The sequence below is a fragment of the Tenrec ecaudatus genome, chromosome 1 (genome assembly GCF_050624435.1).
Source record: "Tenrec ecaudatus isolate mTenEca1 chromosome 1, mTenEca1.hap1, whole genome shotgun sequence".
Classification (NCBI taxonomy): Eukaryota; Metazoa; Chordata; class Mammalia; order Afrosoricida; family Tenrecidae; genus Tenrec; species Tenrec ecaudatus.
The window spans coordinates 306,772,828-306,844,916 of record NC_134530.1 but is presented as its reverse complement, the minus strand read 5'-3'; the positions used below and the strand labels follow the sequence as shown (position 1 = coordinate 306,844,916).

Genomic DNA, 72,089 nt, shown 5'->3' with positions numbered 1-72,089 from the left:
CTGGTCCCTCCTACACCTCATGATCAGCCAAGCTGGTGTGCTTCTTCAATGTGGGTTTTGATGCTTCTCAGCTAGATGGCCTCTTGTTTATCTTCAAGCCTTTAAGACTCCACACGCTATATCTTTTGATAGCTGGGCACTGTAAGCTTTCTTCACCACAATTGCTTATGCACATATATTTCTTCAGCAATCATGTCAGGAAGGTGTGCATCCTGGAATGACAATCTCATAGAACAAAGTGTTCTTGTTTTGAGTAAGTGCTTGAGTGGAGGTCCAATGTCCATCTGCTGCCTTAATACTAAACCTATAAATATATGCAGATCTGTTTCCCTACACTCATATAAATATATTTACATATGTATATTCAGTCTTTGGGCCTATATAAATACCCTTTGTCACCTAGTTGTTTCCTCTAATTTCTTTTAATTTCCTATTATCCCACTGTCATGCTCAGCCTTCATTTGGGTTTCAGTAATTTCTCTCAGTTACCTTGCCCTTGCTGAATCCCTACCAGACCACTCACACCCTCCTTGCTACTGATTTTGGATCACTTATTGATCCCCTGTCCCTGGGGTGGTCAGCAACCCCTCCTTGCCCCCTCCTTCTCCTCTCCCATGTCCTGCCGGAACCATTGGTCCCATTGTTTTATCCTCCAGACTATCTATTCAGTCTATCTTATCTAGATAGATCTGTAGAGATAATAATATGTACCAAAAATCAAGTCATTGCAAGATAGGCAATGAGTGAGAACACAGCTATGACAATAAAAAGAGAAACCAATTACCCATAGAAGAACAAATTAATTAAAAGAAAAAATTGTAAAAAGAAAAAAACCTATAAATAGATCAATGTCTGATTTTTGATCTCTAGGCGTGTCCGTCAGTGAGGTCCAATGTGGTACCATGCTTTGGCCCCAGAGTCTGTCCTTTGTACTTCCTTGGGGGCTCCCTGCTCTGCTCCCACGGTTGCTGTGTTGCATGCTTTTAGTTGTTTGCCTCGGTGTCACAGGGTTAGTCTGGGCCACTCCCGGCCCTGAGTCTCCAGTGTTATCCCGCTTAGGGCCCTTGGCCATCAAGGGACGGTGTGTCTGATAGTGGGATCAGCCATGTTGTTCACTCTGTCCATTGGCTCTACAGAGTGGGGATATCATCCTCCAGGCCTGATGGGCCAGGATGTGCTCCACTCTCTTCCTCACCCTTCTTTGTTCCCATTTGCTCTGAATGAACATGCCCCTCTTCCCTAGCTTAAGCTCCAGTGCCGTCCTCTCAAGAAAATTCTTCTGGGGTGAGGGGTAGTTGTCCACATAGCTGGTATAGGGACCGAGCCCTCAAGCCCCTCCACTGCATTTGTGTGGCACTGGCTTTATATCTGGTCCCTCTTTCCCTGTGGAGACACAAACAATACCCTCACCTTGGGTGGGTCAGTGCCCTATTCCCCCATTACATATCTTTATTTTCCCTTTCCCCTTTCCTCCCTCCACCCCCATTTTAGTTGCCTACCATATGTAGCCCTGGATTTGGTCTGGCCCCTGCCATACTACCTGGACCTCACCCCTGGAGTGTTTGTATACAGTAGCTTTTACCCTGTGCCCCTTTTGCACTTGCCTTTCTATATATATATATATGATATATATGATATATATATCATGTTATTCTTGTCCTTTTGTGCTTGGCTCACTTCACTTATCATAATTTTCTCCACTTCTTCTCATGTGTCGATATGCTTCATGCGTTCATCACTGCTTTTTAGTGATGCATAGTACTCCATTGTATGTATGTACCACAGTTTTTTAATCCATTCGTCTGTTGATGGAAATTTGGGTTGTTTCCAACTCCTTGCGATTGTGAACTGTAACGCAATGAACATTGGAACACAGATGTCTGGCCATGGTTCTTTCTTGCCTCTTCTGGATATAGTCCCAGTAGAGGGATTGCTGGGTCGTATGGTAACTCTATTTCCATCTGTTTGAGAAATCGCCAAATCAATTTCTATAGTGGCTGTATATACCTACAGGTCCACCAGCAGTCGATGAGAGTTCGTATCTTACCAGAGTCCCTCCAACACTTGTTGCTTTCTGGTTTTTTGAATTGGGCTATCTTTGGGGGTGTTGGTTGATATCTCATAGTTGTTTTGATTTGCATTTCTCTATGACTATGGTCGGGAACATTTTCTCATATGTTTATTGGCCATTCAGATTTCAGACTCTCTGAAACTTCTGTTCAGGTCCTTTGCCCACCTCCTCAGTGGGCAATTAGTTTTTCTCTTATTGAAAGCTTGCAAAGTATTGTAGATTTTAGTAATAAGGCCTTTGTCTGATGGGTCATTAATAAAGATGTTTTCCCATTTGGTGGACTCTCTTATTACTCGCTTGGTGAATTCTTCCAATGTACACAGGTCTTATCTTCAGTATATCCCACTTGTCTATTTCTGATTCCTCTGTATTTGTATCCTTCCCTATGTCTTGTAGCCTATGTAATCCCTGTGCCAAGGTTCCCAGATTTGTCCCAATTCCTTCATTGATGGCCCTAATTGTTTGGGGTATTATCTCAAGGTCTGTGATCCACCTTGAGTTTATTCTTGTGCATGGAGTGAGGTAAGGGTCTTGCTTCATTTTTCTGCAGGTAGATACCCGTTTTTTTCAAGCACCATTTATTGAAGATGGCATCTGTTTCCCATTTAATATTTTGGGGCCCTTATCAAATATATCAAAAACTGTATGCTGATGTTTTTATTTCTGGGTCTTCAGATTTTTCCCATTGGTCTGAATATCTGTCATTATGTCAGTACCACACTGTTTTGACTACTGCGGCCATATAGTACGTGCTAAAATCAGGTAGAGAAAGCCCTCCCACTTTGTCCTTCTTCTTGAGGAGTTTTCTGCTAATTCTGGGCTTCTTTCCTCTCCATATGAAGTTGGTAATCTGTTTTTCCAATTCTTTGAAGAAGGATGGTGGTATTTGTATCGGTATACATTGAACTTATATAGTGCTTTGGGCAGAACTGACATCTTTACTATATTCAGTCTGCCAATCCACGAGCATGGGATATTCTTCCATTTGTTGAGGTCACTCTTGATTTCTTGAAGTAGTGTTTTATAATTTTCCTCATAGAAATCTTTCTCTCTTTTTTTGGTCAGATATATCCCTAGGTATTTCTATTTGTGCTTGGCAATTATAAGGGGTACTACCTTTTTAATAATCTCTTCTGTGTTATTGTCTGATGTGTAGAGCAGTTCAATAGACTTCTGTTTGTTGATTTTGTATCTTGTCACTATGCCATATTCCTTTATTGCTTCCGCACTCCACTTGTGGAGTTTAAGGGATCTTCAATATGTAGAAACATATCATCTACAAATAATGATAATTTTGCCTCTTCCTTCCCCAGCTGAATACCTTTAAGATCTTTCCTTTGTCTTATGTTGTTAGTTAGGACCTCCAGTACGATGTTAAATAGGAGTGGGGACAAGATGCATCCTTGTCTGGTCCCCTTTTTCAGTGTAATTGTTTTCATCTCTTCTCCGTTAACTACCACATTAGCTGTTGGCTTTTCATATATATGGCTTGTTTAATATTGAGGAATTTTCCTTCTATTCCTATCTTCTTAAGTGTCTTAAACAGGAATGCGTGGCGTTGGCTGTTGTCGAATGCTTTTTCTACGTCTATTGACATTATCATCTGGTTCTTACCATTTTTACTGCCAATATAGTGAATAATGCTGATTGTCTTTCGTATGCTGAACCATCCCTGGTATGAATCCTACTTGGTCGTGGTGAATTATTTTTTAATATGCTTTTGTATTCTATTGGCCTGTATTTTGTTATGGAATTTTGCATTCATGTTCATTAGGGATATTGGTCTATACTTCTCGATTCTTGTGGCATCTTTTCCCGCTTTAGGTATCAAAGTTATACTAGCTTCATAGAAAGAGTTTGTCAGTTTTCCGTCTTTTTCTATGTTCTGGAAGAGTTTGTATAGGGTTGGTGTCAGTTCTTCCCTGAATGCTTGGTGGAATTCTCCTGTGAAGCCATCTGGCCCAGGGGACTTTTTTGTTGTTGTTAATCCCTTGATTACCTTGTCTATTTCTTCCTTTGCTATGGGTCTGTTGAGGTTGTTGACATCCATCTGGCATAATCTAGTGTTAGGGTCTCGTCCAGCGAGACCCTCACACGGTGACCCGGAGGGGCAACGAACCTGGATGGGAAAAAGAAAGAGAGACATGGGGCAAGACAAGTGCTGATCAAGCCCGTTTATTTTGCTAAAACTCTGGGTATATATTCACAACAGAGAAGGAAGTGGGAGGCACATATTCCAATGAAGCACATTGTGTAACAACCGCACACTGTCCAACAACCAATCAGTCACATGTTCCCAAAAACGTACTGAAAGACATCGTGGTGATGTACGGGTGAACTTATCACTATGTTCCTAATATGGTGTATCTGCAGTTCAATGGGTGCTCAGTACTTTGACTAATGGCAACAAGGTCAGTTATCGGAACTGCTCACGCTACAGTAGCTTGGAATGTGGGGGCGAAGTTGGGCAGGAAACAAAGCCTTGCTGTTAGAAAGTGGCCAAGTTTCTGCTACGTGTCTGAGGCCAGGGTCTTAATGGCTATCGGCTCCCAACAATCTAGGGAGGGATTGATTGTGTTTTCAAATATTTGTCTATGTCTTCCTAATTGTTGAGTTCGTTAGAATATAGACCTTCATAGTACTGTGTAATTATCCTTTTTATTTCATTAAGGTCTGTTGTAATGTCCCCTGTTTCATCCCTCATCCTTGCAAATGCCGTTTGTTCCTTCCTTTCTTTGGTTAGGTTTGCCAGAGGTCTATCAATTCTGTTCATTCTTTCATAAACCAACTTTTAGCGGCATTAATTTTTTCCATCGTTTTCTTGTTTTCCCTCCCCTGTATCTCTGCTCTGATTTGTATTATACCTATCCTCTTGCTCTAATTGGTGTAAGTTTTGCATCAGCATATCATCCACAACTTTCTTCTTTTTTAATGTGTGCGTTTATTGCTATCAGCCTTCCTCTGATAAATGCCTTTGCTGTATCCCACAGGTTTTGGTATGTCGTATTTTCGTTCTCATTGATTTCTAGAAATGCCCTGATTTCATCTCTGATCTGGGTCAATACCCATTTCTTTTGCAATAGGAAATTGTTCAACCTCCAATTGTTTACCCTTGTTTTCTTCACTATCCTTCTGTTAATTTCCAGCTTTATGGCGCAATGATCAGAGAGATGTCTGAATAATCACTATATGCTTGAATTTACTAAAGTTTGACTTGTGTCCCAGCATGTTGTCTATTTTTGAATGTGTGTCATGTTGGCTTGAAAAAAATGTGAATTTTTTACATGTGGGTGGAAAGCTCTGAAAATATCTATCAAGCCAAGTCGTCCAATTGTGCTATTTAGATCTGTAGCCTCCTTGTTTAGTTTCTTTCCCAGTGATCTGTCTTTATCAGAGAGTGGTGTATTAAAGTCACCAACTATAATTGTTGAGACTGTGATCTCTTTTTTCATCTTTTGGAGTGTTTGATTTACGAGTGTTTGATTTTTGGAGTGTTTGATTTATTTCTCAGGTCTCTTGTTAGGTGCATATATGTTTCTTATGCTCAATGCTTCTTGGTCTATTTTTCCCTTGAGCATTATATAGTGCCCCTCCTTGTCTCCTGTTATGGCCTGTATCTTGAGGTCAATTTGGTCAGATATTAAGATCGCTACCCCTGCTTTTTGTGCATTACCTTTGCTTGGTATATTTTTCTCCAGCCTTTAATTCTCAACCTGTTTCTGTCTGTTAGCTTGAGATGATTCTCCAAGAGGCAGCAGATCGATGGATTATGTTTCCTGAGCCAGTCTGTTAGCCTCTGCCTTTTAATGTCTGAGTTCAGGCCATTGATATTCAGGGTTATTATATCTATCAGTGGACTCTGTGATGTCATATTGTACTTTTGTGTTGGATATTTCCCTATCTACCTATCATCCGCTTGTTAGTGTGAGTGGTTTATGTTTGCCTTCTTTCCACTGTTGAGCTGATGCTATCCTGGGGGCTGTTTCCTCCTTCTGGCCCTTTGTGGAGTTGTTCTGTGTGGTGGCCTCTTTTTTTCCCTTGGTGAGTGTTGATTTTCTGCCCATATTGGATCAGCAAGGATCTTTCGGAGGGCTGAGTTTCTTTTTATGTATTCTTTGAGGGTGTCCCTGACTTGGAAAACTCTTACTTCTCCATCTATCTTAATAGGTGGAGAATAGGTTAATATCTGCTTTTTCTATGCACATCGTTAGATTCATGACTTCTTCCGTCATTGTTTTCTAGTTTTCCTTTTTTTTTGTTGAAGCTGTTAGAATTGGTTGCTGTTTACATGTTGCTTTAGAGTAGCCTGGAGCCATCTTCCTGAGTCAACGTTCCCTGGACTCTCCCTTGGGGGATTTGTATGATTACTTCTATCAACTACCTGCCGGTAGCTGTTCTGAGGGGTCAGGCGATTACTATATGTTCCTGTGGTTTCACTCTTATCCTAACCGTCCAGAATTCTGTTACTTGGAATGTGTGTTGGTCGGGTTGTTGTGGGCCCACGATGACGTCGCCTCCCTGGCCTATCTCTAAGTAGGCTTCACAGTTCTTAGAGCACCTCGGCTGTCCTGTGGTGTTTTCATCTGCAGCTGTAGTGCTGAGGAAGGAGTGCAGGTATACCCTCCTTGGTGTAGAGCTCTGTAGCTGGCAGGGGACTTACCATAGACAGATATATCGCCTTGGAGGTTGGGTGGATGTTCCTGCAGGAGCATGGAGCCCCACAAGTGGTGATCAGGCATTACCCCAGTCACTTGTAAGGCCTCAGGATTTAGGCTGAGTCTGCCCCCACTTTTTTAGGGGAGAACCCCCTGCTGCTTGGTGTGTGGAAGAGGACCAGTGTGAATTCCCCAGCTGCTTGCTAAGACCATAAACGTGGGTTGTATCTCCCCCAGTTGGGCCTTCAGAGTTTCCTATGCAGAGGGGAGTGGCCTGGAGCCCGCTAGTGTCTTGTGACAGAAAGGAGAGTGAAAGGAGTGGAAAAAGAAAGAGGACGACACAGACTAGGGAAATAATGCCAAGCAAACTGACACCCACTCACCGACGCACAACTAAAATGTACAGAGTAAACAAAGATGAAAACAGCAACAACAACGAAATAAAGAAGGAAAATAAAAAACTAAAAAGAACTAGATTTGTTGAGACTGTGGTAGAAAATAGAGAAGAGCTTTAAAAAAAGAAAAAAGAAGAAAACATGTAAGAAGAGAGCAATGAAAGAAAAAAGAAGGTAAAAGAAAGAGATAGAATTTTTAAAATAGTTAAATAAATAGCTGACCCTGGCTGTGCTGTGTGTAGCACTGAATCGTCCTATGTGCAGCACTGTCTTAGGTGTCAGGCTGCCCACTGGGAGGACATGGTTCTCCTAGTCTTAGTGTGGGGGTCTGGGAACCAGCAGTGGTATGTGCAAGGGATGAGAGGGAGCAGAGAGAATTATACAAGCAGAGAGAGAGGCGAAGAGAGCAAAGACAGAAAGAGGAAAGAATTAAAAAGAGAATAAAGAGAAAGAAGGAAATAAACCCAACTAAGTTGACTAAGATTGGCTGTGATGATAAAGAGGGAGGAGAGAGAGAAGGAGGAAATAAAGAATATGATATAGCTGATACCTGATTGCTTGGATGTGGGGCCAGAGAGGCTTAGACCCTGCTCCCAAATGGTAGTTTGGTGTTCCTTTTAAGGCCGGGATGCTGGGCAGAATTGCCCTAGTTGACAAGATTGCCTTCGAGGTCTGATGGAGGTTTCCTCAGCAGCGCAGCATGGTGTAGGTGTTTGTCCCAGGTACCTTGTGTGGTGTACAGCACTCCCACTGAGGGCAGACTGGAGTTCCTCCTGCTATTTGGGTTGATTTGCCCTAAGCGGAGGGTAGTAACCTGAAAGCCCGTAGTGGCATATGATAGGACAGAATGGGAGAGAAGAGGAGAAAGAGGGAAAAAAGAAGGGGAAAGGGAGTGATAGAGAAGAAAGAGAGAAAATAAAACCCCAACACAAACCTGAGCTCGTTGAGACTGAGTGAGGTGGAAAAGTTAGAAGGGCTAGTGAATAAAGAGAGAAGAAATAGAGTGGTAAGTAAGGAGATAGCTGAAACTTGATCACCCATCCGTGAGACTGGAGGATTTCCAACTCTTCCTCAAGGTAGCGGGGTGGTGTACCCGTTTGATGTAGGGTTCCACAGATGCTGTGTGGGATTTCTTCAAAAGCAAGATCGTTCCCGGGGCCAGGGGTCACTTGGGTGCTGGAGTTCGCTGGTCTACCTATCTTGTGCTGTATAATAGCACTGCAGAAGGGGCTGGTAGGGGGGCACTAGGGTGTTCCTTCAGCCCTGTCTAGGGACCCAGAACAGGCAGAATGTCCCCAGCTACGTGTAGAATCACTGAGAGGGAAGCTGGGCTTATTGTCCTATCTAGTCTGCTGGTGCTTGCTAGATGAAAGGATTTTTTTTAATCCCCCTGGCCAGCTAGAATAAAATCAAATGATACTGTCTCTCAGAGTCACTGGGCTGCAACTCCTTGCTGTTTAAAGCTGACACTTGCTACAGCAGGTCTTTGTTGTACTAAAAGCTGCCAGGCCCTGTGCTGAGTTCTGGCATTCCTGAGCTAGGTTGCTTCTTATGCTGATTTATGTTAAGGGCATCCACCTATGTGCTCCTTGGGGCTGAGCAACCAGACTTGGGTTTGTGTTTTATGACAATAATATATATTTCACCCTTTTTTCTGCTTGTGATGTGCTCCGATATGGGAGCTGTCAGGGTGACCCCAAGAGGGGGAGGTTCAGCTTAGTAGGGGGGTTGTTTCCTTCTCGGCCAATTGGAACTAAATTTGCTCCCTGGACTCCCGACTTTCCACCTATTTTCTCCCACACAGCAATCTTCCTAAGGTAATAATGTATTTTTTCTTTTAATCTAAATTATGACTACCTAACACCACTCCCCTGGCCGGGAGCTCAAGGCACCCAACCGCACAGAGAACTCAGGAGTGGGGGTCCCCCTTGTGTCTGAGATTCTGTCCCCTCTGAGCCATCTGCCTGCAGAAATCACTGCTCCCGGCAAGGACACAACTGGTGCCTACAGTCTCGCCAAAGCTAGAGCACTTTAAAGCATTCTTGGTTTGCTTTGAGTGGAAATCCCAACAAGAAAGGGGTTCAGGAGAAACCCTGGTACCCTAGTTCTAATTTCAGGACTCCACCTCCCCGTTTCCTTGCCTTACCTCCCAATTTTCTGGTCTGGCAGTAGGAACTCTGGAGGGATGAATCCTATCTGGTCGCCATTTTCTCCCCTCTCCCCAAAGCTCTTTCTTGTATACATGTGTGTCTATGAATTTGTTCAAAATCAAGCAACCAAATCAATGTAAAAATCCAAAACTACCTGCAATATCATTGACCAGTCCCTCTCAGAAAGTCTACACAAAAAGGATGATAAATCCAGGGTGTAGTTGAGCACTGCTGAAATACATAACTCTCCTATGGTTCTTTAATATTTCCTCCACTTACAATCATGGTTTTTATTTGTTTCACAGTATTAACCATGTTAGACATGAGTATGTTCATTTGTATAATTAATATCATTCAATACATGAAAGCCAAGATAGATAACTCTTCAGAAATAGTAACAGGAGTAATGGTTCTTGAGGATATGGTAGGGAGGGGTGGGAGGGAGGTAAGAAGGGGGAGCTGATAGCATTGATGGCTGGAGAGCCCCACTTGAGGGAAGGAACAGCAGAAGTGTAGGTGAACAGATATATTGGATGGTGTAACATACAGAAAATAAATAAATAAGGTTTCCTTGGGAGGTGGGGGGATGGAGGATATAAAAAGGAGCTGATATCAAGGAGTTCAAGAAGAAACTGTTTTGAAACTGACTGTGGTAGCAATTGTACATTACTGCTTCATGGGACTCAACTATAGAATGTTATGATATCTATAAGAGCCCCCAACAAAATGACATTTTTCAGCAAGAGTGAGGTTATTAATCTCTGATAAAACAGACTTCGAGGTGAATACTACAATGAGAGATAAGTAGGTTGTTTCCACCTTTTTCTCGGGTAATAATGCTGCAAATGATAATGATATCTCTAAAGTAAACCAAGGACGAACTCGTATGTAAACCAGCAATGCTCATTCACAAAAGCAGCAAAGGGGAGGAATCTCCTCAAAAGGATACATTGACACTGTGGCTGTAATGATGAGCTCAAGCAAGATGGGGTAGAAGTAGGCAGTGTTTCAGACTGTTAAGCATAGGGTCACTGCAGTTTGGAACCAACTCAATGGCACATAACGTAACACCAAAAAACACATCAACAGAGGAGACCTCACCGCAGCTGGGGTCACTTTCTCAAGATAAGGGGAAAGAGAGAAGACCAATCACTTTCTGCCATCTAACATTGTTTATTATTTACTGCCTTCCAATAGACGCTGACTCAAAGAACAGGGTAGAACTGCCAGTGTGAGTTAAAAAGACTGTAACTTTTTATGGGAGTAGAAAGCCTCATGGTTCTCCCAAAGAATGGCTGAAGGTTTCAAACCGCTGACCTTCGAGTTGCAGACCAATATGTAACAATTACTCCACCAGGGCCCCTCATATGTTCTAAGGTCACATGCCTCTATGGTCGCTCCACATTAGCAGACACTCCTACAAGGGTGCTTACTGAACCTGAGAGAAAATTCAAACCCCGAAGGTTGGGCGTAGGGTAGGGTGTATTTGTCTCAAAGAAGATGATTTCACTTCTGTTGGTGGGTAAAGCAGGCCAGACAACCTGCCTGGGAAAAAGTCTTAGCATTATTTATATTGACCACAATGGGAGAGCCCATGCAGTATTGTGTTTCTAATTGGTCACTATCTAGTTTCTATTCAGCCCTTGGTGACTCAGGCCAAGTGACAGTGACTCTAGATCTGTCCTTTCAAGGTACACAACATCCTTCATAGACCACATCAGGAAGATCTGATTTGGAAACCCCACTAAGCAAACTAGGCTTTACCTTAAACATACTTGTAACATATTAAAGAAATTGAAATACCCACTTCAAATTAAGGTTGAAATGCTCAAGTGTAAGAAGAAACAGATTAACTACCATACTATGGTTATGAATTTGGAAGTCATTGGACTTTTTTCAGCTCTCTTGTTTTGAATGTACCTAATAAACAACAACACAAGACTACCATATATTTTGATATTTTCATATTCCCTTTGCTTTCTTATGACAAGTCTTAGTCTAACAGAACTGCTTCTGCCTTAGTGAATGACAGTTATTGAAATTTTGCCACTATCTCCAGCCCTCATTGTTTACATAAATAGTGTTCACTTACTTCAAATTTTAATCTGTACAAATCAGCAATCCATGAATTTTTGTCTAAAAAAGCTGCCTTGTACATGTATACTTTCAAGTTCTCAATATTTTAAATACAATAACAATGCCTAAAATAATGATGCAATCAACAGGTTTACCACATGCCTCATGGATGTGATTTACAATGTTCCCCCAAACAATGATAACGATGTCTCTTAAGTGAACCAAGGATATCTGTAAACCAGCAATGCTCAACCACAAAAGCAGAACTATGCCTGCTGGATTAAGCATGTCATAAAAAAGGCAAACAACAAATGTCTGTCTTGTGTTCTCATGTATTGCACTATATATACGACAGTTTGTTTATTCATCTGTTGATGGCCATTTATTTTATTTCCACCTTGTGGTCTACTATAAATGCTGCAATGAACAAGTTTCCGTTTAAGTATCTAGTTTCAAGTTTTAGGGGCATACAAATGGAATTGATGAGGCATTTTGTAGTTTTATTTTCAGATATGCTGTTGTTGTTTTGTTAGGAAATACAGCAGTGTTTATCACAAGCATGGTACCATTTTGTATTTGCTCCAGAGAGTCATGTGAATTTTGTTGTTGATTTGATGTTTGTACTACATAATCCAGAATTTATATCAAATATTGATACAGCGTCCCCATCTTTCCCATTTAACCTCTATTGTAGAGACCTAATGGGGTTTGATTTCCGGCCCCCTTCTCTTTCCAACTCATCACTCTTCCCTTTATTGAGATGAATAGAAATAACAATCATCTGTAAGTTATTTGAAGAGCAAATATTAAAGGGACACATACTTAAGTTCCATGAATGAGCCCTTTAAATAAACTCTGCTCTAATGCTATTAGTTCCAAAATAGTGACCAGTTTTCTTAGACAAAGTTTATTTCAAAACACTCAAAGAAACTTACTCCGAGCCTCAGTGCAGTAGGGAATTAATTGGACACAGAAGCATTTCTTCAGAGAGCCCTCTCCCAAGGAACTCTCTCTACTAATCCACTTGGGGTCGAGATAATGGCTCATTTGAGAACAAGACACAAAGGGTCTCAGCAATAAAACAGAAATAATGCATCCACTAGGCATCCTCGTTATTATCCACTATTATCTTCCTCAACTACGCTTTCTCCTTGTTGCTCTTGTATCACAGTCTGAGACTAACTCTTAGATATTCATCTATTACCATAGTTTTTCTTTTGAGTTTCAAAAAAATTCAGATTTGTTTCTTCAAAATAGATCACTCAAAATAAGGTGAGTAAAAAGACACTTTTCTTAAACTGTCATGAATTTTCAGATGTGGGATATTTGTAAGTGCTAATATGTAATATAAATATGAAAAGCAAATGGGCTTTGGGTATCCACTCTGCACTTCCCCCTTCATTCACTATGGTAAGATTTTTTTTTGTCGGCCACTGGAGATCCCCTCACAGAGGGGTCTAGGGGAGGAGATGAGTCCATCAGGGTGCGATGTAGCACCAATGAAGAATACAGCTTTCCCCCAGATCCTAAATGCTTCCTCCCCCACCCCACCAAATACCATGATCCAAATTCTACCTTGCAAGTCTGGATAGAGCAGAGGTTGTACACCGGGTGCATATAGGAGCTGGAGGCACAGGGAGCCCAGAGGGGATGATAACTTCAGGACCAGGGGTATGAGGGGCAATACTGAGAGAGTAGAGGGTGAGTGGGTTGGAAAGGGGGAACCGATTACAAGGATCTACATGTGACCTCCTCCCTGGGGGATGGACAACAGAAAATGGGGTGAAGGGAGACACCGGATAGGGCAAGATATGACAAAATAATAATCTATAAATTATCAAGTGCTCATGAGAAAGGGGGGAGCGGGGAGGGAGGGGGAAAAAAGAGGACCTGAGGCAAAGGGCTTAAGTGGAGAGAAAATGATTTGAAAATAATTGGCGCAAAGTATGTATGGATGTGCTTTATACAGTTGATGTATGTATATGTATGGATTGTGATAAAAGTTGTATGAGCCCTTAATAAAATGTTTTAAAAAATATGAAAAGCAGAGAGCATTTCATTTCATGGAGCTTACCCTAAATTTGGGGAATAATTAGTTGGATGGTTAGGAGAAAGCAACTAACTGTTTTCCTTATTTTCCCCCTAATTTTTTATTTTGATTTAGGTGGGGGTTTACCTCTCAAACAATTAATTTTGGACTCCACAACTTAAATTACTTTTCAAGCAGCTCAATATTTTGCTCATCCCTTTGGGATCTTCTTTTTCTTTTGTCGAATAATATCCTGCCCTTCATTCAAGTTAAGAGAAGATCTGTCTACTGTCTCTAGCTGATTCTTTTTTCCACCTTTCCCCCCTCCACACAGAGCCCTGATGGCTTATTGGGTCACATATTGGACTGCTAACTGCAAGGTCAGCAGTTTGAAACCAACTGCCACTCTGCGGGAGAAAGGTTGACACCTTCTATGTCAAGTTGTGTGAGGAAACACCATACTGTTTTCCAGAGAAGTCAAAATTCCACATTCCCACTGGCACTGTATGCGGGTCCCAATCTCTCCACCACGTCCTTGGCATTTGTTATCTTCTGTTTCTTTGAACTGTGTTATCAATGCCACTGTGAGGTGTTCTTTCAGCCTTGTTTTGATCTGCACCTCTCAGGTGGCTAGTGATGGCAAATTTGTTGGTGGCTTGGATGTCTTCTGTGGTGAACTGTCTGCTCATGGCTACTGCCCACTTCTGAATTGAATTTTTTTTCTTGTTGAGGTTTTATAGGCTTCTATAGTTTATAGAAATTGGTGCTTTGTCTAATGTATCATTACCAATTTTCCCCCAGTCTGGGGTTTCTCATGTTATTCTTTTGATGAAGTCTTTTGATGCACATAGTGTCTTATTTTTAGGATGAGCTCAGTCATCTAGAACACCAGCCTTCTGTCTTTACATCAGTGCTTGGTAGTGTGTTGATACCCTGTATTAGAGCACTTAGTTTGTCCATCTTTTCTCATTGATTATCTTTATAGTTCTAGTATTTACGTTTTGGTCTTTAAACCATCTTTTTTTTTCTTCTTTAAACCATCTTGAGTGGTTGTTTTCTTTTTTGAGTGAAGCATATGGATTGAGATGTGGGTCCTGTTTCATTCTTGCGCAAATGGAAATCCAATTTTGTTAGTGCCATTTTATGAATTTCATTATAAATCCCCATTTAATGTATTTCATCCCTTTGTCAAAGATCAGTTGCCTGTATGTGGATAGATTTGCTTCTGGGTTCTCTATTCTGTTCCATTTCTCATGTATAGATTGTTGTCCCAGGACCAGCTGCTTTGACTACTGTGGTAGTATATCACAGGTTTTGTGGTCGGGAAGTTAGAGACCTCCTACTTTGTTCTTCTTCTTAAGTCGTGCTTTGTTTATCCTGGGTCTTTCTATAAAAAATCTGGTCATTGGTAATTCCATTTCTGTATTGAAGGATGCAGGGATCTGGATCAATAGAGTATCGAGTTTACAGATTTCTTTGAGCGGTAGTGACATTCTCACAATGTTAAGCCTTCCTCTGCGTTAGTGGTCCCAGGCTCTGGCACGTGGAGGGAGCAATTGCTTGGGCACTGTAGAGAACCCGCGATGTTTCCATCTCCTTTGGTCAGTTTCCCATGCTGCGTTCCTGCCTGGCCCACACCTCTGTCAGGCTGCCCTCATTGCCTTGTGTCTGTGAAGGTAGGGGCACAGCGAGCCATAAAGTATACGCTATGTGGCCCAGTCACTGTCCCATTCATCTGGAGGTGCGGACAGCCAGGGGAAGTCCAACACTCTTTCATTGACTCTCCAATGCAGTGGGAGTTGGTCTTCCGGTAGTTATCTCAGGGAGCTTCCCCAGCACTGTCAGAGGAGCAATTTGTTTCTGACAAGCAGAATGTCGCCCATGACTGCGTGAGGATTCTGCTCCTGATTTCCCGTTAGGTGTGTTGGGCCAACTCAACTACCCTTTCCGCAGAGATCCAGGGCTCCACGTTTTAGCTCTGCCCACACTTTCTGGCTTCTTTTTTTGCAAAGGAAACAAGGAACTTTTCTGCAAAGGAATAAGGAAACTTTAATGAAGCTAAAATGTGCTGCAAACATGATTAAAATGCTGTGCGTGGTATTTCAAAAGATACATTAAGGAAGTATACTAGAATGAAACCCATGAGTAGAGATAGAAAGCATGAACAGCAGAGGACTCATAGCCCCTCGTTTGCATAACCTTAAACAATTGATCACATCTTTAGGGGAAGGATTTTGAGCTGAATTGTACCTCAAGTATAAACTACACTGGTTAGGCTCACCTAGTGTTCTGTTTCTAAGAAATATACAGAGAAATTCTCTATTTCTGGAAAGATTTCAATGTGAAGAAGACTGATCTGGGAGACGGAGGTGACTGTTCACCAACAAAACTATCTAAAACTGAGCATTCACAACGAACCCAATAAAACTATATAATATGAAAACAGATGTGCTTGCTCTCATCCAAATTGCATTGAATAATGGATTGTAGCAGATGTAGTTAGGTTAAAATCTGACACTTTATCATTTGATCTCCCTTTTGAAACATCTGAAAGCTGTTTCCGTTGGGTTTTTTTGCTCTTTTTTAATTTTTTAGTTTTCTGTTCAACTGGATTCTTTATTGTATTTTATTATTGGTTCTAAATTTTTGTTCTTTAGGTTTTTCAGTACATAAAATCTAGGGTGGGTGAATCTATAGATGGTGTAACTGGATTAATGGTTTCTTGGGGGTAAGGAATGAGAAATTGGGGTGGGGGGAGACTTGGGGAGCCAATAACAAGAAATCCAAGAAAAGTAAATTATTCTAAAATTGGTTGTGGCAGTGATTACACAATTCTTCCAGATTTGACTGAACTATTAAATTGTGTTATATATGGGTTATATTCCAATAAAACTGTTAAGAAAAAAATAAAATGAATGTGAGCAAATTGCCAAATAATACAGTTAATAAAATTTCTAAAAGTATATTTGAATGAATACTGTCATTAGAATTAGATGAAATTAATTATAAAAGATTCATGTATTATCAAATGTAAAATTAATCTTCAGAAGATTAAAGAACAACTCATAAGAGAAAAAATCAATAAGGAACTATAAAGTATTAAAGAATTGATAATAGATGTCCTTTGGAACAATTATTTAATAATGTGGATTGGAATTTTTTTAACAATTTATTGGGGCTCATACAATTCTTATCACAGTTCATACATATACATACATCAATTGTATAAAGCACATCTGTACAGTCTTTGCCCTCATCATTTTTTTCTCCTCTTTTCTTTTTTTACATTTTATTAGGGACTCATACAACTCTTATCACAAGTTGATTGAATTTTTTAGAATGATTTACTGTCCAAAACACATGTTGGTACCTCAAATGTTATATTGGTAGTAGGTATACTAGACCACTGATTCAAAAAGTGGCACCGGTTTCCCCCTCTAGTAGCTCTACTTTTCGAGATACAAAAAATATGCATATGCTTGCTCATTCTGCTTGCCTATTAAAAAATCAAGATATTTTGATATAATATTAGGTAATCTGAGATAGAGGAAGAGAATATTGGTTTTATTTAAAGTAGTTTGTATTGCTTAGGCCACATTATACTTCACTTACTGTCCTGATATCCAAAGATATGCTTGCATAGTGCAAATTACATGAACTTAGATTTTCCCCAAGTGTAGTATAAAAAGCAAAGATTCAAATCTTCTGAATCCCAAAATAGGTCTGTCAAAGTTCAAATGCTCTTTTTAAAAATTAAAGTGTTCCAGTCTTGCCTATAAGGTGGCATGACTCATCCACCTGTACTCAGAAACTCTGGGAAGAAAAGTAAGATTTTTCTTGTAGAGATGCTTTAAGTCAACCTCCCCTCTGAAATATTTCACATGGATTATCTACTGACTTCTATTTATTAAATATTTATCAAAATGTATTCTGAAATGTTTACTGCATAACTTGCAGAAGAAAAATTAATTCTGAAAATATTTATGAAAATTGCTATGAAGATTTAACATTTTCAACACTCTAAATTGCTCTTTTACTTCCCATATAGGTGCCTTTTCTATTTCCCTTTTAATTTCCCACCCTTCTCAAGCTGTTTTTATGGGTTCATAGTGTCCACTTTATAGTTTATGTATACATTGCACACCCTCCCAGCAAAAAGAAAATCTCACTGGCATCGAATCAATTCTAACACATAGGGAACCAATAGGGCAGGGAAGAACTGACCCCTGGGTTCCACATCTTTAAATGTTTTAAATGCTGCAGACTGACTGGTAGGCTAGTACCACTGGCGATATGATTGACAGCTTAATGGGTAACCAAATAGCCGCCATGGGTCCATTGACAGCTTCTTGTGGAAGTCCCTTTATATCTAATTATTTTTCAAATATTTCTTACCTTTTGTCTTATCCTGTTATTTTTTAATTCTTCCCATATTTAAAAGTAGGATGATAAATTAATAAATTGGTATAACTTAATTGCTGAAAATTGAGTGGAACACCATATCTAAGAAACTAGAGCTGCTGCAGCCAGTCCAAAGTAATTTTTCAAATCAGTGGCCTAAATAACCCAAACACAGTCCTGTAAACCAGGACGCTAAGGAAAAAATTTGGGGGGGTTGGGCAATCTACCAAAAAAATTCATTTTTTAATAATTGTATTGGGGACACTTACAGCTCTCTTACATACATACATACATTGTGCCAACCACATTTGTACATATGTTGCCATCATCATTTTCTAAATATTTTTTCTACTTGATCCCTTGGTATCAGCTCATTTGTTTTCCTCCCTCCTCCACCTTCCCTCCATCATGAACCCTTGATAAATTATAAATTATTATCATTTTCATAGCTTCTATCATCCATAGCTTCTTCACCCATTTCATATCATCCATAGCTTCATATCATCCATAGCTTCTATCATCCATAGCTATCATCCATAGCTTCTATCATCCATAGCTATCATCCATAGCTTCTGTCATCCATAGCTTCTATCATCCATAGCTATCATCCATAGCTTCTGTCATCCATAGCTATCATTCATAGCTTCTATCATCCATATCTATCATCCATAGCTTCTGTCATCCATAACTATCATCCATAGCTTCTTGTCATCCATAGCTATCATCCATAGCTTCTGTCATCCATAGCTATCATCCATAACTTCTGTCATCCATAGCTATCATCCATAGCTTCTATCATCCATAGCTTCTGTCATCCATAGCTTCTTCACCCACTTTTCTGTTTTTTGTTGGTTGGTAGAGAGGGAGCGTTATATGTCAAACATTGTGATCAATTCCCTCTCTTTCCGCAGACCTTCCTCCTACCCTCCTAGTATCACTACCCTCATTATTGGTCCTGGGGGGTTTATCTGTCCTGGATTTTCTGTCTTGGGAGCTCTTATCTAACCAGTGTACATACTCTGGTACAGATTTGTAAGGTAGACTTGGGGTCAGGAGAGTGTGGGGAGGAGGGGAGAAACATTAAAGAACTAGAGGAAAGTTGCTTCATCGGTGCTGCACTGCACCCTGACTGGCTTGTCTCTTCCTTGTGAACCTTATGTAAAGGGATGTCCAATTGTCTACAGATGGGCTTTGGGTCTCCACTCTGCACTTCCCTCATTCATATTGATATGATTTTTCATTCTGGGTCTTTGATGCCTGATACCTGATCCCAGCTAAACTTCATGACCACACAGGCTGGTGTGCTTCTTCCATGTGGGCTTAGTTGCTTCTCATCTAGATGGCTGCTTGTTTATATTCATGTCTTTAAGACCCCAGACATTATATCATTTGATAGCTGAACACCATCAGCTTTCTTCACCACCTTTGCTTATGCACCCATTTTGTCATCAGCGATTGTGTTGGGAAGGTGAGCATCACAGAATACAGGGATAATAGAACAAAGTGTTCTTGCATTGAGGGAATACTTGAGTCAAGCCCAATGTCCATCTGCTGCCTTAATACTTAACATGTAAATATATGCACATAGATCTATTACCCTATCATTATATTAAATATATTTACATATGTACATACCTGTATTTAGACCTCTATAAATTCCATTTCCCTTCTAGCTGTTTCCTCTATTTCATTTTACTTTCCTCTTGTCACGCTATCATGTTCAGCCTTCATTTAGGCTTCAGTAGTGCCTCTAAGCTACATTGCCCTTCATCAAGCCCCAACAAGCATCCTATACTCTCTTTGCCATTGATTTTAGATCACTTGTTTTTCACTTTCCCCTGCGTTTGTTGGCAAACCCTTTCTTTTCCCCTGTCCCCCATGTTCCCCCAGAAACGGTGATCCAGTTGTTTTGTCCTCTGGATTGTTTATTCCACCTAGCTTATCTAGACAGATACTCAGAAACAATAATAGTAACAAAAACAAGACAAAGCAAAACAAAAGAAAACAACCAAAGAAAAAAGAAAGAATGAAAATCCTATAAACAGTTCCAGGTCTGTTTGTTGACCTTTGGGAGTGTTATCCAGCCAAATCTGATGGGGTGCCACACCATGGCCCCAAAGTCTATTTGGGGTATATTTCCCAAGGTCTTCATTGCTTTGCTCCCCTTGCTGCTCTGTTACATGCCCTTAGTGTTTCACACCAGTGTGGTGGGGTCAGATCCGGCACTGATCCCACACTGTGTTTCCCGTGACCAAACCAATTCTTATGGCCTAGATCTTGTCACCTGAAAATGCATGTGATCCAAGACATATTTTTAAATCTAATGTGTTCATATAACAATTTTCATATCAATTTCAAATTAGGATGGAAGGAACAACATTTATTAAGGAAATATCATTGGAGTGGGCATGCATTTTCTGGACTCTTGAAATTCTTAATTTTACCTCATTACCTTACTACCTCATTTAGAACATTGACTTGTATTTTCTTCGGCTCTCTCTACGTATGCATCACAGGGATCAATGAGCTCAAAATCCATTCATATATCTGTGGTTTAGACAGGTCCCTGCTCCACTTTAGAATCATTGTTATTGATGGAACTGTCTTGCAGAGGCTTGCGGCTTCATGATTCTTTCCTCCTCCTCCTCCTCCTCCTCCTCCTCCTCCTCCTCCTCCAACTCAATTCAGTATGCCACCATGTAGGCTCCTCAATTCCTTTCTTTTCTTTTGACATGCTTTGCAGCAGTTTCTCTAAAAATGGTATTTGATTCTTGTGCCCCCTGTTACATCAACTCTATCAGACCCCTGGATATAGGAATCAATAACGTTTATTTAGTTGACTCATTGACTGGGTATTATGCAAAACAACAGTTGAAACTCATTCCTTGGGTGTTTCCAAAACATCTTTACATTTTTTTTCTTTCAATACTCACCACAGTCCAAGGAGCTAGTTAGTGGAATCTATTTTACAAAGAAAGTCATTCAGATTGAGGGTCACATTAACTGTCTTTAATTTGTGGTGTCATGAAGGTAAGTGGTTCTCCCCGTGCAAGATTCCTCATGTGATGTCATCCTCACATTGCTGTACACCATCTTCTATGAAAGGGTGATCAATGCATAATCATGGTTTATGATTTTTATAACTCAATCAGTCTTCCTTACCACTTTCCAGTTATACATGAAACAAACAGAAGATAATGGCACTAATTAACGAGAGCCACCCTGAAGAATTCCTTCTACGAGGCTTTGATGACCACCCTTGGCTGGAGCTTCCTCTCTTTGTTATTCTTCTCATAACATACCCTATGGCCATGCTGGGAAACATCGCCATCATTCTGGTGTCCAAGTTAGATTCCAGGCTCCACAGCCCCATGTATTTCTTCCTCATGAACCTCTCCTTTCTGGACATGTGTTACACCACAAGCATTGTTCCTCACATGCTGGTGAACCTGGGAAGTGCTAAGAGGACAATCAGCTACATGGGTTGTGTGGTTCAGCTGTATTTCTTCCACATGATGGGTGGCACAGAATGTCTGCTCTTGGCTCTCATGTCTTTTGATCGCTATGTGGCCATCTGCAGGCCCCTCCACTACAGCCTCATCATGAACCAGCGAATCTGTATCCTATTAGTATCCATTGTGTGGTTGAGTGGAATAACCTATGCTGTCTCAGAGGCCACTGTTACATTACAGTTGCCACTCTGTGGTCACAACACACTGGATCACTTGTTGTGCGAGATGCCTGTTCTGATAAAGACTGCCTGTGGAGAAAAGAGTGCAAATGAGCTCACACTTTTTTGGGTGTGCATTTTTTTGTTAGCTGTTCCACTCAGCTTAATTCTTGCTTCTTATGCTTGTATTGGACATGCTGTGCTGAAGATGAAATCTGAGGGAAGGAAAAAGGCCTTTGGGACATGCTCTTCCCATCTCCTTGTAGTTTTCTTGTTTTATGGCCCAGGTATTAGCATGTACCTTCAGCCTCCCTCCTCCATCACAAGAGACCAGCCCAAGTTCATGGCCCTCTTCTATGGGGTGGTGACTCCTACACTCAACCCCTTCATCTACACCCTTAGGAATAAGGATGTGAAAGGGGCATTGGTTCACCTGATGAGGAGAATCTCCAATTCTAAGTAAAAGAGGGGACACATCGAAGGAAACCATTTAGCAATTAGAGAAAGCTTATTCAAAGATTCTCTAAAAATTAATGCTTTATCTTAGCATTCCCTACGTCTCATGTTAGACATTCCTCTTATAAAAGTTTTCACAAAGATGATCTCTTCAGGACCAATGGTGGGAGTGGCGGTACCAGGAGGGTGGAGGGAGGGTGTGTTAAAAAGGAGGAACTGATTACAAGGATCTACATATAACCCGCTCCCTGGAGGACAGACAACAGAAAAGTGGGTGAAGGGAGACATCGGACAGTGTAAGATATGATAAAATAATAGTAATTTATAAATTATCAAGTGTTCATGAGGGAGGGTAGGTGGGGAGGGAGGGTTAAAAATGAGGAGTTGATACCAAGGGCTCAAGTAGAAAGCAAATGTTTTGATAATGATGATGGCAACCAATGTTCAAATGTGCTTGACACAATGGATATATGTAAAGATTGTGTTAAGAGTTGTACAAGCCCCCAATAAAATGTTTTTTTAATTTTTAAAAATAAAACTTATTACAATTCTTATATTCTTGATGATGGTTTTATAAAATAATGATGGACAGCAGAAGCGGGGGAAGGGAGACTCCAGATAGGGCAAGATATGACAAAATAACAATCTATAAATTAACAAGGGCTCATGAGGGAGAGGGGAGCGGGGAGAAAGGGGAAAAAAAAGAGGACCTGATGCAAATGGCTTAAGTGGAGAGCAAATGCTTTGAAAATGATTAGGGCAAAGAATGTATGGATGTGCTTTATACAATTGATGTATGTGTATGTATGGATTGTGATAAGAGTTTTATGAGCTTCTAATAAAATGTTATGATATTCGACTTTAGGCCTCTAGATGAGTGCTATTTGTAAAAATACATAAAAACACATTTGGTTTGTAAACTAGTTACTGAATTTATTGGTAAAATTAATTAATAAGGTAACTTACAAATTCATTAAACTCAAATCCAAACTCGTTGCCATCACATTAATTCCAACTCATATTGCATGAACTAAGTTCATGCCTCTGATACAGCATAACGAAGTTCATGCTAATTGTCATAGAATTCATCAGTCACCTCCTATCAGTGTCACCTGAGAAGCATCTCATTATGCTTCAAAAGTTGGGTGCATCCTTATGATCAACATGGCTACAGTGATCATTCACGGGAAGCCCTCTGTGCCTTAAGGAGATTTCTAAGTGTCATACATCTATCATATTCAACTTGTATAGATATTATAGGTATTAAAAATTAATTCTGATTCTTATTTTACAAGTATTGCGTGTTTTAATTTTTAATTAAAATGTACCATTAAATGTTAAAGTGAATAGAATAAAGAGACAAAACTATGAATAAATTTCCTATTGTTCCACTTCAATGTTATAAGTAGGGGTACTCTGTGTCACTGAAAGAACAAGAAAGTGATATTAATAATGAATAACAATTTGGAAGTAAGTCAGTGTCTAATCTGTAACAACTAGGAATGTCTTCTGAAACTATGAAAATCATTTTGTGAAAGAAAGATTTTTCATTTCTGGAATAGAACGTAACTTGTTTACTTCAATAGACAATATGAACATATTTTATTTAATTTTTAATGGTTTTAATTAATCATTTTATTGTGGAGGCTCTTAAAATATTATAGCAATCCATCATTCAAAAGTATTAAGCACCATTGTAAATATGTTGCTATCAACATTTCCAAAACAATTACTTTCTACTTAATGTGAACATAGTATTATTGATGTAAATTTTGGATGCAGATTGTGCTAAAAATCTGTCATTTAAGAATTTAAAGCGCTAAAACGTGGTTTTAGAAATCACACTTAAAACCTTGTCATAAAATAGTTACAAGTTAAAAAAGAAAAGAGGAGAAAAAAATGATTAGGGCAAAGACTGTACAGATGTGCTGTATACAATTGATGTATGTATATGTATGAACTGTGATAAGAATTGTATGAGCCCCAATAAATTGTTAAAAAATAATTACAAGTTATGAGAACAAATTGGTGGATTTGTAAGTATCTGATGCTGATTTAATATGGTGAGAAATAAACTTGATAATATGAAGGTGAGGAAATGAGCACTTTTAAGCAATAAAAGGGATCAGTTGGATTTTTGGCAAGTATTTCGGTATGATCAAAATCTAAGCAAACTGTCTTAAGGAAAAGCTCACGGTATGCAGAACAAGAATCAACAAGATGGATTGAAACAGTGACTGCAACAATAGGCTCAAACACAAGAACAATGGTGAGGCTGGTACAAGACTGCGCAACATTTCATTCTGTTGTGCATGAGGTTTCTATGAACCAGAACCAACTTTATGGCAACTAGCAACAGTAGCATTCCTTTGCATATATGTCCCAAAATCTTTTGTCCATTCTTCCATGGTTGGGCATTTAGATTGTTTCCATCTGCTTGTTATTGTGGGTCTGCCTATATCTGTTCATGTTATGGCTCAAAGTAAAGGGATTGCTGGTTCATATGAGATTTACGTCCCCGGTTGCTTGAGCAGAAGAGTCAGACCACTTTCTATAGTGGTTTTAACACCCCCACCAGCAGTGTGTGAAAGGTCCGTTCTATGCTCACCCTCTCCTGCATTTGTTTTGTTTCGTTGAATTTTGCTATCAATCCAGCTGTGAGGTTGTGACTGGCATCTTGCACGTGGCTAATGCTGTGAGCTCTTCTCCATATGGTTTTTGGCCACCTGAATGATGGTTCCTTTGGTGAACTGTCTGTTCATGTTCTCTGCACATTTTTCATTTGAGTTAGTCATCGTGTTGCTGTTGAGGTGTCGCAGTTTTCTGTAGATTTTGAGATTCGTCCCATGTTCAATGAATCATTGCCAGAATATTTTTCCCCAGTCTGTGGTTTCTTTTCACTCTTTTGATGCACATGAGTGACATAATTTTAAAAGGTATCAGCCATCTACTCTGTCTTTGGCTGTGTGTGTTTTACATTATGTGTGGTAGTCTGTTTTGTTTTGTTTTTTGAGAAGCAAAAGGAATTTATTAGCTAACTCGAGCGAAGGCTTCCTCCCTCCGCTGCCCGTCGTAGTGGGGATGCAGTGTCCAAAGGGAATCAGCCGTGTGGTAGTCTGCTTATACCATATATTAGGGTCCTTACATTTGTCCCTATTTTCTCATTGGGAGTCTTTTGGCCTTTTGTAAAAGACCAGTTGTCCTATGGTGGATGAATGTATTTCTGGGTTCTCTATCCTGTTCCATTGGGCTATGTCTCTATAGTAACAGTACTAGACTGCTTTAACTACTGTGGCTATGTACTAGGTTTTGAAGCTAGGACTTGAGACCTGCTTCTTGGTTCTTCTTATGTAGTGCTTTGCTTATCCTGGGCTCTTTCTTCTCCCTATGAATGTGGCTATTAGTTTTTCCATTTATTTAAAGATCGTTCTGGGATCTGGATCAAAACTTCATTATATTTATAGATTCTTTTGTGTAGTATTAATATTTTCACAATATTAATTCTTCCCATTCATGAACAGGGAAATTTTCCCATTTAAGTTGTTCTCTCTTGGTTCCTTGTAGAAGTGTTTTGTCGTTTTCTTGTACAAGTCTTTTGTTTCCCCTCGCCTTCCTGAAAGCTGCCGTTGCCTGTCAATGTTTCCAATAAACTTGGATCCACACAACTCTGCACCCACCAGTTTGTGAGCTTCCTGATTCTCCATCATTGCCAATGGCTGCATGAGTCTGAAGAGGAACTTATGAACTAGTATCAAACTTAAGGATTTGAGTTGAATAGGCCTAGGATACCTTCTTTCTATATAATTACTGCTTTATATGGAGTTCTTTCTTATACATGGATGATGTCCTTGGATGTCAACCTGGAGTGTCACTAGAATGTCAACCTGACCTAACATACCCACAAATGAGTAACTTCATTGTTTGTGACTTGCAAGCCCTACTTAAATACCCTACTTCCTGATCTTTTGTACTAAGGATAGAAACACAGCAAGATCAGAATTGAAGGAAAAACTTGATAGACAGGAGGTTCCTAAGTAAAGCACAAAGTCAAACGTCTCTTGATAAGTGGTCCCTTCAAAGTCCAAAATCTGTTGCTTAATAAGCGCAATGGTTTGGGTGCACAATCTAGTAGTAAAATTATAAATACAACTCATAACTCCAAACAGGAAAAATAATAAGACTAACCCAGTTTGGACTAAGAACTACATGTCCAGAACATTAACCCTTTAGGGGAGCTATTTAAAGATATTTAAGAAATCAAAGAAAGGAATTCATTCCATCATGGTTGATGTGCAACCGAATAGGCTTCTGAATTATCTTTTATGCTGTTGTTGACATGGAAAATTTTGTGTCATGTATGTCTTACTACAATACTTTTTTTACTTAAAAATGAAGACACAACTAAAATGGAAGAGGTCACAATAAATGAACAGAAATTTGCAGGAAAGGATGAAGCTCAAGCTCTCGCCCCCACCCGAAACACACAAGCACAGACATTTCCACCACCACCGTTATTTTTCTCCATCCGATTATTTAATGAAAAGACACCCAAGCACCTAATATTTGCTGTGGATTGAATGTGGGGAAAGATAAATATGCACAACTTTGGGGTAGTCATGGGCAACAACTATAAAAATTCAAGATATATGCATGCCCCTTGGCCTAGAACATCCATGTCTGGTTTTCATCCTAGAAAAATACTTGCCATGACACTATGTATCCTCTGTGGTGCCATTTCGCCACAGGACACATCTCAAAGTCTGAAAAGCACATCTTTCATTTTAAGTAGTTGGTGGTGCTCTGTGCTAATTGGAAAATGGAAGCAAAGCGAAGTTCAAATATTTTTTTAAAGTCATCAAAAAATTTGTTCTCCTTTATCTTGGTCTCACTCCCTACCTGCTGAATTCTGTATTTTTTTGTTTATTGAGAAGAAAATATTTACTAGCTCAGTCTTAGAGTACCTATTATGAGTATCTTAGAATTGAATAATAAAATTAACTTTGTGTTTCTGGTTCAAAGCTTTAAAAAAAAATAAGCTCATGCCTATAGTGGCAGCTGGCCTCTGATGTCTCTGCTGCCCCTGAGGATGTAGGTGGTGGCTCCCCTCTTTGTGGGTGCCATCACTTCAACACTGCTCAAGAGGCCACAAAAAGTACTTCCTTCCAGGTGATAAGGTTCTGCACTTGTCCTAATCTGGGCAGACCCAATATGAGGCACAGGACAGCCTAGATTCCAAGGTCAGTATGTCTTGACCCAGAGTATCCATCTCCTCAGAGACCCTTTGCTCATTTCCACATTGGACACAGAGGGATCCATTTATTGCACTTTTTGTTGAATCCACATCATTTGGTCATATTTAGAAGAGCCATTCCTCAATTATCTATGTTATTTACTTACATGAAAAATTCAACCACACAACTTTGGGTACATACAGAAAAAGGTAACCTGACTTCACTTCCTGTATTTTCAGATTCTTTCCATTTTGGAATTCCTCCCTCCTAATCAGATCGTGTGTCAGTGCATGGAGGATAGAACGTGGTCATTAGTGAAGCATCTTTTAAATGTGTTATTCTAGCAGGGAGTTAAATTTTTTTGTACTAGTTACTGTTCAAATTATTTGAGGAAAGGCAAAAAAAGGTGAGTTCAATTAATATTTCTATAAAGGCCAAATGTTGTTTGAGAGTGGGAAATAAAAGCAGAAGTGAACATTTAAAAATATTAAGAGTTTGAACCTCACTTTCAAAGTACACTTTCTGACTGGCAAAAATACTTGACTCTTTCTGCATGTAATTCTTACAGGCCTCAGTAGTTCAATGTTCTTTAAATAATTAATTTACATTTTGTAAATTAATAATTAATAATAATGATTAATTTACATAATTAATTTACTTTCTCCATCAAGTCTTTCAGGAAACAGAAACACATTTCCTTAAAGCCCCTTTTGATTTATTAGTGATAACTACTTTCCAATGTCTTCATTTTCTCCATTTCTAACTCATAGTTATCTAGTTTATATTGTCCATGTACTGCTGCAAAATCCACCAATTGTTCACTTACTGTTCTTATCATTTATCATGATGTGATTGAAATAATCACTTATCCCAAGAACTCATATATATTCTCTGTTTACTAGCTCAGTTTGTCATCCTCTCCTTGAGATTTTCTTGCCTGCAAATTTAGGACTTTCTTAAGACCAAACGTTTGAGCTAGTTATATTTTATTTTCCATATTAAATTGTTTAATGGGTGGACTTGGATGCATCCAGACTGATTGAATCCTCACTCTAAAATGGCCCATCAACTTAACTCACTGTGGGCATTAAGGTTTTTTCCTTTCTGTTATTTTTCTAATTTAAACTCCAGTTTTAACTTGTCTCTAGACTTAGAATTCCTGATGGCTTGTTCTCAAGGTTGAATTCCATTAAAAATGGCTGTAGGTCTTCATATTGTTTCAATCAAGTACCCCTGGGTGGTACCAATGGTTAATGTGCTCAGCTGCTAATTGAGAGTTTGGCAATTCTGTTCAACACAAAGCCTCCTCAACCAGAGGCCACTTCTGAAAAATTGGAAATCAAAGCCTTTGTAGTGCAGTTTTATACTCCAATGCACATTGGATAGCCATCAATCTGAATCAACTCAATTGCCATTGGAAGTTTATCAGAACTTTTATGCTTGTTTTCAACTAGAGCAAAAATTCTGATGGTCCACTCTTTATTGCCAACTATATTAAGGAAAACATGACATCAAAATTGGAGGAAGGCTCATTGACAACCTGCGATGCATATATGGCACAGCCTTGTCTACTGAAAGCTAAGAGGACTTGAAGCATGCATGAATATAAAAGATGACTTACAGCCTTCAGTGTACATTACACATCAATATAAAGAAAATAAAAATCCTTACACCTAGACCAGTAAACACCAAATATCATGATGAATAGAGATCAATTCCTCAGCACAACTTTCCTGAATTTTTTCTTACGGTAGAATTCCCTTCTCTCCAGACTTCTTCACAAAAAGACCCTGTGTCCTTTGAGAAGAATGCCAAAATTATCCCTTTGGAATCCAAAAAAATATAAATATTGTCATCAAAACCTTTGGAGCTCATATTTCTGCCTTGAATTTAATTGGCCCAGATAATCCCCTAAGAAGACACTGTTTTGTAGGCACCTAAGAACATTAGGATAAGTGTATAACCGAAATGATGTCCATTACACAGTTCAATGTGACAAGTATAGAGAACCCCACAATAAATTATTCATATATTTTTTTATCTTTTAAAAGGTCTAGTTAATGGAAATAATTGTCATGCAATTATATCCATTCATCATACAGTTTGTGATCCTATTCCTTATGTTTACCATTTTGTCTTTGCTATGATAAAGATATTTACTAAATTTAGTGCCTGTCCAATGTCAAAAACAAACATTAGTCTCTACCATTAAAACATTTTGTAGGTATGAATGATTTTTGTATAAATTAATATATTTATAAAGTTTTTAAAAATATTTCCCATCTTTTTACATAATAATTGCATAACTACACACAAACATACACTTATTTCTGTTAAAAGACCAGTTCTTGGGAAGGAAGGGGGAACCAATCACAATGATCATATAACCACACACACACACACACACACACCTCCAGGGGGACGAACAACAGAAACCATGGGGGAAGGGAAGCTGTGGTCGGGGTAAGATATGAAAATATTAATTTATCAAGGGGTCACGAGGGGGAAGGGAAAAAAAGAGGAGCTGATATCAGTATATACAAATATGCTTGATACCATTGATATATGGATTGTTTTAAGAGCTATAAGAGGCCCCAATACAATGATCTTTAATTTTTTTAAAGACTAGTAGTTATTGCTATAAAACTAAATAGGAAATTTGACAAACGCTAAAATGATACTAAAATCTGTGCATAAATAACATTTTCAATTTTAAGGAGCAAATTTAGAGCCGAACAGTTCTAAGTGTTTGGTGGATCGTAGACCAAGAAATCTCAGAATCTCTACTAAATGGACAAGAGACTCTGAAGAAAATTTCAGGACAGTTGGCTTTTCTGCCACGTCTTACTCTCGCCCCATTAGTCTCTTTACTGCCCCTCTCACATCTTTGTTCCTGAGCGTGTAGATTAGAGGGTTAAGACTAGGTGTGACAACTGTGTAAAAAAGGGCAATGAATTTGCCTTGATCTTGAGATTTCCCAGAAGGTGATTGGAGGTAGACGCACATCACTGGAATGAAAAAGAGAGAGACAACCATAAGATGGGCTCCACAAGTCCCGAAGACTTTCTGAAGTCCAGTGGTTGACTGCATTCTCAGCACAGCCCTGGCGATGGCGCCGTAGGAGCTGAGGATGAGCATAAGTGGGACGATGACAAAGATGGAGCTCATGATCATGAGGGTCAGTTCATTGGCACGGATGTCAACGCACGACAATCTCAGCAGGGCCGGAACTTCACAGAAAGAGTGATCCACTCGGTGATGTCCACACAGGGGTACCCAGAAGGTAAGGGAGGCATGAAGTGCTGAGGCAGTTAAACCACTTAACCAAGAAGCCACCGCCAAGAGCTGGCAAAAACGGGGTTGCATGAGGGCAGTATAATGCAAAGGTCTACACACTGCCGCATAGCGGTCATAGGACATCACCACCAAAAGGACACATTCGGTGGTTCCCAGCGCAAGGACAAAGTAGAGCTGAATCATACAACCAACATACGAGATGTTCTTCTCGGGACCCCACAGGTTAACCAGCAACTGAGGGATGGAGCTTGTGGTATAGCAGAGATCCAGAAAAGAAAGGTTTGAGAGGAAGAAGTACATTGGAGTGTGAAGATGGGAGTCCAAGCAGGAGAGGATTATGATGAAGAGGTTACCAACCAGTGTCAACAAGTAGAATATCAAGATAACCACAAAGAGAGCCACTTCCAGATGAGGCCAATTAGAAAAACCCAGTAGAATAAAATAACCTTCAGAACTTGCATTTTTCTCATGGTCATTCATTTCCTATGACCTGAAGGGAAAAAGTATATATATCAAAAGTACATATATCAAAACCATTGTTAAATCTTTGCAAACAACCTGGGAAATAAATTTATGTCACTTCCAAATATAAGTGTGTTCCATTATGGCAGTAAAATTTGTATATTCTTCTTATTTTCTATTCAGTATTCTTCCTGCCATATATAGAATCAGTTGCTTCTCATCACTTAGTATTTGGGTAATTAAAAATTAGAGATATTAATTTGGTAGGGAAAAAGGTACAGTGTGTAAGAAAGATGAGGATAAGACAAGAAAGGAGGGTGGTCAGGAGGAAGGACGAAAAAAGGACTTCTAATTGTTGTTGTTAGGGTTAAGAGTCACTGGGTGGTGCGGTCTGTACCACAGAGCTTGAAGATAAGTTCTACATATTTCCATATGCTTTAGGACCAGAACGAGACATATTTAGATGTGGCATCATAATTTATAATTATTTCACATGCTTTGAGTTTTTGAACTTTGGAATAGGGCTTCCGAATATATATTAATACAGCTAAAGGTATGTGAGCATTACAAGTTATCTTGCAGGAGGGTTTATGAATTGTATGAGCCCCCGATAGCATGACTTAAAAAAATGAATAAATAAAAGAAAAGTTTACTAAATGGAGAGAAAAGATAAAATAAAGGTAAGAAATTAAAATATGCAATAAAGGATTTTTTTCATCGACTATTTTCTCTTGTGAATTACCATTTGTTCACAGGAAAGATAAAGGCTTGTGATTACTGTATTAGGATTCGTGGTGGTGCAAATATTCTGAAATCAATTGTGGTGATGATTGCACAACTCTTCCAATATGACTGAACAATTAAATTGTGTGATATGTAGAAGTATATAGTATTCAAACTTTATTTTAATTACAGCCTGGAAACTATGGGTAGCTCTAAATCAAAATGCAGCTCCGCGGCACCCAACAGCAACCGCAATTGCCAGACAGAGTGACTCTCTATTTAAATGCTGTTTAGTACTTTTGCCGAGTCACTTCTGTTGCCTTGCCTGCAACTGTCAGCCCCTCCTTTCCACTCACCAGAGCCTCGTGAACGACAAAGAGCAATCTAAAATTTAAGGTAATTGGCATGACAGAGACTTATAGAAGGAGAGACCTGATTCCATTTGGTCAGTTTGATCATTGCTCAGAAGTCATTCCTGCTTTGCAATACTCAGACGTTTGCGAACCACATCAAGGGTTACAAAACGAGGTCAGGAGGAACCTAGCTGCTTGCCCAGATGTTCCAGAAGCATGTGACTTAGTGGGTAAGCCGGTTCTTACGGGGTTCCTTTTTCAGTGCCCCCCAAAAAAGAATGTTTCCCACCTATTCTAAGGGATCTGGCCAAACACAACTGCAGTAGATTCATCTGCTGACACTTCTTCTGGGGATATTCTTAATTGCCTAAATATGCTAATATTGTCTCTTAAAGAAGGAACCCACTGCCACCAAGTCCATTCCATCCCATAGTGACCTGGACGGACAGAGAACTGCTCCTGTGGGCTGCCAAGACTGTGCGTCTCCCAGGAGCAGAAAGCCTCATCTTTCTCCCGTGGAGCAGTGGGTGAGTTGGAACGGCCAGCCTATTGGTTAGCAGAGTCCAGTGCCTAACCCACTACACCTCCAGAAACCCTTGAAGAAGAGGGAAGAACAGCTTATACAACATGTGAGAACAAGTTCAAGGATTGTCTACTTACCTGAGATCATATTTAAGTCTGTACATAGCAGATATATTGAGCTGATCAACAACCATTATAAGACTTAGATGCTATTTTATTTGACAATGATGATACCTCCCCAGTAGAAATGATCCCATATAATTGACTTTATTAAAAAATGATTATTAAATGAAGGTGATTGCAAAACCGAGTACTTGTTAACTTTAACTTTTTATCAAAGTCATTCCTGCTGCAAAAGCTATCAGGTGAAAAATCAATAAAAGTATCATCAATGTTAAGAAAAAGAAGCTGTAAAATAAGTCTAATTGGTTGACTTGCTGCTAAAGAGCTCAGTATTCTCAATTTGACTGTAGACTGACTAATTCAGGCAGACACATATATTTCTAAATAGCCTCTAGTTTTATCAGAAATGCAAATAGTCATTAACTTTTTGTTACAATATTCTATTTTTTGTGGCTCTGGAACTGTACGGAATAATTATCCAGAATTTTGCCTTGAAAATAAATTTCTTTTGTCAAATAGTGAATCATGAAGATTTTTTTCTATGTGCTATGGTTTAGAATCAAATTAATGATGTCTATGTTTTCATTTAGCTATTGTCATATCATAGAGTGAAAACACACTCTGTTAATCTTCTGAGAGGTGCTGGGGAAAGACCAAGTGGTTGTTTAATTGCCCCTGATATGCGTATTGCATCCCTGTACAACTGCCTGAATTCCTTCCAAATTAAATGCACTATCATCTAGAGGATTGGGTAGAACTGCCCTATCCTGTGCGTTCAAAGACTGTGACTCTTTACAGGAATAAAAAAGTCTCATTTTTATCCAGCTGGTAGTTTCAAATTGTTGCTTTTGCCTGTAGCAGCCCACAGCATATCCACTACCCCATTGGGGATGCCCATTACATTAAAAATAGAAGTGGCATGATCAGTTTTCAGCATTCTTCTAGAAGTAAAGAGAGCTTGGAGATAAGAAACAAAAGAACAAAGAGGAAGAGGAGAAGGAGGAGGATGAGAATTACACAACTCATACAGAGGAAAGTTAGGAAGCTTATGGTAAGATACTCTTCTCAATGAAAAAGAAGGATATGAAATCCCTATCAAATAAAATAAGCTTTCCTTTTACATCAAATTACAGGAGAAATGGATGGCTTAGCACTGTGTCCTTGTTGTTGTTATTATTAACAGACTTTGTTTCCAATTTTTGTCATATTATTCTTCTATACTCTAACTAGCTTTAAGCAGTGTGACATCAACTTCTTTCAATACTGACCTTCCTACGCCTATCCACCATGCCTGTCATTCTCTTTCCCATTCCTCCTTCATCATGTAGGCTGAGGCAATGGTTTCGCAGTTGCCAAACAACCTGGAAACACCAACCCAATTGTCTTCCTGTATCATCTCTTCTAATATTCCAAGTGTCACTATGGAAAGCCAAGTCTGACAATAACTGGTTATCGTTGCCACAGAGGAGAGAGGCTGGAGCTGTATGAAATATTTGCTTTCCGCCAAATGTGGGAACTCTTTAGGGCATTCGAGTTATCAGGGGCTGAACCTTTCTCCTAGAATAAATGGGACCTTTATGAAAATACAGGAAGAACATGGATTGCTTTGCTTTACTGGGACCATTGGGAGAACAAATCCCAAAGTAGCAATTAATGCCCTTCAAGGAGATGCCCTCGTTAGAATGGTATCATTTCCGCAAGATAAAACTCCTCACAAAGGGGTACTCAACATGTTATTGAACTCACACTGGGATGAAAATGAATTTACTGATCAACTGACATAGAAAACGAATACTTTGCGTTGTAGCAAAATAGTGGGGATGGGTATATTGAGTCATCTAATTTTTTATTGTTTTTTGTGCCCAGTTTCCTATAGAGTTAAGGCCCAAATTTGCAAGACAACTGGCTGTATGTTGAGCAAGTTTGGAAGCCATGACAAAACCAAACCGAACATGTGACGACTAAACTGCACTAGTGACATGAACACTGCAGACTTTTAGGACTTCCCGGCACCAACTGTGCCTTCCAAAGTGTCTTTTAAATTCCAAGTTTATTTCTGAAAAAGTTTGGGAAAAGCATCCAAGTATCACTCAACCCCCTGTACTGAGCTCTTAGATGTTCAATTTTGATTAATATTGCTTAATATTTCAAAATTCTTCCAATAACTGCTTTGATCTCTTGATAAACATTTTGTTGCTGGTTCTGCAGCCTGTATTTTTTATTTTAAGTCTGCATCACTTAACTCTCACATGAACCACAGGTATTAACTAGGAAATTTGGGGCATTCCTTTTTTTTCTACCATAAATGTCACCCATGCTCTAATTCTAAGAAGTTCTAAGGGATGAGTCATCAGGGTGCAGTAAAGCATCGATGAAACACACTATATTCCTCTGGTTCCTTGAGGCTTCCTCACCCCACACTACCATGACCCCAGTGCTGCTTCTCAATTCACAGTAGACCAGAACATGTACACAGGTATAGATAAGAGATAGGGGTTCATGACACACAGAATCCAGGAACAGGAGTGGGAGTTGTGATACCACAAGGGGAGGGGGAAGAAGGGGAGGGGAAGGGAGAAAGGGGGAACTGATCACAATGATTGACACATAACCATACACCCCTCTACAGGGGGAAGAACAACAGAAAGCATGGGGGAAGGGAGACAGCAATCCGTGTGAGAGTAGAAAATAATAACAATGTACAATCTATCACGGAGGTATGGCGGGGCGGCGGGGAGAAGGGGAAAGAGCTAATACCAAGGGCTCAATAGAAAGTAAATGTCTAGAAAAGAATGAGGGCAACATATGTACACACATGCTTGATTTAACTGATGTATGGATTGTGATAAGAGTTGTATGAGCCCCCAATGAAATGATTTAAATAAATATATTATGTATTTTTTAAAAAAGAAGAAGTTCTAGTTCCAACTCATCTGATTTGCCTTTCACATGTGAACTCTTTCTCTAATCCTATTTGGTTTCAGATTTTACGCTGGTTCTGAAATGCACCACACCAATAAGAGCAAGGACCGTGGACTTAATATGAGTCCTGCAGTGTTTTAACCACATTGCATATGTGGGAAACTGAGAACTTGGAAGAGAGTGTATGCAGACAAACTCTCCTCGCTTATATTTAAGAATCCTGGATGGACGGATTCTCATGAATCGGGGTCTTCACATTTGGGGGGTAGAGATGCATCCCAGTCATATTCTCCTAAGTAAAAATTGTTCCTCACCATGTCCCCCATAATCATACCAACTTTAAGGTTCTGTGTGCAAGCGCATGGTTGCTTACTATATACACTGGAAGGTTAACTGCTTGAAGGCTAATTGCCAGAAGGTTGTCTGCCCAGGAAAGCCATCAGACCCTATTGTCCGTCCCACTCTAAGTAGGACCCACTCCCTTCGGATAAGGATCAAAGTCTGATCCCCTGGAAAAGAACTCAGGGGCCTCTACAGTCAAGCCAGCCCAGAGACAACCACATTTAAGCTGCCATCTTAACTCTAGAGCCCATCCGTCTTCTTATGTACATACCTTCCTGTCACATATATGCTTCTAGTACATCCCCTTCCTATTGCATGTATACCCCTAACTCATTGTCCCCCTCCTGTTACATGTATATCTCTAATATAACTCCTTCCTGTTATGTGTGTGTGTTACATGGCTTCCATGGCAGAGACTATGTAAGTTTGTGAGAGAGTACATTCCTCCCTCACTCTGGTTCTGGTGGCCATGGGAGAGGTACGCACTTGCATGCCTTGTCTTGTCTGATAGTTCTTTAATATACCCTTCAATTATAGAACCACCCCAACCACCCACTAGGGCCCATTTGGTTGTAGAGGCTGGTCCGCCACATACAGATACCGATCATTCTCATTCCCAGCGTAATACTATGTAATGTGCATCATACCAGTTGCAATTGAGTTGAACCTGAGTCATAGGAATCCTGTATGGATCAGAGTACATATGGGATCCATAGGGTTTTCAATAACTGATTTTTCAAAAGTAGGTCTCCAAGACATTCTTCTGAGACACCTGTTTGGTGGACTCAAGTGTCCAACCTCTTAGTTACTAGCGAACTCATTAACTATTTGTACCATGAAGGGAATCCAACTCTATTCGATAGTGTGATAGTTTGATTTTGTGTCAACTTGAATTTGTATGAAAGTGTACAGGTGGAGTCCAACCTGTCAATCAGGTCACAGCTCATGATAAAATGGGTATGACCTTTTTAGAAGAGAGAGAGGGAGAACTTCCCTCTCTCTCTGCTACTTCACCTTCTTTCCCTTTGGGACTTCACTGGGACTCTGTGCCTGTTCCAGAGACAGCCCTATGTGTGCAGCCTGACTAAGAGCTGTCAGTACCCTGGCACGTTTCCACCAGCCCTGGGTCCACATGGCTCTACACCCACCAGTCTGTGATCTCCCAGCTTCCTACCTCACCTCACTTCATACCTGGCCTGCAGCTATGTGAGTCTGAAGAAAACTCCAGCTAGCATCAGGCCTCTGGACTTAAGTTGGACTGGGCTGAAATTCCTGCTTGACAATGATTGCTTCTTGATATAAAGCCCTTTTCTAGCATATGTGTCACTGGTTTTATTTCTCTAGACAACCCAGGCTAACAGAGGTAAGCTAGTCTTATTATCTAACATCTATAGAGAAAGAAATTGAGGCAGAGATAACTTAAGTCACGGGTCTATAGTCGCGAAGTTAGTAAGTGGCATAGACAGGATTTGAACCCAGTCATTCTGATTTCAGAGTTAAAGCTATTCACCATTCTTGCATGCTGCTGAAACTTAGTCTTGTATGATTAACTATTCTAGTGAATGCTGTATAAGAACTTAACATCAGAGGCACTTGGGGAGGTGTAAAGAGAACTATCTGAAAGGAGAACTTTAACTCCGTTTTAAAGTCTTGACACTAGAATCTATGCTGAATTTTAAAAACTATTCCTAGTACAGTTCCTCTAACCATGATGCTAATCTAACCATTTACCCTAGAGGGGACATTTTCTTTGAGATCTGGTAAGTGTAGGACATCATAATTCACAAAGGGTCTTTCCATCAAAAACAAATAGATGCTTATATCTAAAGGGTCTTGATTCACAGGATTATTGATTAAACTGTACTGTAGACTCCCCCAAAACAGACATGACTGAGAAATTCATTTTCATCACAGGATACATGAAAAATCTGTCCTGCCATTGTCCTGTGACCACAATAAACTGAAGAGCCTATATGCCTACAATCATGTACCTTTAACTAATCATGTAATTCCACATTTTTATTACTCACTTATTCCTGCTAAATCCTCACTTTGACATACCCCACCTTTGACTCTCCTGATGGTCTTCCAACCAATAGTGATTTTGTAACTTTTAGCTCCTGCTCCAATGGTACAAACATGTTCTCCTCCTCACTGTACAACCAACGGCCATCTTCACACCTCATAAAACTCGGATGCTTTCTCTTTAAACAGAGTCTGTGACGTTGTCACTCTATGACAATGTGAAGCAATTTTAATTACTTTTAATATGTATTAACCATTTACATGGAATCTACTTTGAAGTGTCTGTTCATGGTTCTTTCTCTTTATTGGGTCATTTTGCTTTCTGGCTGATGGGTAGTTAGTTATATATTGGGCTTATAAACCTAAAATAGAAAGTCTCAAAATATACTAATTCTTTGTACTTATATGAGTCTCTAGATGGCTCAAGCATGTTAAGCACTCCTCAAAATTTTGAGGTTCAAATCTATCCAGAGGTGACTCATAAAACAGGCCTGGGGATCAGCTTCCAAAGCCACAGCCAGGGACCCTATGGAGCAGTTCTCCTCTGCGCTCACAAAACTCAACAGCGATTCACAGAAAATATGACTCACAGATGCTGTATTCCATTCTATAAAAATTCACTCTCTTCCTGCAGTCTTGTGAGGCATCAAAATTTTAATTTTAGTGCAGTCAAAAATCTCCATTTTTTAAATTGTGGTTAATGCTTATGTTGTGTCTTTAAGAATTATTTTCCAACTGAAAGATTAATGAAGATATTCTCCTGCGTAATCTCTCAGGAAATTTTTTGTTTATTTATCTCCTCGATTTATGTGGAATTGATTTTTAGATATAATGTAGGTAAGGTTCAATATTCCTTCCTTCTCCATATGAATACCTACATGTCCCAGTGTCATCTTTATCTTACATTAAATATCCCTCTCTGTTACTTTATTTATGGATTCCCTGTTCTTTTGGAGATGGGAGCACAATGTCATAATTTTTGTGGCTTTATAGTTCATAGTATTAATAGAGTGCAATTCCCTCCTATTCCTCTGCTTCAAGTGTGTTCTGGTTTTTCTTGACCCTTTTTTATATTCATATTAGATTCATATTAGCAATTTAAGAAAACACTAAGCTCATTATCTTCAAGTCAATGCTGACTCATAGCAGCGCTATAGGACAGGGTGCAACTTCCTCGTGAGTGTCCAAGACAGGAGTAGAAAGCATTGGCTTTTCCCTTGGAGTGGCTGGTGGTCTTGAACCGCTGACCTTTCAGATTGCAACCTGAATCACTACACCATCGGGGCTTCAAATTGTCTATAGCCACCAAGACAAAAAAGGTTATGAAGATTTGAATTGGTACTCCTGGGAAAAGATGGTGATTCTGTAAGCAGTTACACGACTTATTCCCTTTACAGCAAAGAAGCCAGAAAGTGCAGGCAGGGAAGAAACATGCAGCCCTGATTCTCTAAGGAAAGGACAGCTAAATGGGCACCACACACCTAATGCAAACTCGGGAGTAGAATTAAAAAACCGTTATCAGCAATTGTCCAATTCCCTGCTGCTGTCACCAAGCTGCAGGCCTGGGCAAGCTCCCTGAGACCTACCCTTAAATCAAGTATCAATAGAATGCTCCCATCACATTGCAAAGCAAACAAGAGAGAAGTGGGCACCTCCTGGTAATCCACACTCTCCAGGTGAATGAAGCAGTGATTGAGCTACATCTTGGATAGCTGGTTATGCCCCTGCCTACACATACTCGAGGCAGCAGGAGCAGTCTGAAAACAGTGTAGGCCAAGTGGAACATGGGAAGCCTGGGAAACATGATGAAACTAACCAAGAGGACTGGAACATCTTGGGTTCTCTGTGCCTGCCGCCCCTGCACCCAGTCATGGGAAATCTCCAGACTTTAGAGACTGGGACCACCCATGTAGCTCCAGCATCAAACTCTGGCAGAGGCTCTGACCTCTGCACTGGCCAGAGCAAAAAAAAAAAGCAGCGTGCTGGCTTGTTTGTTTGTTTGTTTTCCTCCTTCCTTTGTATTGATAAACTGTCAGCCATAACTTGGAGAAACATCAGAAGTCAGTTGCAAGATGGGGTTCAGGGGAAAAACAGAAGCCAATTTTTAGTGTTGTTATTGTTCTTGATGCTTTTTTCCACCACCACAGGACTCAAGAGGGAGGAGGGGACTAATAACTCCTAACTCCACACTGCCCCCTGCTGACCAACCCCGAATCTGAATACAGTCCAACTATGACTGTGTTCATGTGACACCGTGATAATCACACATGGGTGACTGATAAAGAGAAGGCAGTTGCTGTTTCTGGATGTTTTGAAAAAGTGCTTAGCCATGAAGAAAGGGTTCCTGTTTATATACTGCTCATAAATTTATTTTCTACTGTTCTTTTTAAATGCATTGCTTTTGTCATTGTTGTTGCTGTTTGCCTTTTGTTTTTCAGTTTTTATTATTCCTTTCTCTCTCCACTTGACAATCCACTGTGCCCACATGATCTAGCCACCCTCCTACCTCTAACAGTGGCATCACAGTGTCTCAGAGACAACAGGTAATCTTAGTCCATGCAAGGAGCCAAGAAAAAAAAAACATTTTTTTGATTGGGAGCACTTATAGCTTTTATAACCCATACATCAATTATATCAAGCATTTTTGCACATATGTTGCCATCATCGTTTTCTAGACATTTACTTTCTATTTGAACCCTTGGTATCAGCTCCTCTTTTTTATCCTCCTTCACCCACCATCCCACCCCCATAAATCCTTGATAAATTATTATTATTTTCATATCTTACACCAACCACTGTCTCCATTCACTCACATTTATGTTGTTCATCCCCCTGAGGGAGGGGCGCTTGTTATGGGTTGATCATTGCGATTGGTTCCCCCACTCCCCCTTTTGCTCCCTCTTCCCCCTCCTCCCATTTCGGTTCCTGGGGAGTTTATCTGACCTGGATTTTGTGTGTCATAAGCGCTTATCTGTACCAGTGTACATGCTCGGGTCTAGCCAGAACTGAAAGGTAGGACTGGTGTCATGATAGTGGGGGATGAAGAAATTCCAAAGAAGCAGGAATATATTGTGTGTTTCATCAGTACTATGCTGCACCCTGGTTGACTCATTCCTTCCTATGACCCTTCTGTGAGGGGATGTCTTATTGTCTACAAATGGATTTGGAGTCTCTGCTCTGACCCCCCCCCCCTTGTCTCTTACCTGATCCTGTCAACACCTCATGATTACACGGGCTGGTGTGCTTCTTCCATGTGGGCTTGTTGCTTCTCTGCAAGATGTCTGCTTGATTAACCTCAAGCATTTAAGACCCCAGATTCTATATCTTTTAATAGTCAGGCACCATCAGCTTCCTTCACCACATTTGCTTATGCACCCATTATGTGTTCAGCGATCATGTTAGGAGGGTGAGCATTACAGAATGCTAGGTTGTTGGAACAAAGTTTTCTTTCATTGAGGGAGGGCTTGAGCAGAGGCCCAAAATTCATCCACTTCTGCAATGTACTGCCATATAAATATATGTACATAGGCCAATACCTCTATTTTATTAATATATTTACATATGTACACACCTATGTTTATACCTCTATCCACAGTTTTGCTTCCTAGATTTTTCCTCTGTTTCCTTTTACCTTTCTCCTGGCCCATAATCATACTCACCCTTCTTCTGCCTCTTAGAAATTCCTCTCAGCTAGATTGCTGTTGAGGAGCCAAGAAGATTGAACACAGTCAAGAAACTAATATACAGAGCCAAAATCGGCCTTTTCTGAGGAATAAAAGACATTGTAACTACCAGAAAAAAATTTCAGAAGACTGCTGTTCAGGTACTTTCAATGGATGTAAAAAGAGATCAAGAGAGCTATGGAAGAAATGAATGAAAACTCAGAAAACTTAAAACAAAAAGCAAACAGAAACCAGATAATAAAATTAAACAACACTTTGAAAGAGGAGAGCAGTATAATTCAGACAAGGGAAAGCCAAATTAATGAGCATAAAGAGGAATCTCTCTGTTCCGATTTACAAGAAGAATAATCAACAAAAAAGAGCATGAAGCCTGAAGAAAGCCTAAGAATCATGTGGAACCAAGAAGAATAACTTCTGTCCCATTGCAATTCCAGTGTAGCAGGAAACAAACCAAAAATCACACACACAAAAAAAAAAAACAGAATTCCAAAGAGCAAACTTCCTTAACATCATAAAAGTAGATAAAATATGGTAACTAATCAAAAAACTGAAAGAACCCAAAACAGGATGGACTCGGGAAGAAAATTGTTACAGCATATCTTAGTCAAACTTTTAACGTGCAGAATGCATTGGAAGGTGGATTGTTGTAGATACAGTTAAGATAAAATGTTCACCCTATCATTTGATCTCCTTTTTGATCTGTTTAAATTTGTTGTAGTTTTTACTATTTTCTGCTTTCTTTTGGATTGAGGTCTTTATCTGTTTTACTTTGCTATTCTTGTTAGGTTTTTTGTGTTTATTTTGCCATACTTTTCTGTATATGAAATCCAGGATAGGTAAATCTATAGGTCAGTAAGTGGAACCTTGTACCCAGCAAAATATCACTCAAATATGTAGGAGGAATAAAAGTATTCCAAGGCAAGGAGAAATTCAAAGAAATCACAAAAACAAGACCACCACTACAAAAAATATTCAATGAAGTACTATGGCCAAAAAACAACAAAAACCAAGTACATGGAAACTGAACAATACACTGTTTAATAACTAACTACTACGTAATTGAAGTAATAAGTCCTAGAATAAACTAAGAATGAGAAAAGAACATACCAAAACCTTGGAAAACAGAAAAAGCAGTACTCTGAAGACATTTTATAACAATAAATGTGTACAACCAAAAAGGAGTACTAAATCAACATCTTTTTTTTTGAACATTTTATTAGGGGCTCATACAACTCTTATCACAATCCATACATATACATACATCAATTGTATAAAGCACATCTGTACATTCTTTGCCCTAATCATTTTCTATTTTTTCCCCTTCTTTTCTTTTTTTACATTTTATTAGGGGCTCTAAATCAACATCTTAAAGAAAAAGTCAACACATAAAACAATAGCAACACAATAAGCCTTCAGCCACTTGAAGAAAGGGAAAGTAAAGATTGGAGCAGAAGCAAATTAATCAAAAACAATAGAAAAATAAATAAGACAAGAAGCTGGTTCTTTGAAATTAAGAAAGCTGATAAACCACCAGAAAATTTAATAAAGGAAAAGAAAGTAGAAAAGCTCATAACTAAGAAAAGGGAGCCATCACAACAGAACCAACTAATATAAAAAAGATAATAATAATACCATCAAGGACTACTCCAACAAATTGAGCTCTAAGTCCTAGCCAGAGCTTAGATAGCGAAAAGAAATTAAAGTTCTCTGAATTGGCCAGAAGAATTAAACCACTCTCTATTTGCAGATGATATGATTTTATTTATACAAACCTCAAAAATTGACAAAAATGCTATAAAAATAATTAAATTATTTGGAAGCATGGCAGGGTACTACATCAACATACAATTAATCCAATGGCTAAAATTCAAGGCATCTTCTCATGTGTTTGTTGAAGACTTGACTCTCCTCTCCAGGAAAGGGTCTGTTCATCATCTTTGTCTATTTTTTATCATTTCCCTCCATCACGGATCATTGATAATTTATAAACTGTTATTCTTTTTCCATGTCTTCCACTGACCGATGTCTCCCTCACCCACTTTTCAGTGGTCTGTCCCGCAGGGAGGGAGTTATATATAGATGATTGTGATCGGTCTCCCCTTTCTCCCCCCACCTTTCCCTTACCCTCCTGGTATCACCACTCTCATTATTGGTCCCAAGTGATTGATCAGTCCCGGATTCCCTGTGTTTCCAGTTCTTATCTGTACCAGTGCACATCCTCTGGTCTAGCCGGATTTGTAAGGTAGAATTGGGATCATGATACTAGGGGGCAGGAAGCATTAAAGAACTAGAGGAAAGTTATGTTTCATCAGTGCTATAATGCACCCTGACTGGCTCATCTCCTCCCCATGACACTTCTGTAAGGTGATGTCTAATTGCCTACAGATGTGCTTTGGGTCTCCACTCTGCTCTCCCCCTCATTCACAATGATATGATTTTTAGTTCTTTGATGCCTGATACCTGATCCTATCAATACCTCACAATCACAAAGGCTGGTGTGCTTCTTCCATGTGGACTTTGTTGCTTCTCAACTAGATGGCCGCTTGTTTACCTTCAAGCCTTTAAGACCCCAGATGCTACATCTTTTGACAGCATCAGCTTTCTTCACCACATTTGCTTATGCACCCATTTGTCGTCAGCAATCATGTCAGGAAGGTGTGCATCATGGAATGCCAGTTTAATAGAACAAAGTATTCTTACATTGAGGGAGTACTTGAGTGGAGGCCCAATGTCCATCTGTGACCTTAATACTAAACCTATAAATATGTATACATAGATTTAGTTCCCCATCCTCATATGTAAATATATTTACATATATACATGACTTTATTTAGACCTCTATTAAGTGTCCTTTGCCTCCTAGATTTTTCCTCTATTTCCTTTTACTTTCCTAATGTCCCACTATGAAGTACGGCTTTCATGTGGGTTTCAGTATTTCCTCTCTGTTATACTGCCCTTGATCACGCCCTACCAGGCTTCCCACACCCTCCTCACCACCGATTTGGTTCACTTGTTGTTTCCTTGTCCCTGAGTTTATTAACACCACTTCCTTTCCCCCCACCTCCCACTCGCCCATTCCCCCTGGAACCATCAGTCCCATTGTTTTCTCCTCCAGATGGTTCATCCATCCTAACTTTTTTTTTAAAACAATTTATTAGGGACTCATACAGCTCTTATTACTGTCCATACATATATACATCAATTGTATAAAGCACATCTGTACATTCTTTGCCCTAATCATTTTCTTTTTTTTCTCTTCTTTCCTTTTTTTACATTTTATTAGGGAGCCTACCTTATTTAGACAGACCTGCAGAGTTAATAACATGCACAAAAATAAGACAGAGCAAATCAAAGCAACAAAACAAAAACCAATGACAAAAACAACAACAGAAGAAAAGCCTATAGTTAGTTTAAGGACTGTTTGTTGACTTCAGGAGTATTTTCCGGTCAAGTCTAATGGGGTGGCACACCCTGGCCCAAGTCATTTTTTGGTATTCCCTGGGCCCTTCCTTGCTCTGTTCCCCTTGCTGTCTGTTGCACTCTCTTAGTGTTTTGCCTCAGGATGGTGGAGTCAGATTGGGTGAAATTCCCACACTGTGTCTCCAGTGTTGTCCCCTGTAGTGCTATAGCCTATGGGGCAGTGAGGGATGTCATGTCTCATAGTGAGGCCCGCAATATGGTCTTCTCTGTGCATTGGCTTCACTGAGCAGGAAGATCATCCTGAAGGCTTGGTGGGCCGGGATGTGTTCCACTTTCTCTTCCTCCCACTTCATTTGCTCCCATCTGCTCTAATCAGACATGTTCCTCTCCCTGAGCTGTAGCTTCAGTGCTGTCTTCTGAAATAAATTCTTCTGGGGGGAGGGGCAGGTGTCCCCATAGTTGGGATTATTGTGGGCCTCCACTTATCTCTTGATGGAAATTGGGGTTGTTTCCAAATCCTTGCAATTGTGAACTGTGCCGCAATAAACACTGGAGCACAGATGTCTGGTCCTGATTTGTTTCTTACCTCTTCTGTGTATATGCCCAGTATGGGGGGTTTGCTGGGTCATATGGTAGCTAAATTTCCATCTGTTTTAGATATCACCAAATTGATTTCCATAGTGGCTGTATATACCTATAGATCCACCAGCAGTGGATGGGAGTTTGTTTCTCCCTACAGCCCCTCCAACATTTGTTGCTCTCTGATTTTTTGAAATGGGTTATCTTTAAGACTGTTAGGTAGTATCTCATTGTTGTTTTCATTTGCATTTATCTTATGGCTAATTATCGGGAACATTTTCTCATATGTTTATTGGTCATTCAGATTTCTGCCCTTGTGAAACTTCTGTTCAAGTCTGTTACCCACCTTCTCAGTAAGCAATTAGTTTGGTTTTTTTTTTTTTTTTTTTTGCCTTTTTGGAAGTTAGCAGAGTATTGTAGACTTTAGTAATAAGGCCTTTGTCTGGTGTGTCATTGCTAAAGATGTTTTCCCAGTCTGTGGGCTCTCTTATTACTCTCTTGGTGAATTCTTTCGATGTTCACAGTTGTTTTTTTTTATCTTCAGTATATCCCACTTGTCAATTTGTGCCTTCTCTGTATTTGTGCCCTTCCCTATTTCTGATAACCTTTGTATTCCTTGTGCCAAAGTTCTCAGGTTTGTCCCAATTCCTTCACTGATGGCCTTAATATTTTGATGTTTTACCTCAGTGGCTGTGATATACCTTGAGTTTCTTCCTGTGGCTGGAGTGATAAATGGGTCTTGCTTCATTTTTCCGCATGTAAATATCCATTTTTTATAATTTGTCATTAGTTTTTATGACAATAAAAGTTGGTTCCTTTGCTTGCTTTAATCCTTACTTTTTACTCATAAAGCAGAAAATCTATGTTAATTTAATTCTGTTCATCAGATTCTTTATATTGCTTCCATGGGAACTCCCTTGGTTTAAGAATGAGCCTGAAATAATATCTGGCTTTGGAAAATCTTTCCTACCTTCACACACAAGAGATACATTTTTTGACAATTTATTTTATCTTTGTTGATGATGATGATTGTATACTCAGTGAGACGTACATAAATTCAATAATTTCCATTTGTTCAATTCAGGAGCATTTACATTCTTCAAGTTGTAATACAATTCTCCATCTCTATTTCAAGGTTATTTCTACATTGTTAAAATGAACCCACTGACACCTAGCTGTCTATCTGACCTATCAAGTTAATAGTGTGAATTTTATCTTAAATAGATAGTTCTTTAATAGAACACATGGCTAAAGGCAACATCTACTAGCTAAGCTAACTTATTGTTTGGTTTAAAGAAGACTTTAGGGAATCTTTTTTGGTACACAAGGGACTTTTACTGTTTATCCTGTGTGGTTATAGTTCATGTGAAAGAAGAGATAAAGATAGTAAAACTAAACTTAGTGTATCAGTGAAAGAGATGATGGGGGAAAGTGTGGAAAGGAAGCCACCAATATTTCATTTTAAGTTCAGTAAGCCTTCTCTGAAAGCATTTCTAGCCCATGCACTCTGTACAATCAAATAATTTATTATATACACTTACCCAAACAAATGATTTATACTGAAATACTACTCTCATTGCATAATTAATCTTTATTAACTCTCAAATCAGGTATATATTATGTAGAATCATTTAAATATCCATTTTAAACTGAAGAAAATAAAGACTTGAAATTATTAAGGAATGTGGTTTCTCGAAGTAAACTTGGGGTTTAAATGTTGATCTTCTGAGTCTTGATCTGACATTGTTTCTCACTTTTCTTCTCCATTAATCACTGCATATTCCTCCAGGAATATTTTTCCCTGTGTTGGGAAACATCAGTTGAGTTGGTTCTGTTGTAAATGCTTAAAAATGTGGGTGTGGTCCATAGTTATGAATGTTGCTGTGCAACTTGGGGCAGAAGGTGATCTCTCAATAAAGAGAAAGCTAATTTGTTGCTGTTATTACTTACTATTCTCACTTACTGTTTGAGCCACAATGTGGAGAGGGCATCACACCATTTATTTGTTTTTATTAAAAAGAGATGAACAGATGGGGACTTTGAGATTCCAAAACTATGATTCATCTGGCATCTCTTGGACTGGCAGCCACCAAAAAAGTTGATCTTCATGATAGTCTTCATAGCACCCATTGAGTACAGATTGGCTGTTAGGAAGTTATATACTTAAAGGATTTATCATAGTTTAATGTAGTCACGAATGTAAATTAATTAAAGGGAAATAAAAGAAACATTCTATATTTGAAGCACATTAAAATTATTTTTAAGAACAAATGCTCTCTGACTCACCTATATAAAAAAATAAGTAAAGGCAAACCTATAGAGATGGGAGGTAAGAGAAAGGGGATATAATGATGATTGACAATCCTGACACGAAAAGAGCTAAATGGAATTTTGTGATTGGAATATTACAAGATCCTGGATAGAGTGAGAGAAAATAAGCAACAAACTCAAAACCATAAAGCAGGCCAGACTTATTGGTCAGAGAGAGATTGATGGGACCCCCAAGACTATGGCCCTTAGTTGCCCTTCAGGACTCGAACTGAAATTACCCTCTGTTAAATTAATTGATCACTGAAGATGGCAGATTTACCCATGGATAAAGTTAACATCGCTAGGGAAGAAGTCCAAATAAAAATAGAAAACACAGGAAGGAAATGGGATGAGCAAGGGTGCCTTAGGGAACTGCAATCAATGAGTTGAAACAATATGTATAAGTGGTTTGATGTAAAACCGATGATCTGCTGTGTAAACTACACCTAATACCCAATACAAAATTTAAAATAAATCAATTAAAAGTTGTGCAATATATATACCAACTACAATAAGGAAAGAGTAGCTGCTTAGGCGATTTGGTTCCTTGGTTTGGAAAATCAGGGTCAAGGTTTTGACTCTAATTTGCTTACTGTAGTTGGCCTCACTCATGCCATGTATTCTCTAACTCCCACCTTATTCTCTTTGGAGATTTTATAATTTCTATATTGCTCAAAGGCAAACATATTAAGAGCAGAAGTCTCCTGGAAGGGACCATCCAGATAACAAAAGGAATCCTCTCTTATTTGCCACACCTAATTGTGAATAGCCAAAAATCCAATTCCTGCCAACTGGTTAATCAACAGAGAGACATCTTGCAATTTTCCTTAGCTTATTGTTTTATCTGCCTGTAAACAGTCAACAATTGTATCTGGGATTCTACTGAAACACGAATTAACATAAAACATTAATTGGGAAAGTACCCAGAGCGTGGATTCCAGAGTAAAATATATAAACCAAAACCAAACTCACTTCCATCAAATTGATTGCAACTCATAGCGACACTAACGATGTAGTAGATAGAATTGCCCCCCTTGGGTTTTTCAGACTTTAAATCTTTGCGGGGTAGAAAGCTTCATTTGTAAAGCCTGCAATGGATTGGAAACAGTGGCCTCTCAGCTCGTAGCTCAGTGCAAAACAACTAAAACTCTATGAAAGCAGCCTGCATTGCTATTAGACACACACACACCCCCACTAGTGTCACCTTCAAAAAAAACTTCTCCCTTTCTCTCTAATTTAGAATTTAATTAATTAATTAATTATATAAGTTATATAGTTTGTATTGTAAAATGTATTATTCATTATATATAATATTGTCTTAGATGATTTTATAAGCTATATAGAGTTTGTTTATATACAATAATATAGTGTTTATTATTATTATTATTATTATTAATTTTAACAATTTATTAGGGGCTCATACAATTCTTATCACAGTTCATACATATACATACACCAATTGTATAAAGCACATCTGTACAGTCCCTGCCCTAATCATTTTTTTCTCCTCTTTTCTTTTTTTACATTTTATTAGGGACCCATACAACTCTTATCACCATCCATACATATACATACATCAATTGTATAAAGCACATCCATACATTCCCTGCCCCAATCATTCTCAAAGCATTTGCTCTCCACTTAAGCCCCTTGCATCAGGTCCTCTTTTTTTTTCCCCCTCCCTCATGTGCCCTTGGTAATTTATACCTCGTTATTTTGTCATATCTTGCCCTATCCGGAGTCTCCCTTCCCCCCTTCTCTGCTGTCCCTCTCCCAGGGAAGAGGTCACATGTGGATCCTTGCAATCAGTTCCCCCCTTCCAACCCACTCACCCTCCACTCTCCCAGCATCGTCCCTCACACCCTCGGTCCTGAAGGTATCATCCACCCTGGATTCCCTGTACCTCCAGCCCTCATATGCACCAGTGTACAGCCTCTGTCCTATCCAGGCCTGCAAGGTAGAATTCGGATCATGGTAGTTGGGGGGAGGAAGCATCCAGGATCTGGGGGAAAGCTGTAATATAGTGTTTAGTATATAGTTTAAAATTTATTTAGAATTCATTTATTTAGATTTTGAATTGAATTTGAGGATTTGCCTCTGCCGCTCCAAGTCACTGGCAGTCATAGTCTCGCAAGACATCGCAATAAATCCACCTAATAAAATACTTCCCTTCTACAACCTAGTTTGTTGAGAAGTGCCTACAGTCTTAGAAGCTTGCAAGTGGTCATCTAGGGCTTAACAATTGGTTTCTAATCACCTTCATCAATTCAGAAAGGAGAATTAGGAACAGAAGAAGGTTATGGAATAGGTAGTCAATTGCATCTGTGAACAACTGATTTCTTGATATGAGATCAGAAGTACTGAATGGTGCCCAGTGGCCGTTGCTGAACATTTTAGTCAAAGATTCCGTACAAGAATACTGATCAAACTCATAAAGTGTCGACGGGATCAGGTATCAGGCAACAGAAGACCCAAATCAAACAAATATATTGATGTAAATGATTGGGGGTCTGAGAGAAGACCCAAAGCCCCCCCTGTAGACAATTGGGCATTCCCTTACAAGAGGATCACAAGGAAGAAACCAGTCAGCCAGGGAGCAGCAACGCACTGAGGGAACACACAACATTCCTCTAGTTCTTTAGTGCTTCTCCCCCACCCCACCCCACTGTCATGACCCCAGTTCTACCTTAAAAATCTGGCTAGACTGGAACATGTACACTGGTACAGATAAGAGCTCTTGACACATGGAATCCAGTACAGATAAACCCCTCAGAAACAGTAATGGGAGTAGCAATACCATGAGGGGAAGCGGAAGGTGGAGAGAAGGGGGAGAAACAGGAACTGATTACAATGATCAATGTATAAGCTCCCCGCCCTCTCTCAGGAGAACAAACAACAGAAACGTGGGCAAACAAGGTCGGTGGATGGGGTAAGATATGAAAATAATAATTTATAATTTCTCAGAGGTCCCTGAGGGTGGGAGGGTGGGCGAGGGAGGGAAATAGAGGAGCCAATTCCAAGGGCTCAAGCAGAAAGAAAATGTTTTGAAAATGATGATGGCAGCATGTGTACAAATGTGTTTGATATAATTTATGTATAAATTGTTATAAGAGCTGTAAGAACTCCCAATAAAATAATTTTTTAAAAAAAGAAAGAATACTGATTATAGGGGGAAGGAGGAGATACAGAATAGAATTTTAAATTCTCATAAACTCTTGGTTTTTGGAGACAGGAATGAATTCCTGACATTATACTCAGATTATTTTTCTGAAATTATCTTTAAACCTTAAACCCCAAAAGATTTGTGTCTGCACCTTATAAAAGAGAACTTTAAAAAATCATTTCTTTGGGGGCTCATACAACTCTATCACAATCCATACATTGATTGAATCAGGTTTGTTTGTACACATATTGTCTTCTAGAAAAGACATTTACTTTCTATTGAGCTCTTGCTATCAGTTCCTCTGATTTTTCCCTCCCTCCCCACCACCCTCATAACCACCTAATAGATTGCTGTTATTTTCATCTCTCACACCAACTGGTGTCTCCCTTCCCCCATGTTTTCTGTTGTTCTTCTCCCTGTAGATGGGGTATATGGTTATGTATCGATCATTGCTATCGGCCCCCCCTTTCTCCTTTCCTCTCCCTCTTTCCCCTACCCTTCTGGTATCACTAGTGTCACTTCTGTTCCTGGATTATGTGACGAAAACACTTTTATCTTTCTTTCATAATATAGACAGAGAGAAGGCTCTTTATAAAGAGATTTTAAGAATTTATTTAACCTCAGATTTTAGGCAGAAAATCAGAAATATTCACAAATACAATATAATTTTTCTTTCTTCTACCTCTGAAAAAATTGTTTTACTAACTCTAGCACACTATTGTCCAAGAAATATCAAATATTTGCATTACTGCTTTCCAGAAAGATGCCACGTGATGTTTCAATTGCCAGCCAATGTCAAGCCTATTCTGAAAGAATTAAACCAAGGGTCAGCATTTGCTCTCCAGGATTCATTTCTCTCATGTGTTCTCAGCAAAGCCACAGAGAATCTCTCTGTCTCATACATGCACAGTTTTATCCCAAATAAAACATGTATACACATGTCTCTGCGGTCAGTGGACCCATCCATGTGGGAAAGGTGCAGATTTACAGCAGGACCACTTCTTCTGGAAAATAAGACTTCAGGTAAGGAGATAAAACCTGTCACAAAGTCTCACTACCTGTTCTGACTTTAAGTCAGCCTGAAAATCCTAGAGAAACATTACATAACAATGCCTCTAGATGGACTTGGGCCTCCAACTTCTTGGTAACAAAGTACATTGACCATTTGGACCACTCATGAACTCCAATTAATAATAAGAATTAAATAATATTATTTATTAATAATTAAATAATGATTGGAATAAAGATTATCAAGAAAGATCATCTAAACCACCAGGAGTGAATCCAATTGACTTCACTAAAGTATTGTAGACAAAAAAGGTTGGTAAAAATGAAAGAATTTTACCATATCCTGATAGCCAACAAGACAATTTTTTTTTACATTTTATTAGGGGCTCATACAGCTCTTATCACAATCCATACATATACATACATCAATTGTATAAAGCACATCCGTACATTCTTTGCCCTAATCATTTTCAAAGCATTTTCTCTCCACTTAAGCCCTTTGCATCAGGTCCTCTTTTTGTTTTTTCCCCTCCCTCCTCACTCCCCCCTCCTTCATGAGCCCTTGATAATTTATAGATTGTTATTTTGTCATATCTTGCCCTATCCGGAGTCTCCCTTCCCCCCTTCTCTGCCGTCCATCTCCCAGGGAGGAGGTTACATGTGGATCCTTGTAATCAGTTCCCCCTTTCCCAACCCACTCACCCTCCACTCTCCCAGCATCATCCCTCACACCCCTGATCCTGAAGGTATCGTCCACCCTGGATTCCCTGTGCCTCCAGCTCCCATATGCACCAGTGTACAACCTCTGCCCTATCCAGTCCTACAAGGTAGAATTCAGATCATGGTAGTTGGGTGGGAGGAAGCATCCAGGATCTGGGGGAAAGCTGTGTTCTTCATCGGTAGTACCTCGCACCCTGACTGACCCATCTCCTCTCCTAAACCCCTCTATGAGGGGATCTCCAGTGGCTGACAAATGGGCCTTGGGTCTCCACTCTGCACTTCCCCCTTCATTCACTATGTTATATATATATATATATATGTATATATATATATATACACACACATATATATACATATATATTCCTTTTTTTGCATGATGCCTTATACCTGGTCCCTTTGGCACCTCGTGATCACACAGGCTGGTGTGCTTCTTCCATGTGGGCTTTATTGCTTCTAAGCTAGATGGCCGCTTGTTCACCTTCAAGCCTTTAAGAAACAAGACAAATTTAACAAAAGTCAAACATACTGTATGGAAAGGAAAGCAATAAGGCAGGAAAATATTTGTTTCTAATTTTTTTCCTCTCCACAGTGAATTTATTACAAATAACAAAATTTGCTCTTGAGTAATGTTCAATTCCAACACAGGAGTTTTAACAAATGTTGCTTCTATATAATAACCATACTAGTAATAGTACACATATTGATTTGGAAATAAGTACACTCTAAGAAGATGTGCACAAAGTGTTCCTCTGACACCCATGGTCTTTCTTGTCTGTGAAACAGAAGATATTCAATAACCAAACTCTACATGATAAATTGAGGATTATAAGAAATGTATATTTTTATTCCCTGCTGATCTACCTCTGTCTTGATGATCACCATTGTTGATTCAAACCCTTCAGTGCCTATGACAAAGAGTTCACTGGTGTCTGAGATGTCACTATTTCAAACCTAGGTACAATTACATGTTCTGATGATTTGTATGAGTTGATTTATGATCATTAAATTAAGAGCTAATTTGAATTGCAATTGCTTAGCAGCAGCAATTTACTGCCTCATGATACATGCTTAAATGTGGATATGGGCTCATCAAAAAACACGGAAACATTTTAATTATGTAAACTAAAATGAAATATGTGAAACTTAAATAGCAGCATTCAACATGGGAATAAAATATACCTAATGAGCTCTGATCTGAGAGACATATCCCTCAGGACTTGGAGAAAATTAACTCACCAAGCCAGCCCTGTAATGAGATCCCAAGAGACTTCCTTACAATTTAGAAAATAACTGAGTGCTTTGAAAATCTAACTAATTTTTCTATATTTTAGCAATAAACATCGAGCTCATTATCTAGGACTAAAAAGACTCTCCTCCCTTATTCAAAGAAGTTGCGTAAATAAAAGTAATCAGTACATAAAGCCCCAGTGCTTTTCATCTTCTACTCTCACTCTCTAGAATATAGTATGATTCCATAGTATATTAAGGCAATTATTTAGAAAATTAACAAGCAAGTTTTCTCTTTTTTACTTATAGAAGAAAATAAAGGTAAAATAATACGTGACCAAAATTCTAGGATGTTATTTTTATTGATTTAGGTTCATTAATTTCTCACTTATATAATGAATTACCAAAATAAGTAAATAATCATGCATTTTTCACATCTACTATCTTTCAAAATTTATTATTAATTGGGAGTTAATACATTTATCATATTATTCCATAGTTCAATCACATCAAGCTGAATTGTACAATTGCTTCCACGATCCATTTTCAAACATTCTTTTTCTTCCTGGACTCCTTGACATTGTCGCCCTTTTATCCCATCACCACCCTGGTAGCCCCCCACCCTGAATGCTTATTCTATGTGCTGTCCATATAGGTTCATTAACCCTGGTTTTCATATATTGAAAAACATATAACATAATTTCACGAGGGTGCCTCCCAATGACATAACATCTCTGAGATGCACCTGAAGATGAACAAATGAAACAAAAATTAGAAAATGTTGAAAACCAGATCAGACCCAGCATACATCAGAGGGGGAATGAACTGACAAAGATTTTACTTTTCAAGTCAGATTTATGTCTTTGAACTTCTATGCTCATCTCCAATGCACTCTGTTTAGTAACCACTTTCCTCACATCCCTCAATTGTGGATATAGGGAGTTCACTAGAGGTTAATTACCTATCTAGTTCCCACAAATGAATCTTGAGTTCCCACTGTCATCCATAAACTGATGAAGTACTGCAAACATTCACTAGTCTATGAGGAGTAATTTTGAAGACAGCTGCCTGGCCAACCAACTGGAAGAGATCAGTATTTGTACCCAATCCAAAGAAAGGTGACCGAAGGTGGCTCCAATCAAATGTGGAAGTTATTGCACAATATCATTAATATCACAAGCAAGTAAAATTTTACTGAAGATAACTCAAAATGATTGCAGCAGTACATCAAAAGGAAACTGCCAGAAATCCCAGTACGATCCAGACGAGGGCGTGGCAAGAAAGATACCTTTGCTGACATCACATGAACCTTGACTAAAACCAGAGCATACCAGAAAGATGTTTCCTTGTGTTTCACTGACTGTGCAAAGGCATTTGATTGTATGGATCATAACAAACTAAGGAGAAGAATGGGAATTCCAGAACACTTCATTGTGCTCATGAAGAACCTGAACACAGATTAAGAGGCAGTCGTTCATACAGACCAAGAGAATGCTGCCTGTTATAAAATCAGGCAAGGTGTGGGTCAGGGTTGTACCTTTCAACACACTTCTTCAAGGTGTGTGCTGAACAAATAATCCAAGAAGTAGCGCTACATAAGAACAAGTACAGTGGTGGGGTTGGAGAGAAGCGCATTAGCTACCTGGTGTTCACAGATGGCACAACTTTGCTTGCTGAAAGTGAGAAGGACTTGAAAGAGTGGTGAAATCAAAGACTACAACATTCATTATGGATTTCAACTCAATTGAAAAAAAAAATCCTCACTACTGGACCAATAGACAGAATCAAGAGAACAAAATTAAATTTTCAAGGATTTCATTTGGCTTGTATCTAAAAATCCATGCTCGTTGAAGCAGCCCTCAAGAAATCAAATGACATATTGCATAAAACTCCTCTGAAAGAGAAGAACAAAGTAGGACTCGCACTTGGTCATTTTAGAACATACTAAACAGTGTATTCGGAGCTGAGACATGGTAGCACACTACCACGTGAATTGTGTTTTGGGCTATCATGTTGGGCTACCAACATGCCCTACAAGGTCAGCAGTTTGAATCCACCAGCTACTTCATGAGCGAAAAATGAGGTTTCCTTCCCCAGAAAAGATTTAAAGCCCCCGAAATCTTATATAGGGATAATATAAGTCAGAATCAACTCAATCACAGTAAGTCTGGGTTTGGATGTGTTTTATTCTTTTTAGTTTATTAATCAGCACAACCTGGTATTGATATAACAATGTAGACCAATGGACTAGAAGTGAGAATCCAGAAATAAATCCAAACTTTTACAGCCAACTGACTTTTCAATGAAGAAAGAAAAGCTCCTTCAATAAATGATTCAGGGAAAATTGGATTTCCACATTCAGAAAATAAAACAGAAATCATGTCTCACACTGTAGTAGGGCAGTGCTTGGCACCTTATCAAAACTGGTAGGGAGTTACTCACAATGGGGCCAAACTAAAAGTCTAAAGTTGTAATGGAGTGTATGTGGGGACACTAGACTGCTCCATCCCTGACTACAGAAAGAGCAATGCGGGCTTGCAGAGATGAATGCTGAGGACTAAATAGGTATAGGTGTTGTTAGGTAAGAGGGTCCTGGAAAATGGAACCCTGAAAGAAAAAAGGATTGGACTGATGGATTTTAACAGGGTCTGCTTGCTATTTAGCAGAGAGGTACTCATCTACTATGGGTCAGCATAACAGGTAGAACTATTTTTGGAACCATTTTTATGCTCTTTCTTTTGGTCTCTCTCTTTATAAGATAGGCAGGAAAAACAATCCCAAGGAGACAAGAATGAACCGATGGTGGTGGTGGTGGAGGGTATGGGAAGGAAGGAGCCGGGGGAAAGGGAGCAGTGAGCCAACAAGGACAGGGACAAGGGAATAGCAAGGGTTCCAAAATTGATGGTGAGGAGGGCGCAGCCTTCCTGGTCATGTTTGATCCAAGAGAAATTACTGAGAGATGAATGATGGCTGAACATGATAGTGGGGCAGGAGGAAAGAAAAAAAAAAAAGAAAGAGCAAGAAAAAAGTAAAATTTATATATTTATATATTATATATAGGTATATCTGGATTCCTCAGGGACTTTGTGGATTTGCTCCCATTACTGGTCTGTTGCACTCACCTCTTAGTTTACCCCCACTGGGCGGGTCAGACCAGCTCCTCTCCCTGAACTGTATCTTCAGTACTACCCTCTATAGTGCTGTCATCTAAGGAGGGGCCCTCTTGTCTTGACCTGAGGTCGGCCCTGCAGTCATCTCTACGAACTAGCTGCTCAGAGCAGGAAAGTCGCCCTCAAGGACTGGCATGGAGGAATGAGGTCTACTCTCTCTCTCCCTTTCCTATGAAGATATAAACAATACCCTGGTCCCCACTACCCTTTTTTTTCTTCCCACACCCCTCTGTGGGACATAAAGGCATATGAGAAGGAGGGGAAATATGTCTTTCAGTACAGGTCCTATCTACATATTTTGGGGTTGTTTTTTTTTTGTTTGTTTGATCTGGCTCTTGCCAGAGTATCTGGTCCTCAGCCTGGGAACTATGTGATACGTTCATTTTCCCCTCTGCCCATTCTGCTGTTTGAACTTACTTCAGTGGAATCATGTTTTACTTATTCTTTTGTGCTTGGGTAAGTTCCCTCAGCATCATAACCTCCAACTTTTTCCACAAGACGAGGTGCTTCAACCTTTCATCACCATTTTTTAAGGATGTGTAGTACTCCACTGTGTGTATATACCAGAGGTTTCTTTTAATCCATTTATCTATTGATGGGAATTTAGGCTGTTTCCAATTCTTTGCAATGTGAACTGCACCCAAATGAACATTGGAGCACAGTTGTCTGGTAGGGGTTTCTGTTTTCTTTCTTCTGAGTATATACCCAGTAAAGGAATGTCTAGGTCATAAGATAACTCAATTTCCACGTGTTTTACTCATCACCATATCACTGTCCACAGTGTCTGTAAATATCTACAAGACCATCCACAGTAAAGTAGAGCTCCTATCTCACCACACCCCTCCAACATTTGTTGATTTCTGATTTTCTGAATTGGGCTATCTTGGTGGGTGTTAGATGGTATCTCATAGTTGTTTTAGTTTGCATTGTCCAGATGGCTAAGGATCAGGAATATTTTCCCATGTGTTTATTGGCCATTCAGGTTTTCTTCCTTTTGAATTTTCTGTTCAGGTCATTTGCCCACCTCCTCAGTGGGCAATTTGTTTTTTACTTATTGTAAGCTTGCAGGATTCTGTAGATTTTGGTAATAAGCCCTTTGTCTGTTATTTCGTTGCTAAATATCTTTTCCCAGTCTGCGGGCTCTCTTGATGAAGTTTTTTGATGCACACAAGTGTTTTATCTTTAGTATGTCCACTTGTCTATTTTATCTTCCTCTGGGTATGTATCCTTCCTTATTTTTAATGCAAATTACTTCTTGCACTATCTTGTCTAATGGACTTGGTTAGACGCTATCAATCCTGACATACTGCATTCTGTATCATAGCATGTGTCTGCGTGAGTCTGAAGAGGGTCTTATGGACTAGTATCAGACTTAAGGACTTAAGTTGAAATGGGCTGGGGTGTTTTCTTGATATATAATTACTTCTGGATATAAAACTCTTTCTTATACATATATGAGGGGGTACCCCCCAAAAGTGGAAATTATATTCAAAGCTATATATTTAATTTTTTTTTTTTACAAAACCACCTTATCACTTTCAAAGTACTCTCCATTCCACTTAGTACATTTGTCAAATCTGTGATTCCATTCTTGGAAACATTTTTTGAACTCATTTGTTTGAGTGGCTGATAGCACCTCCCTCGTTTTGTTCTGCTACATTGTCAAATCACTGTCTTTTCATGTCCCTCGTCATTCAGAGAAACAAAAAGAAGTCTCATGGAATGAGGTCAGGTGAGTAAGGTGTGTGGGGCAAGAAAGGAATGCTGTTTTTTGTCAAAAACTGGTGCGCTGAGATGGCTGCATGAGCAGGTGCACTGTCGTGGTGGCAAAACCAGTCCCTGTCCACCACAAATCAGGCCGGTTTCTTAGCACACTGTAATGCAATCTTTTCAGAACCTCTAAATGGAAAGCTTGATTAACAGTCTGATCTGGTAGAATAAACTCCAAGTGCACTGTGTGTCCACAGTTTAATCTATTCAGGAAGTTGACAGACATCTAGAAAGAGGTTTGTCATCCATTGACATTTCACCTTTTTTGAAATGAGAAAACCACTTGGACACTTGAGTTTTTCCCATAGCTCTATCTTTGCAAGCTATGTTCAACATCACAACAATTTCTGTGTAATTTTTCCAAAGCAGGAAACAACATTTTACAACAAGTTGTTCTCTTAAATCAGTCAGCACAAAAAATCAGGTTCGAGTCAAACTGCTTTTAGGAAAAAATTCACTGTCACCAGAGAAATGCCACTTCCCAGATGATGCCACTGGGTGCACCAACTCAGAGGGATTTGCTCGATGGCCTAGAAGGGAAAATGCAGTATTACAAAAGCTCCACCCAGGGGAGTTTTTCCGGAGTTTTGGGGGTACCTCCTCATGTGAGTGTCTCTGGGTTTGTGTTTCTAGTCAATCCAGCTATGGGATTTAATTGTGTATCCCCATGCTGTATCATTGGTGGGGTACACCCATCGCCCCCTTTTAAAATTAAATACAGCTCGTTCTTACTATGGCTTGGAGTATTCCTCCTCTCTGAACTCCAGGACTCCTCCACCTCATCTCTCTTACCTTGACTCCTCCCCCCCAGGTTTGGTGGTGGTATATGAAAATAGAATAAATGAAAGCACACACAATCGGTCAGTTTGGGGCTAGTGGTAAAAGGGATACATGTTGTAAACAAAGATTCTAAGTAACACTTGGCTGTAATCACTCCTTGCCATGTCTGGCACTGAAAATCAAGAGGGAAAAAAATAACTACTGAATAAAAGTGACGAAGAATTGGGTTGAAAGGAATGACCAAAAAATCATGATCAAAAGGGCATTTCAAGATTTATTCTGAAGTACAATACTGTCAATGATTTGATAATAATGTCTGTATGCCTACAAGGAAGATCAGTTCATATGTGGGTGGTGTGTTTACAGAATTAATTGACAGAAATTAATTCTCTCACAGTTTAGGAGATGTGAAGAGGTGAAATCTTGATTCAGGTTGCCAACTCTAGGGAAGATATTCTCTCTGTCGCCTCTAGGGGAGGGCTTTATGTCCTTTGAACATCTGTGGCTTTGGCATCCTTGGCAAATTTTATTTATCAGGCCTGAGTTTAGAGACCATCTCACGAATAGATTGACACATTAAGCACTAATGACCAAAGGCCAGGCGAGTTGTGGAATGACATCAAGAAACATCATAAATGAAAAAGCGACAGGTCATTAAAAAGACAGGAAAGAAGTTAAAAACCAAGATGATGTCAAGATACTCTGAAACTTGCTGGAAAACAGAATAGCTAGAGTACATGGAAGAAATTCTGAAGTAAAAGAACTGAACAGATTTCAAAGGACGGCTAAGAAGGCAAAGTAAAATATTAATATAAAATCTAGAGTTAGGAAGCCGAAGGGGAAGAACACACTCAGCATCTCCCAACTTGAAAGAATTGAAGAGGAAATTGTAAGCCTCAAATTTCAATGTTGAATAATTTTATGAGCAAAATATGAACGTAGGAAGCATCCAAAGAAGATGAAGGAATGCACAGCCACATTTCCAAAAAGAATTGGGTAACAGCATTCAACCATTTGAGGAGGCAGCATATGTTTCAGAACCAATGGAATTGAAAGAAGATAGCCAAGCTGTACTGAAGGCATTGGTGGAAAACTAGGATCCAGAAATTGATGCAACTCCAATTTAGATGTTTCAACAAACATGCAAAGCTGTCATCACAGTTCATCCACACCAAACTGTAACTTGTTCTGTCCTTATCAGAGAGAAATAATTTAGTTTTAAAACGCAAATATTCTAGGGTGAAGGGAGATGTTGAATGGTGAAAGATATGACAAAATAATAATTTACAAATTATCTAGAGTTCATGAGGGAGAGGGATGTGGGGAGGGAGGGAAAAATGAGGAACTGATTCCAGAGGCTTAAGTGGAGAGCAAATGTTTTGAGAATGATGAGGGCAATGAATGTACAAATGTGCTTTACACAATTGATATATGTATGGATTGTGATAAGAGTTGTATGAGCCCCTAATAAAATGATCCAAAAAACCACACAAATATACTACAAGATTTGGTTTACTCCAGTTGCCAAGTACACCATTCTAAGAATAAATTATTCATTTTAATTTATTAGTTTTGTGTCTCTGTTTATTCATATTTATTTAGGAGGTATGGTTGCAGGGGAAAATGTTCTTTTCTCTGCTTGGTCTTCTCTCTGTCTTTTTTTTTTCTACAGCTAGCTTGTCATAGGTATTCAATACAAACAAAACAAAAAGAGGTAGCTGATTCATAAGAAGAATATTTTAAGAAATTTCTAATATTAGAGGAACTGTTGCATGGCAAAGCATGCTAAAACTGAGGCAAAAATATTCCTGGAGTTCTTTGCAGATGTTATGGTTTTGGTCATATTTTCAGATGTATGTTCTGATCATCGCTAATAATATTATACAACTTACTAAATATAATACGTTAGTGATCTCAATTTCAAATGAATGTTACCAACATAGTGTATATCTTTTGGTATTTTCTCTTTTCTTTTAACAATATTTTTGATAATAACAAAAGGTTTAAATGGGGGCCATAGCAATGAAACTATTATCAATAAACTGAACACATATGTTTAATTAAATATGATATTGTTGTCAAGTGCCCCTGAGTCAGTTCTGACTCATAGTGACCCTATGTAAAACAGAAGGAAACACTGCTCCATCTTGCGCCATCCTCACGATTGTCCGTATGGTCTTATTGCTGCAACCAAGGTTACATCTACTTGAGGGTCAATTTTTCCTCATGTGTAGCAAGCATGATATCCTTTTCCAAGCATGGTCTTTCCTGATAATATGTCTGAAGTACAAAAGGCATAATCTGATCATCCTAACTTCCAAGAAACATTCTGGATGAACTTGTTCCAAGACATTTGTTTGTTCTTTGGAAGTCCAAGTTACTTTGAATATTCTTCACTAGCACCACAAATCAAACATATTGAATCCTCTTCAAACTTCCTTATTCAATATATCATGGTTTGAGTCAGGCACAAAGTGACACCTTTCTCTTCGATACTTCCAAGAAATCTTGTGCGGCAGATTTACTCAATGAAATATGTCTTTTGATCTCGTGAGAATTGCATTCATGAGCATTGATTGTGGATTCAAGCAAGATGAAATTCCTGACAACCTCAATATTTTCTCCATTTACCATGATGTTTCCTATTGATCCAGTTGTGAGAATTTTAGTTTTCTTTACTATGAGTTGTAATCCATACTGAAGGCTGCAATTCTTGATCTTCATCGGCAAGTGCCTCAAGTCCTCCTCACTTTCAGCAAGCAAAGTTGTGTCATCTGCGTATTTCAGGTTGTTAATAAATCTGCCTCCATCTCCATATCGCATTCTTCTTCATATAGTCCAGCTTCTCTGATTATTTGCTCGGGCTATATATAATGAAAACATAGTAACATATTAAAATTTAAATAAATATTTAAAGATACATGGTATATTTCATATATTATTATAAAGAATCCACTGCCTGTAAAAATCTGAATTCTAAATGTATGCAGTCAAGAGAAAAAGTATATATTACATCTGAATACTGGAAGACACCACTCCACATAATGGAGAAATGTGACTCTATCTAAAATTTTATCACTCAAATATAATTTGAGAAACACAGAAATTAAATTTAGTCATTTGATTTAGAATGGGGAATGAGTTGGGTTTTTTGGATTTTTTTTTTTGCATAATTGGATAGAAAGAGTTACTGAGATCAATTCCAGGAACTAATTACAGGGATTCACAATCATTTAATATCTTACAGGTGGGATCATAAAACATCACTAGTAGATGTTTACCCTGCGATAGGCAAATATCTCAATAGTGTATGAAGATTTATCTCGGTACCAAGGTTTCATTTCCCCAAAACAACCCATTCATCAAAACTTTTTAAGTAATCTGGGAGACATCAGAAAAGACTAACTCCAAGATCTCTTCTACTACATCTTTGTAAAGAAATATTCCTCTGGCCCACTTTATACAAAAGGAAACTCTGTCAACATACTCTCTCCTCCTTCCTTCTAAAGATTGAAAGGGTCCAGCAATAACACTACAGTTCTCAGCCACAGCCAGCATCTCTAAGCCCTTCTCCATCCCCACCAAACCTAGCCGGGCACCACACCTCCAGAGGTCTCACAGAAGTCTTCCCTCCTCTCTTCACCATTCTGCTGGTGCCACAGCCAAGTGCAGGCTCCTATTAGACATAATCATTTATTTCTGTCCCCAAAGTTTATTAACCCAGGATTCCTTTGTTGGCTCTCTGACTCCTTCGCCTTCTCTTGTGGCCGCTGTCCATCCCTCTGTCTCTTCCTCTCTTACTTTTGGCTAGTCTCTCTTTACTGTCTTCCAATCTCCCCTTACCCTGCCTCCTTTACTCTCATTCCATTCTAAACACTGTAATTAAACATGGTCATTAAAACCATAAACACTAAAATCCATCCTAAACGCTCTAATGAAACATGTTCATTAAAACCCATCCTCTGGTTCCGCTTTCCTTTCATTCCTGTTCTAACAGACCGGTGCCAAAACCTGGAAGAGGTATTTATGACTAGAACTGTCACGGAGTTAACCTCTCTTAAGCCGCTTCGCTGGCCACCTCTTCCAGGACATACCCGCTTCCTGTACATCTGCAGTTAGAGACTTTACAGTTCGAAAGGATTTGGTGCGTGTAACACCCAAGCTTCCCACTCCACGGTCTTCTGCAGTCGGACAGTCTTCCCAACCCCAGGGGCTCCTCTTGGGAGCTCCGATTTTCACTCCATCAGCTTTAGATCATGGGACGTACTCAGAATGCAACCTAGAACCGCGGAGTATCCCATCGACCATAGAAAATCCGGCCAGACTACAAATTAAACCACTGCAAAAGGTGAAGGGGTGGGGTGGGCCAATCAGAAAGGGACGCCTTACTGTTTTGCTACCCTCATGGAATACGGGGTTAACGAATTTCAAAGGGGTGCTCTTTGAAGTCAGTTATCCTGTTGGGAATTTAAATACTCACTTATACCCTCTATCGTGGATTGTATTATGTTTAAACCCCAACAAAATGTGCCCGTGCAATGTGTCCAGTCTCATCCTCGCCTCTGTCGAGATTACCCTACTCAATACCTGCAAGCCCAGGACAAAATTCCCCTCCTAGAGAATGAAAATGCCCGTAGTTCTTCAGACCAGCTACGCCTCCAGCAGCCCCGGCGCCCGTTAGCTCCTCCCAAATTCCTCCGGCATCGTTTACACCCCCTCCTCCTAACCAATCCATTCAGGTGTTGCCACAACTCCTCCCACTTTTACTTCATCACCAATTTTCCTCCCACCGCGGCCATCTTTCGAAATATTCAATCCCTTGTCTATACCATCAGTGGCTCCTCCTCCATACACGTCACGGATTCCCCTCCAATCAGCGCTGTCTTCCAAGTAACTTGGCACCTCTTACCTTTCCAAGTCTCCGGCCCCTGCCAGGTCACTCACTTTCTGCTGCTCCAGCCTCTTCCATTAACCCTTTAATTCCGCTTTCAGACCCTGCCCCCGTTTATCCTTTCCGTGAAAAATACAACTTTCCTGTAGTCCCTAAATGCATCTTCCTCCACTCCCCACTATCATGATGCGAATTCTACCTTACAAGTCTGGCTAGACCAGAGGATGTACACTGGTACAGATAGAAACTGGAAACACAGGGAATCCAGGGCGGATGATCCCTTCAGGACCAGGTGTGTGAGTGGCTATACTGGGAGGGTAGAAGGAAAGTGGGTTTGAAAGAGAGAACTGATTGCAAGGATCTACATGTGACTTCCCCCCTGGGTGACAGACAACAGAAAAGTGGGTGAAGGGAGACGTCGGACAGGGCAAGATATGACAAAATAATAATTTATAAATTATCAAGGGCTCATGAGGGAGAGGGGGGGAAATGAGGACCTGAAGCCAGGGGCTTAAGTGGAGAGCAAATGTTTTGAGAATGATGAGTGCAAAGAATGTACCGATGTGTTTTATACAATTGATGAATGTATGGATTGTGATAAGAGTTGTATGAGCCCCTAATAAAACGATTTAAAAAAAAAAGAAATGACTAGGGCAGAAGATTTGGTTGAGTGTCTGGGCAGTTTTTCTTCTGACCCAGACACTTACATTTAAAAATTCAAATACCTCACTCAGGTTTATGGTCTTTCCTGGCATGATATCTGTATAATTTCAATAACTACTTTTACACCTGAAGACAAGGAGGGAGTCTGGATTGCTGCTCAACAGAGAGGTGATGAAGTTCATGTCCAAAGCAGAGATAAACCAGGGGGATTTGATGCATTGCCCCTGCAGGGCCCTAATTGGAATGATCAAATTGGTCATAAGGCCTGAACTCTGCTAGATGACGTGTCTCAAAGGAACCTCCCACTCTTCACCATTCTGCTGGTGCCACTGCCAAGTGTGGGCTCTTTTCAGACGTGATCATTGATTTCTGTCCCAAAAGTTTGTTCGCTCTCTCTGACTCTCTTCACCTTCTCTTGACGCCAGTCATCTGCCCCTCTGTCTCTTCCTCTCTTTGGGTCTCCCTTGCTTACTTTGGGCTATGATCTCTTTACTCTTCCAATCTCCTCTCGCCCTGCCCCCTTCACTCTCATTCCATTCTGAACATCCCAATGGCAGGTGCTTAACTCTAATAAAATCTGTTCATTAAAACCTATGCTCTGGGTCCACTTTTCCCTTATTCCATTCCTAACGCCTTGATATTCAGATTTACCCAGAGAGGAACCGGCTCCTTAGTTTGATAGTGCCTAATAATTAACATACCCAGTTTGGGGGAGTTTGCCAGAGAAATATGACTCTCAGATATTCAGATCAGAGGAAAGGGGAGGGGAAAGTCCCTATCAATCAAGAACTGAGTTAAATTTAATCATGCAGCTTTAGAAAAGTAAAAAAAAAACCTTTATGAATTTCTCCTTTACATTCTGAAATCATCGTGTGTCAGTATTTTGCTGGGGGACATTTAAAGACATGCTCAGGCTTTTCATGCTGAAACTAGCCATGGCAACACATTCAAGCGGACATCACACTACCCACTTAATGCTGATATTCAGGCCTCCTTCTGTACCTTTAAAGAGTATTCTTGTTGCCTGGAACAAGAACCCAGGATTGCCCATCACTGCTTCAACCAAAAACAGAGACCAATGAAAGAAATGCAATGGAAAAAAGGAGATCGTTGGGTTTGCTACTTTCCAAATTGCTTTTAAAATCGAGTGACTATCAAGCAAACTATACATCCCAAAGTATGTGACAAAAGCAGGTTTTGCAATGATCACAGGAAACAATTACCTGTACATACATTTCTCCAGGGGTTACCCAACGACTGTCCTCCAAAGGACCATACTCTACTGCTTAGCTAAATGGGGGATACTCCATGCCTGGCTACCTATCGTTTGTTTGTTTGTTTGTTTGTTTGTTTTTGTGACTTTTTAAATTTAATCATTTTATTGGGGGATCGTACAACTCTTATCACAATCCATACATAAATCCATTGTGTCAGTCACATTTCTACATTTGTTGCCATTATTGTTCTCAAAACAGTTGCTTTCTACTTGAGCCCTTGGTATCAGCTCCTCTTTTTTTCCCTCCGTCCTCCACCCTCCCACCTTCATAACCCCTTGATAAATTATATGTATTTTCATATCTTGCACCGTCTGATGGCTCCCTACAACCACGTTTCTTTTGTTCTGTCTGCGAGGGATGAGGGATGCCATACATTGAACATTGCGATCGGTTGAGCGACAGGTTTCAGCACAGCCGCAGTAGCAAACTACAATAGAGTCTGGCAATGAAAGAGTTAATGACTAGCGCCACTGCTTTAATTGCAGGGAGCTGCTTTTATTGCAGGGAACCGGGCAGTGCAGAACAGAGGTCTGCTGGTAGGAAGGGAGGTAGGCACTCATAGAGAGCAGACAGCTTTCCAGGGAGCTGCACAGGAGTGGGGCTTTTATTTCTCCGAGGCGTCTATTAATCTTTTAGGTATGATAAATCCCGCACATATTTCTGGTTGGTGCTGATAAGGCCAATTGGCCAGGCACTAACATTGGTGGGCAGGAAGATGGGCACAGAAAACTTTTGTAACCTGGGAAGAATGCTGCTGGCATCAGCGCTGCGCCAGACCTCAGTGGTGCTGTCATGTTGTATATTTTATTGTCAATTAGCGACACGTATAAAATTTATTTTGCAGAGCTATAAAGATTTGCATTATTAGTATGTCTTATTGCCACTTGCAGAATAGCTATCTAAAATATCCATGTCCTTAGGTAAACTTATATAGATAGAATTAATTAAAATTTTTATAAATTGTTTTGTGATCTATTTATGTTCTTGTTTACCACATACATCACATACTTCTATTTCATATTTCAAAGGCTAGAAAGCTTTCTGTAGATGGATTGACCTATTTGTTAAATACGGACACATACTTTTTTTATTTCTAAGTTCAGAAAGTCTCTATTTCGACCTTCACATTACAAATGACGCACACACAGGTGTTTCAAGATATTGTCAAAAGCATCAAAACTGTAAAAAGCACATTCTTATTTATAGGCACATGCATAGTAATGGCTGTATTGTTGTTAGGTGCCATCAAGACTGTTCTGGCTCATAGCAATTCCAGATAAAAGAGCAAAAAATGCTGCCTGAGCCTTCCTCACCCTCACAATTATTTTAGCAGTTGTTTGAACCAACTGACTCAGCATCTGTGTAAATCCACCTCACTCAGGATCTCCCTCTTTTTTTACTGCCAGTTGATTGTTAGGTCAGGAGTTGGAAACCATCAGCCATTCTTTGGGGGAAAGATGAGCCTTTCTACTCCTATCGAGTTATAGTCTCAGAAACCAAAAGAGCATTCCTACTTTGCCCTATAGGGTCACTGTGAGTCAGAATTGACTCGGTGACAGTGGGTTTGGTATTTGTCCTTCTACTAAGACCGCTTACTCCTGGTTGTATATGCAAAGAACATGGGGAGAAAATCTCACCATCCTCCCTTCTAAGGGGCATTCTGGTTGTGTTAGGTTTCTGGAATGATTTACCTCCATTCTTGCTTCCCAACGCTGAAAGAATTGATGTGGCAGAAGCACTTTTGTAAGTCCAAATAACTTTTAAGAAGGAATGGGAAAGGAAGTGTATTAGTCTGGGTACTTTAAAGAAACAAATCCACAGAAACTCATGTACAAGAGAGAGTTTTATATAAAGATTAAGTGCACATCAAGAAAATATCCAAATCCAGTGCTGCCAAGCCCACAAGTCCAACATTAACTCATATGTCCGAAACCAATCCACAAAGTCCTCCTCCATCTCACAAAACACACTCTATGATGCCAACTGCAGGAGGAAAGACAAGCCAGTAAATGTGTAAGTATATCAGCGCTGGCAGGGGTCTCAACACGGGTGCTCCAGCACCCAGGGCTGCATCAGGGTATGTCCATGTAGCTTCTCCTCAGGGATGTCTTGCAGGAAGTGAACCTTGCCAGCTGAAGCAGGGAACTGGCTAAGGCAGTTGCACCCTGGTTCGACCATCACAAAGCAAGAGACCGGAGAACTAGAAAGGCGAGGCTCACCAAGCCATTTATCTCTCCACCCTTCAATTAACTCCACATGTGTTTATGGGCCAGGTTGGCACAATAAACTAACTCAGGAAGTTTCCGGTATTACAGTCCCAGAAAGTACACACATCACTGGAACGTGTACAAAGTCGCGTAGCGAGGCGTGGGAAAGTTCAAGACTGAAAATGGCCATTCCAGCCACTTCAGGGCGCGCGTCAAAACACTGAAAATGAGGACCAGAACAGGAACAGGAATCTGGAGCACAGAGCCCAGAGGGAAAGGGCACTGCCAGTGAGAGGGGCAACCTGAGAGTGGGAGAGAGAGTTAGAGATCGGAACCCCTGGCCCCAAAAAGGAGGGGCTTGCCCTCAATCTGGTATTTATCTCCTTCTATCCCCACTAGATGGAAAGGCATGGTTGAGGATATTGGGTGATCTTATTGGCTCAGTTTAGGCACACCTGTGTGACATCATGTCACTGGTGCCTAAAGTGGATGTGTCCAGGTTGACTTTCACCTGGGCCTAGGTGGCCCAGGTGTGCGCATGCTCTGTTCTAGATTTTCCCATAGGTGTCTCACGAGTGTGCCTGAGTCTTTTCCATCCACTTTATTGTGGCAGGAGCATCTGGTTTTCCTTTAGGGTAGGCATGCTGTAGAGACAACCCGCTTTATCCCTAATCTAGCTATCTTTCTATTGTACTTCTTTCAAAACAGATGTATTTTTCTGGCAGTCCATGCATGATGGACATTCGATATTCTTTGCCAGCACCGTAGTTATAGGGCGCCAATGCCTCAGTATTACTTATGCATTGTCCAGCTTTCACTTGCATATGAGAACATCAAACACGTCATAGCTGGATCCTGGTGTTCCTAAGTACTCACAACAATGTCTTTGTTTTCTAACACTTTAAAAGGCACTTTGTAGATGTGTCCAATGTAATGCATAGTCTGAGTTCTTAATGGCTTCTTCTATGAATATTGCTTCTAAATTCAAGTAAGAGGAAATCCTTGAAAACTTCAGCATTTCCTCCACCTAACAGGAACTTGCTTCTTGGTCCCATTGTGATGAATTCTGTTTTCTAAATTGAGGGGTAATCTATATTGAAGGCTACATTTCTTCATCTTCATCAGCAAGTGCTTCAAGTCCTCTTCGTTTTCAGCAAGCAAAGTTGACATAGGCATATCACAGGTTGTTAATGAGACTTCCTACAATCCTAATACCCCGCCGTTCTTCCTATAGTACCGCTTCTCAGGTTATGTGCTTAGCATACCTATAGAATACGAATGATAAAAGGATACAACCCTGACGCACATATTTCCTGATTTTAAACCATTCTGTAATCCCCTTGTTAGAACAATTGTCTCTTGGTCAATGTACAGGTTCCCGTGAGTAAAACTAAGTGTTGTGAAATTTTCATTCTTCTCAATGCCATTCATAATTTACTGTGATCCACGTAGTCAAATTTCTGGCATACTCAATAAATCACCGTTAAACCTCTTTCCAGTGTTTTCTGCTCCCTGCCAAGATCTAATGGAGCAGTGCTGGGTGAGTTTGAACCACATCCATTAATAAACGAAACAAAACTCACTGCCATCTAATGGGTTCTGTTTCATAGCAACACCATAGAGGTACGTGACGCAAACTTTTTTTATTTCACTGAACTTTATTAAGATAGAGTTAGTACTAATTTTAGATATTGCTTGCCCATGCCAAAATCCATGCAGTTCACACAAATTAGAAACTGGTGGCATGTTTAAAACCTTAAGAAAATATCTAAGGGGAAAAATATGAGGAGTTGATACCAAATGTTTTGAGAAAGATGATGGCAACAAATGTACAAATGTGCTTGACACATGAATGGATATATGGATTGTGATGAGTTGTATGAGCCCCCAATAAAATAATTTTTAAAAGAAAATAGCTGATGCCCAGATGATGAAGGCTGAGGTCAACAAGTCTGCACAGCTGTTTAAAGTCATTGAGGAGTTTGTGGGACACACAGTGGTCCCTTGCATGCAAGAAGTCAAATAGCAGCCCTGTGCAATCCTCCTGTCTGTGACCGAGGGAATACTCGCTCATCACAGGGTTCCAGCTCTCTCACTGTTGTCAGGGGATCCACTGGTTCTTCCTCCTCCGCTTCCTCCTCTTCAGGATCTCCAGACCTGCCAGCATCTTTTGCTCATCCTCCAGCCCCATGTCTGGCTCCAGTTCTGAATTCAAGATTAGCAAATGCAGTGGAAATAAGTTGGCTTCCGGATCAATAAGGACTTGTAAGGGTCACTCAGCGGATATCAAGTTGTAAATCTTTACATGTGCAGAAGACCTCGTATTTCTCCTGTGGAGCAACTGAGGGGTTTGAACTCTTGACCTCCTGGTTAGCAGCCCAATGTGTAACCCAATGTGCCACCAAAGCTCATTTTAGTTTAATAGTTGAGTGTAGATCATTTGTATCACCCAGAAAACTGCTTAAAAATGGCTTTACCTGATCTGATCCCACCACACCGAGGCAGGGCATTGAGAAGGTGCAACAGAACAGCAGGGGAACAGAGTGACAATGTCCCCGGGGAATGCCAAAGGTGGACTTTGGGGCCAGGGCTTGGTGCCTCAACAGACTGAACTGTAAAACACTCCTAAAGGCCAACAGTCTTTGAATTAACCACAAGCATTTCTTTCTTGTTGTGTTTTTTGTTTTTTATCATTGGTTTGCTGTTGTTGCTGCTTTGTTGTATATTGCTGCTTGGTTTTGCTGTCTTGTTTTGTGCATTTTATTATCTCTGAAGGTCTGTCTTAATAAGATAGGCTGGATGAACAATCTGGAGGAGAAAACAACAGGACCAACAGTTCCGGTGGGGACATGGGAGAGAGGGAGGTGGGGGAAAAGGTAATGGTGGTAACAAACCCAGGGACAAGGGAACAAGTGATCCAAATCGATGGTGAGGAGGGTGTAGGAGGCCTGGTAGGGTGTGATCAAAGGTAATGTAACCAAGAGGAATTATTGAAACCCAAATGAAGACTGATCATGATAGTGGGACAAGAGAAAAGTCAAAAGAAATAGAGGAAAAAGCTAGGGGACAAAGGGCATTTATAGAGGTCTAAATTAAGGCATGTACATATGTAAATATATCTATATATGAGGATGGGGAGATAGATCTATGTACCTATATTTATAGGTTTAGTATTAAGGACATTGGGCCTCGACTCAAGTACTCCCTCAATGCAAGAATACTTCCTTCTATTAAATTGGCATTCAATGATGCTCACCTTTGCGACGCAATCAATAAAGACAAAGCGGGTGCATAAGCAAATGTGGTGAAGAAAGCTGA

The 72,089-nt window shown here is 39.7% G+C and overlaps 2 protein-coding genes and 1 pseudogene across 2 annotated transcripts; 1 reads left to right on the top strand and 2 right to left on the bottom strand.

Moving 5' to 3' along the window:
- The first annotated feature begins 20,974 nt into the window (after positions 1 to 20,974).
- On the top strand, positions 20,975 to 21,910 carry LOC142437529 (olfactory receptor 2B6-like). Its single transcript, XM_075540648.1, has one exon. The coding sequence runs from the start codon at positions 20,975 to 20,977 to the stop codon at positions 21,908 to 21,910; it is 936 nt and encodes a 311-aa protein (XP_075396763.1).
- An 8,068-nt stretch (positions 21,911 to 29,978) lies between these two features.
- Positions 29,979 to 30,911, bottom strand: LOC142437528 (olfactory receptor 2J3). The gene has a single exon (XM_075540647.1). It carries the CDS (start codon positions 30,909 to 30,911, stop codon positions 29,979 to 29,981), a length of 933 nt encoding a protein of 310 aa, XP_075396762.1.
- A 995-nt stretch (positions 30,912 to 31,906) lies between these two features.
- LOC142441163 (cytochrome b-c1 complex subunit 6, mitochondrial pseudogene) lies at positions 31,907 to 70,962 on the bottom strand (annotated as a pseudogene).
- Between the last annotated feature and the right edge of the window lie 1,127 nt (positions 70,963 to 72,089).

Bases quoted from the DNA above. Each gene is read 5' to 3' on its own strand.
- LOC142437528 (XM_075540647.1), bottom strand. From the start codon at position 30,911: ATGAATGACCATGAGAAAAATGCAAGTTCTGAAGGTTATTTTATTCTA.
- LOC142437529 (XM_075540648.1), top strand. From the start codon at position 20,975: ATGGCACTAATTAACGAGAGCCACCCTGAAGAATTCCTTCTACGAGGC.